The sequence below is a fragment of the Carica papaya genome, unplaced genomic scaffold, assembly GCF_054855325.1.
Source record: "Carica papaya isolate Zhongbai unplaced genomic scaffold, ASM5485532v1 h2tg000055l, whole genome shotgun sequence".
In the NCBI taxonomy this organism is placed as follows: domain Eukaryota; kingdom Viridiplantae; phylum Streptophyta; class Magnoliopsida; order Brassicales; family Caricaceae; genus Carica; species Carica papaya.
The window spans coordinates 1-51154 of NW_028277161.1; the positions used below are offsets into that span (position 1 = coordinate 1).

General features: G+C 29.6%; 1 protein-coding gene and 1 long non-coding RNA gene across 18 annotated transcripts; both read left to right on the forward strand.

The window, feature by feature from the left end:
• Positions 1-2501: 2501 nt before the first annotated feature.
• Positions 2502-23967, forward strand: LOC148239644 (uncharacterized). Its single transcript, XR_015816686.1, has 10 exons — positions 2502-3335; positions 4409-7811; positions 7908-7992; positions 9296-12396; positions 12491-16031; positions 16143-16871; positions 16968-18279; positions 18391-22750; positions 22858-23587; positions 23684-23967. It is a non-coding gene; the product is annotated as an uncharacterized LOC148239644 (long non-coding RNA).
• Positions 23968-26686: 2719 nt separating this feature from the next.
• Positions 26687-41429, forward strand: LOC110816913 (uncharacterized). 17 transcript variants are annotated; one of them, XR_015816697.1, is made up of 8 exons: positions 26690-27699; positions 29450-29543; positions 29632-33608; positions 33717-34131; positions 34269-34325; positions 34498-35821; positions 35933-36661; positions 36758-41421. XR_015816697.1 is itself a non-coding variant. In XM_088212253.1 (5 exons), exons 1-5 carry the CDS (start codon positions 27484-27486, stop codon positions 29884-29886), a joined length of 297 nt encoding a protein of 98 aa, XP_088068379.1. In that variant the 5' UTR covers positions 26704-27483; the 3' UTR covers positions 29887-32274. The 17 variants fall into 17 exon arrangements, 3 of the variants coding, with proteins under 3 accessions (XP_088068379.1, XP_088068378.1, XP_088068380.1); XR_015816696.1 differs by having other exon boundaries at positions 26691-27699; positions 33717-33758; positions 34084-34131; positions 34269-35821; positions 36758-41420; XR_015816699.1 differs by having other exon boundaries at positions 26687-27699; positions 29632-29973; positions 31170-33608; positions 33717-35821; positions 36758-41429.
• Positions 41430-51154: the final 9725 nt, after the last annotated feature.

The window sequence follows — 51154 nt, forward strand, 5'->3', positions numbered from 1 at the left end:
TAAAACAGTAAAATATACACACGAAACTATAAAATGAAAACATCAAACCTCATACTGCTTTTAAAATTGTAAAACAGGGCGAATAACAATTAACCGACAACCACACTAGACTCGGGCTCCATTAGCGACCTTAAGCAATTTCGCACATTCGTTGATTCATGAAATACCATTTTATCATTTATTGAACTTTAATACCGTGATAGGAAATAGGGTGAGGGGTCCTTACTCGTTTCGGGGTCCGAACACGGCTTCACAGTGCGCCTACAGGCTGTCCATAATTTTTCCTGAATTTTTTCGGGGAACTGAAACGCACTACTGGTACCTGCACGTGTTTCAAAAAAATCCCAAATTAGGCCCAGGGCCCCTTTCGGCCAATATCGCAACTCCGGCACGGCGGCTCCGCCGTGTTTTGGACACGATGCCGCCGCTTGCGGCGGCGATTCGCCTCGGTTTGGCCGTTTTCGGCCGTTTCTGGCCGAATTTGGCCACACTTGCATTGATCCTTGCGATTAAACAACTCTAGGGCCCTCGGGGGATCAAAAAATTACGGAAAACCGAAGCTTACCGGCGGCGGTGCTCTAGGGTACGGCAGCTCTCCGGCGAAGTTCGTGTTTTGGTGATTCGGCTCCGATCAACCTGTAGAGAAAAGAATGGTGATCACGGTGATATAAAAATTGCATTAAACAGAGGCCGGGAAGGGCCTCATCGGAGGCAAAAACCAAGGAGGGGCGCGGCGCCGCCGCTGGGTTTCGGCCGTGTTTTCCGGCCGTTTGGTCAGGATTTTGGCTCCGATTTGGCCACAGGGGAAATCAGCGTGGAAAAACGAGTCGGGGGTATGAAATTTACCTCGATCGGTGGTCGGAAATCCCTCTGGTGCGGCGGCGGGTGGCGGTGGCCGGCTTCTGGTTCGTCTTCTCCGGCGAGGGCAGGCGGCTAGGGTTTTGTGGTCTGGTGTGGGGGTCTTATTTATACCCTTTTGCCTTTTGATCTAAACCGTCCATTTTGATTTAATCTGGGCCGTCCGTTTTTGATTGAATCTGGACCGTCCGTGCGATTGCATCTGGGCCGTCCGATCGCGCATACGCGGATCGCCAACGTGGCCCGTCCCGGATCGACGTGGTCTTGCCACGTGGCAGGTCCCGGTTGGCCGGGACTGCTGACTGAGTCTGCTGACGTGGCCTCCCCCCCCCCCCCCCCCCCCCTTTTTTTTTTTTTTTTCTTCTTCTTCAATTTCTCGGGCGCTACATATATATATTATAATAACAACCTGGGCCTAGATCAGGCTTGGGATTGGGCCAGATGAGGCCCAAGATCACTACAAAACTTTTGAGTACGTTCCATCAAATTCAAGATCAGTACAAAATGAAGTGTAATCAAATATTTATTTTCTTTTGCCTATTCCATACAGAATTGTACAATTTTATTGTCAGAAAATAATGTTACATCTGTACTTTATAATAAAAAGTAAAAAATTCTTATTGTAATTTTAACAAAATTATCTTTTCATGTAGCATAAATTATTTTGGAAAAATTTCTCAAGTCCTATTTATGCTATTTTACTTTAAAAAATATATATTAATTTTCTATCATAAAGATATTTTAATTTTTTATAAAAAATAATAAAAATTTAACTTAATTATTATGTCACATTATATTTTTTCATACACTAAATATAAGGTAATACTCATTTTATTTACTTATTGTAGATTTCAAATTCCAAAGATAGAGGTGAATAATTACGTACTCAGTATTTTGTTTTTTCTCGGCTAGCTAAAATAATTAATTCTTATAATTATGTGACTCTTTAGGTAAAAAATTTAAAATAGTCCAATTATCTGTCTTTATTTTATTTTTTTATAAATAACATTGTTTTGTTACTTGAGTGGTCTGGACTCCTCTGCATTTTCATTTTTTTTCTTTTGCCTTATTTTCAATTGGCATGCAGTGGTTTATGTACAGATTCATCGTATATGAAAAATATTACTCTTTTCCAAATGCATAGTTGAGATATCTAAAAAATTATTTAAATTAATAATCTAAAAAATTATAAAAAATGTCATTATTTATTTTTTATATTTTAACATAAATTGTTACAATTAATTATAAAATTATGTTTATCCGTTTTAAATTTATTTATTTTTATTTTCTTTCAGTAATAATTAATAAAAAAAATCATCTAAAAAGGGAGTTTTTTTTCATTTTTCTGTCAATTTTTTAAATTTTTTCTATTTCTCAATAAAATACACATTCACATTTTTTTAGAATTAATTAAAATTTTTTAATTTATTATCTCTTTTTTAATAATTACAGTTTTCTATCATAAAAATATTTTTATTTTTTATAAAATATAATAAAAATTTAAAACATCACCCTAAGACTGGCTCCGTGTAGTTTAACTTTTTTAACGAAGTAGTTGCTTTTTTCTTTCTTTTTCTTTTCTTTAAAATTTTTTTTAAAAAATAAATTGACCGTTGTGTTATGCTTGTCGGCGTTCTTTTAACGCAGTCTGAATTTCTTTATTTTCCCTTTAAAAGCAAACTGACCGTGCGATTAGATTAAAACCCCACAAAAGTTTTCCAATTCTTCTCTTCAGACCACCTTCTTCCTTTCTTTCGTCTTTCTTTTGCTTTCAAAAAGTTTTCAACGTTTTTTGTTTTCAGATCTGGCCTTGCCCAGAGAGAAGGAGAGAGATACAAGCACAAAAGAGAGAGAGAAAAAGGGGAAAAAGACAGAAACGAGGTCTGAAACCCCTCCATTCTCTTCAATGTTCAGAGGGAAAGAGAAGAATATCAGAAAGAGGTAAGGAAAAAGATGATAGAAAACAAATTAGAATGGTCATCTTTCTACCATTCCATTTCTTTTTCAGTTTCTTGAGAGCAGAGAATCAAATAGAGAAAGAAAAGAAGAACAAAGAAAGAAGGAAAAAAGAAGATCGAAAAGAAGATAGATGGGTTTCTCGTAAAGACCCAACACTACTTAGTCATTCTGTTAAATTTCAATCTCTCTTGTTCGCAAGCCTTTCCCAGAGAGAAGGTGAGAAATACAAGCATAACAGAGAGAGAAAAAGGGGAAAAATCAGGAACGAGCAGACATGGATCTGAAACTTTCCATTCTCTTCAATGTGGAGAGGGAAAGAAAAGAATATCAGAAAGAGGTAAGGAAGAAGATGATAGAAAACAAATTAAACTGTCCTCTTTCTACCATTCTATTTCTTTTTCAGTTTATTGGGAGTAAAGAGCCAAATAGAGAAAGAAAAGAAGAGCAAAGAAAGAGGGAAGAAGAAGATCGAAAGAAGAGATATGTCTTTCTCTTCAAAGACCCAACGGTAGCCGGAGGTATTTTTACTTATCTCTTAATATTGGTAGGTGATCATTCATGGAGTTTATTTATTTTTGGTTATCCTTTCATGAAGTTGGCATAAGTGATTTAGTCTCTCTTAATCTGGGTTTACAGTTTCTGTCTTCTTACAACTAACTAATTGTTTCTTAGCATCAGTTATTTTCAACTATATCTGCAATGAGGAATAATGAATTGGTTCTCTGTCTCTCTCTGTGTTCTCTTCTCTCTTTTATTCTCTCTGTCTGTTTCTCACTCTCTCTGCACTTCTCTCTTTGTTTGCTACATTCCAAACCCTAAAAGCCCTCTTCCTAAATTTCACACATAACATATTTCTAAATTAATTCGAGTTCTTTCTTGTTATAAACATTGCAGCAGGTTTCTTAACTGGGGAGATGTTGTTTTTCTTATTCCTTTCTACCATGATTTATGGACTTGAATTTTACTCGAAGATAGCAGCAGTTTCTTGTTTTTTCATTTAAATATTCCAGATTAGCTTTAATAATTTTACAGACAAACAAACTCTCTTCTGAAATTTGATTTAGTAGGTTCTGTTTTTTATGGAGTTTGCAAAGTTGATCTTTTGGTCTCTGTTTCTAAATACATTTGACACGTTCCTTTGAGCCCCAGGTAGGTTGGGAATAGAATATTAATGCTGTGGATATTCCATAGTTATATGCTAATGTATGAATCAAATATGAACATATTACCCTTTTCCGATTGAGGGAACTTTCGAAAAGAAGAATTGCTTGATTGATTACCCTACCCTCCCAAAGTATTCAGAGTATTTGGGTTTTCTTGAAAACTAACATCGTAAAAATGTTACAGTAATAATAAATATACTAAAAATAAAAGCAAGAAAAACGATTGGATTTGGAGCTCTATTGCATAGATGGTAATCTAGTCTTTTTTAATCTTCTAACTTATCATTTCTTTCACAATCTAAAACTTCTTAAGAAACTATTTTATCTTGTGAACTTTCCTTTAAATGTTTTCATAATTAGAAATATTTTCTAAAGTGTCGCATACTTCTCATTTATGCTTTCAATTGTTGCAACATTTGCATTTTCAGTATGATGAGATGTTCCCTTCACTATTCAGTGATCATCCTAATATATTTCCTCCACACCTGTCGACATGGGCTAGTGAACTTTGGCACTGAAATAGCATGAAAGGTATGTCCGCAGACAGGAAGCTGAGAACTTGCTCAATTCCAGTTGGTGGCTTCCTGAAACACTCAGTATCTCTTCTCTCTCTCTCTCTTTAATCATTCTTAAACTTAATCTTCAATCTTAGAATGCGATTGAATGATTTCGTCAGTTGCTTGAAAGTAACTTGTTTACCATTTGCAAAATAATATGCACTCGTTATAACTTTGACTCTAGCTCATAAATAATGGTTGATCAATATTATTTTTAAGAAATGCAATGCAATTGGTATTTTTAGGATAACTTGAATAAGCTAATAATTTTTTCAAGATAATTTACTTTTCTCTATATGATCTGCTGGTTTTCCATTTGGATCGTGGCTAGTAGATAAAATGACTTGTGGTTGTTGGCAAATATATAATATCATCCTTGGAGATATATTTAAAATTATATAGCTAAAATTGCTATTTTTAAATAAGATTAGGAATTAAATGTTGATTAACTTTTATGTATTAAAGCTGATAGGTATCGAATATTTAGTGATGAGATAGTGATGCATTCAAAACTAGATAGTTAGGATTGCTTTTTTCAGATAAGACTAAGAATTGATGTTGATTGGCTTTTATGTACTAAAGTGATAGGTATAGAGTGCTAGTGATAGAGAAGAAAGTTTTTGTTTGATTTTAGCTCTAACACAATGGTCGATTAGTATTGTTATAAGATATTCGATGTAATTGGTGTTTTAAAATGACTTGAATCATTTTAAAGTTTTTTGAAGGTAGATGACTTTCTTTTGTATGGTTTAATGTTTTTTTGTTTTGGTCAAAGCCTGTTGTTGGATAGATGGTAGTTGTTAGTTGTTATGTGGTATCATTCACAGTGATTTATTTAAACTTAGATGTTTAGGGCTGTTGAGTAATGTTAGGAACTAGATACTGATTGATTTTTTATCTGTTGAAGCTAATAGGAATAGAGTAGTTTTAGTAGTAAGTTTGTGGAGGTAAGTTCTTGTTTGATTTTAGCTCCAAGATAGTGGTAAATTATTGTTTCAAAGTAAGCTAAAGAAGAAAAAAAAGATTGCATATGTATGTGACTTTCTTTTGAATCTAATTCTAAAAGATAATAAATAGTTTGAATACAATAACAGTTAAAAGTAATTTGTAATTGAAAGAAAAGTTTGGCAAATAAAAGTATCAAGTAAAGATAGTTTATAAGATGACATCACTAGTAGAACATGAAGAAGAGTTTGGAGCATCGGAGTTAGGCAACAGGTTAATACACCTCGAAATAAATATACTTATTTGCTGCATTAAGTGTGTGTATTGGATCCTAATAGTTTATGTAATGTGGCTTGTGAACGTATTGCAAAAATGCTGCACTTGCACTGAAAAAATAATTTTTTCTGGCACTCGAACTAAATTTACTGCAAGATTATATCCATGAATTTTTCAACTACATAATTTAATTAAAAAAATGCGAAATGTAGATGGAGAGCCAAGTTTTCTTACTTCATTAAAAAACTAATAGCTTTTAAAATACAAAAAATTCTGCAACAAAGAAATTCTAACTTAAATATTTATCATATGAGAGCTTTATTTTCGATTTAGATTGGATGATTATTTTATTTTAAGAGTTTAATTTTTAAAAACTTATAATTTAGAGTTATCATTCATTTTTTTTATTTTGATGATTTTAGAAACCTAATTAGCTTTTAAACCAAAACAAAAATTACATTTAGCTCTTCAATTTTTTCAGCAAACAAACATCTCAAACACAATAACGACAAACTATAAACAAATTACAACTACTCTTATAAACTGATAAGAAAAAAAAAATAAACTTCAATTATCAGCCCAAAAAATCAAATATCTCGTTTTTAACATTTTCATGAGTTGAAATGATTATAAATTGAAACAATTTAGCATTATTTCGTCAGTGTATGCGTACATTAACGTAGTAATACTTAAGGCTGTTTTTAATGTTATGCAGAGGACAACAAAATTGTCCTCTTTTAATGGCCATTTTTAATCTCCATGTCAAGCTGTGCATATGTTATATTTAATTGTTATTGGTTCTCTTCTAATTTGAATTACAACATAAAAGAGTGTTGATCATTTATAAATTGATATGCTCACTTTTGTGTAATTGTTGTAGATTTCAAACGCCAAAAATCATGTAAATAAACATATATTCAATGTTATATTTGTTTTTTAACTAGTTAAAATTTTCTTTCTTTGTTATTATAAAGATCTTTAAGTAAAAAGTTGAAAAGAATCTAATCATATATTATCTATATTTTGTTCTCTTTTGTGGTAACATTGCTGGAGATATGTTGGGTTATGATATATTTGTGGAATAAAAGGTTTGTTTTCTAATGCTTATGACATAAATTTTATTTTCTATTACGTATATATTTTTTTATTTAGAATTATTTACTTAACAATATTCTTTTTGTTTACTAATCAATCCTAAAAGCACTTTTAAGGTAAATAAACATGTGTTTTTTATCTTTTTGGGTTGCTAAAATTTTTATATTTTGTTAGTGTGTAATTATTTAAACAAAAAGTTTAAGATGGTTCAGACGTGTCATTTGTGTTATGTTTTTATTTAGAATTATTTACTTCACAATATTCTTTTTGTTTACTAATCAATCCTAAAAGCACTTTTAAGGTAAATAAACATGTGTTTTTTATCTTTTTGGGTTGCTAAAATTTTTATATTTTGTTAGTGTGTAACTATTTAAACAAAAAGTTTAAGATGGTTCCGGCGTGTCACTTGTGTTTTGTTTTCTTTTGTTGATAGTACTCTTTTAGACGTGGATTATGATTTATCAGTGGAATAAGAGGGTTGCCTTTTTTCTTTTATCATATTTTTCAGTTTAGTTTTTTTTTTTTTTTTTTTCAGTCTAATTTTTTTTAAATTTTTTGATGATGTTGAAGAGAGTTACAGCACTATCTTTTTTCGCATTATTTATCACATTAAGTTTTAAAAAGTTTTCAGATGGAGCTTAAAAAGAAGATCTATGGTTCGATTTGATGGCAAATACTGGTGATGGCGGGAACTCATCTTCTTCAGTTGCAGGAGTACTTGGTCAGCAGTTTCTTTTATTTCTTCAATGTTTCTAACAAGGTTGCATTTACTGAATTGGTAATTAGGATATTGGAGCTAGATCATATGGTGGTTTGGTACTATGAACTTTTGTGTTTTATGAGGTATCTCTTTCTTTTTGTATTTTTCATTATATTTCTTGGGTTTTGGTATGTTTGTCTTGTTTCTCGCGTTGCTGGCAAGAGGACGGATGTCCTGACCATTCTTCAAAATTGTGCTGTAAGTGATGAAAATTCAAATTTTATTTTAATGATTTTGCATATTTATTGGTTGTAGCAAACCTGTGAATATTGGCTCTCTTACTTACGCTGGCAGGTTCTCAGTATAGCCGATATGTGAGCAACAAAAGAGGGAGAGTGTGTACGAAGAAGAGAATCAGAGCGGCAGAGGAAGAGAGTTTGTAAGAAATTTTACCTCATGATTTTATTTTTTGATTAGTCAATTATTTTTATTTTTTTACTAACTAATCAAACAATAATTTTTAAATTATGTTACCATAACTTAGTTGAAGGATGAATTTGAACACTAAAAACCTACATGACATTAGATCGATATGAACAATGCAAAGCAAACAAATTATAATTAGAAACTGAAATTGGAATAAAAATACAAATAAACTAAAATACTAAAAGAAAAATCTAATTGATTTTTTTTTTCAATTCCAAACAAATGAAACAAACAAGTAATTCAGAGTGAAATTACAACAAACTAAAACAACAAATTTTAACAAGAAGTAGCCGTTGAAATTCTAATATAATTATAAACAAACTCAAATACAATCACAAATTCAAGTAAACCAAAACAAAAATTATATTTAGCTTTTCAACTTTCCCAACAAACAAACATCTCAAACGCAATAATGAGAAATTACAATAAACAAATTACATCTACCTATTCAAACAAATTCAAATACAACTACAAAGTCAAGCGAACCAAAACAAAAATTACATTTGGCTCTTTAACTTTCCTTGCAAACAACATTTCAAACACAATAACGACAAATTACCACAAACAAATTAGAACTACCCTTACAAACTGACAAGGAAAAAGAGTAAAACTCAAGTATCAGTCCTGAAAATGAATGTCTCGTTTTTTATATTTACGTAAGTTGAAATGATTATAAATTGAAATAATTTAGCATTATTTCGTCAGGAATTTCTTTACGTGTACATTAACATAGCAATACATGAGGCTTTTTTAATGTTATGCAGAAGACAATAAAATTGTCATCTTTTAACGTATGTTCTTCTTGATTTTAGTCTTCTTTTAACGCCTGCATTTGTTACATTTAATTGTTATTAATTTTCTTCTTATTTTAATTACAACGTAAAAGAGTCTTAATCATTTATAAATTGATATGCTCACCTTTGTGTAATAGTTGGTGTAATTGTTGTAGATTTCAAACGCCAAAAATAAGGTAAATAAACACGTATTTAATATTATATTTTTTTCTATAATTAGTTAAAATTTTCTTTCTTTGTTATTATGAAGATTTTTAGGCAAAAAGTTAAAGAGAGTTCAATTATATATTATCTCTATTTTGTTCTCTTTTGTGGGTAATAATGTTGGATTATAAGAGATTCGTGGAATAAAAGATTTATTTTACTTTGCTTATGATATAAATTTTATTTTCTATTATATATATATATTTTATGTTTAGAATTATTTATGTAACAATATTCTTTATGTTTACTTTAATATAGGACTACTGAAGGTTATTATCAATCTTAGAGAGCACTTTTAAGGTAAATAAACATGTGTTTTTATCTTTTTTGGTAGCTAAAATTTTTATATTTTGTTAATATGTAAGTTTTTAGGCAAAAAGTTTAAGATGGTCCAGGCATGTCACTTATATTTTATTTTTTTTATTAGTAGTATTCTTTAATACGTAGATTATAAGATATCCGTAGAATAAGAGGTTTGTCTTCTTTCTTTTATTATATTTTTCAGTTTAGTTTTACTTTTTTTAAGCCTAATTTATTTTTAAAATTTTTTTTGATGGAATTGGAGAAAATTACAACGCTATCTATTTCTGCATCATCTATCACATTAAGTTTTATAAATGTCTCATTTGGAGCTACAAGGAGATCTACTCCATGATCACTTTAGTGAAAAAGATCTGTGGTTCGATTTGATGATAGATACTGGTGATGGCGGGAACTCATCTTCTTCAATTGCAGGAGTACTTGGTCAGCAGTTTTTTTTGTTTCTTCAGTGATTCTAATAAGGTTGCATTTTCTGATTTGGTAATAAGGATATTGGTGCTGGTCTATTATATTATAGTTTGGTACTATGAGCTGTTGTGCTTTATGAGATATCATTTTCTTCTTGTCTTTTACATTATATCAAGGGTTTTGGTATGTTTGTCTTGTTTCTCGCGTCGCTAAGAAAAGGAAGGATGTTCTGACCATTCTTTAAAATTGTGCTGTAAGTGATGAAAATTCAATTTTTATTTTAATGATTTTGCATAATTACTTATTGTAGCAAACCTGCGAATACAAGCTCTCTACTTACGCTAGCAGGTACTCAGTATAGCCTACGGCGTGCTTTACGGTCTGTGAGGAACAAAAAAGAGAGAGTGTGTACGAAGAAGAGAATCAGAACCGCAGAGGAAAAGAGTTCGTATCAAATTTTACCTCATGATTTTATTATCTGATTCGTCAACTATTTCTATTGTTTTTACTAACTAATCAAGCAATAATTTTTAATTTATGCTACCATAATTTAGTCAGAATGATAGATTTGAAACCTAAAAATCTACGTCACGCTAGATCGATATGAACAAAGTAAAGCAAATGAATTATGAGTAGAAACTAAAATTCGAATAAAAATACAAACAAATTCAAATACAATTACAAATCCAAGTATACTGAAAGAAAAATTCAATTGATTTTTTTTTTGGCAATCCCAAACAAATGAAACAAACAACTAACTCGATTGAAATTACAACAAATTAAAACAACAAGTAGACGTTGAAATTCTAATACAATTACAAACAAACTCAAATACAAAGACATACTCAAGTAAACCAAAATAAAAATCGCATTTAGCTCTTCAACTTTTCCAGCAAACAAACATCTCAAACACAATAACGAGAAACTACAACAAACAAATTACATCTACCCTTACAAATAAACTCAAATACAATTATAAAATCAAATGAACCAAAATAAAAATTACATTTGACTCTTCAACTTTCCCTGCAAACAAACATCTCAAATACAATAACGACACATTACCACAAACGAATTATAACTACCCTTACAAACAAACTCAAATACAAGTACAAATTTAAGTAAATCAAAACAAAAATTACATTTAGCTCTTCAACTTTTCCAGCAAACAAACATCTCAAACACAAAAACGACAGACTACAACAAACAAATTACGACCACCCTTACAAACTCATAAGGGAAAAGAGTAAACCCCAAGTATCTGCCCATAAGCAAATATGTCGGTACTAACATTTGCATGAGTTGAAATGACCATAAATTAAAAAAGTTAAGCATTATTTCTTTATGTGTACATTAACATGGCAATGCTTGAGGCTGTTTTCAATATTGTGCAGATGATAACAAAATTGTTCTCTTTTTATGTATGTTCTTCTTGATTTTGTCGTTTTTTTTTTCTAATTTGAAGTTTTGATATCTGTTGTTCCATGCCAAGCTGCGCATATGTTATATTTAATTGCTACTGTTTCTCTTCTGATTTGAATTACAAGGTAAAAGAGTCTTGACTGTATATAAATTGATATGCTCACTTTTGTTTATTTGTTGTAGATTTAAAACATCGAAAATAAGGTAAATAAATACGTATTCAATATTATCTTTTGTCTTTAACTAGTTAGAATTTTCTTTCTTTGTTATTATAAAGATCTTTAGTCAAAAAGTTAAAGCGAGTCCAATTATATATTATCTCTATTTTGTTCTCTTTTGTGGGTAACACTGTTGGAGAAAGGTTGGGTTCTGAGATAATCGCGGAACAAAAGGCTTATTTTCATTTGATTGTGACATGTTTTATTTTCTATTATATTTATATTTTTTTCTATTTAGGATTATTTACTTAGTAATATTCTTTTTGTTTACTTTAATATAGGACTACTGAAAGTTATTACCAATCTTAAGAAGTACTTTTAAGATAAGTAAATAAGCATGTGTTTTTATCTTTTTAGGTAGCTAAATTTTTTTACATTTTATTAGCGTGTAACTCTTTGGGCAAAAAGTTTAAGATGGTCCAGGCGTGTCACTTGTGTTTTGTTTTCTTTTTTTGATACAACTCTTTTAAACGTGGATTATGAGGTATCCGAAGAATAAGAGGTTTGTCTTCCTTCTTTTATCATATTTTTTTTATTTTATTTTGTTTTTTTATTAGCTTAATTAATTTTTTTTTTTGATGGAGTTGGAGAGCGCATCATCTATCACATTAAATTTTAAAAAGTTTCCGGACGAAGCTCAAAAAGGAGATCTACTACATGGTCATTTTAGTGGAAAAGAAGGTTTGTGGTTCGATTTGATAGTAAATACTAGTGATAGCGGGAACCCGTCTTCATCGGTTGCAGTGGCATTTGGTCGGCAATCTCTTTTGATTCTTCAGTGTTTCTAATGAAGTTGCATTTACTGAAATGGTACTCAGGATATTGGAGCTGGTCTATACAGTGGTTAGGTACTAAGAGCTGCTGTGTTTTATGAGGTATCTCTTTCTTCTTGTCTTTCACATTATATTTCTTGAGCTTTGGTATGCTTGTCTTGTTTCTCGCGTCGCTGGCAAGAGGACGGAGGTCTTGATCATTCTTCAAAATTGTGCTGTAAGTGATGAAAATTCAAATTTCTATTTTAATGATTTTGCATATTTACTGGTTGTAGCAAACCTGAGAATACTTGCTCTCTTGCTTACGCTAGCAGGTACTCTGTATAGCTTGTTGCGTGTTTTACGGTCTGTGAGCGATAAAAAGAGGGGAAGTACATACGAAGAAGAGAACTAGAGCGGCAGAGGAAGAGAGTTCGTATGAAATTTTACCTCATTATTTATTATCTGATTCGTCAACTATTTCTATTATTTTACTAACTAATCAAGCAATAATTTTTAATTTATGCTATCATAACTTAGTCGAATGATCGATTTGAAACCTAAAAATCTACGTCATGCTAGATCGATATGAACAAAGCAAAGTAAACAAATTATGATTAGAAATTGAAATTCGAATAAAAATGCAAACAAACTCAAATACAATTATAAATCCAAGTATACTGAAGGAAAAATTCAATTGAATTTTTTTTTTTGGCAATCCCAAATAAATGAAACAAACAACTAACTCGAATGAAATTATAACAAATTAAAACAACAAGTAGACGTTGAAATTCTAATATAATTACAAACTCAAGTAAACCAAAACAAAAATAACACTTAGCTCTTCAACTTTCCCAGCAAACAAACTTCTCAAACACAATAATGAGAAATTACAACAAACAGATTACAACTACCCTTAAAAACAAACTTAAATACAAGTAAACTAAAACAAAAATTACATTTAACTCTTCAACTTTCCCAGCAAACAAACATCTAAAATACAAAAACGATTGACTACAACAAACAAATTACGACTGCCCTTACAAACTGATAAGGAAAAAGAGTAAACTCCAAGTATCTGCCCATAAGCAAATATGTCGGTTCTAACATTTGCATGAGTTGAAATGACCATAAATTGAAAAAGTTTATCATTATTTCTCTATGTGTACATTAACATGGCAATGCTTGAGGCTGTTTTCAATATTGTGCAGAGGACAACAAAATTGTTCTTTTTTTATGTATGTTCTTCTTTATTTTGTCGCTTTTTTTTTCTAATTTAAAGTTTTGATATCCATTGTTCCATGCCAAGCGGTGCATATGTTACATTTAATTGCTATTGGTTCTCTTATGATTTGAATTACAAGGTAAAAGAGTCTTGACCGTACATAAATTGATATACTCACTTTTGTTAATTTGTTGTAGATTTCAAACGTCAAAAATCACGTAAATAAATACGTATTCAATATTATTTTTCGTCTTTAACTAGTTAAGATTTTCTTTCTTTGTCATTATGAAGATCTTTAGGCAAAAAGTTAAAGAGAGTCCAATTATATATTATTTCTGTTTTGTTCTCTTTTGTGGGTAACACTGCTGGAGAAATGTTGGGTTCTGAGATAATCGCGCAATAAAAGGTTTATTTTCGTTTGTTTGTGACATATATTTTATTTTTTATTATATTTATATTTTTTTCTATTTAAGGTTATTTACTTAACAATATTCTTTTTGTTTACTTTAATAGACGACTACTGAAGGTTATTATCAATCTTATGGAACACTTTTAAGGTAAATAAGCGTGTATTTTATGTTTTTAGGTAGCTAAAATTTTCATACTTTGTTAGTGTGTAACTCTTTAGGCAAAAAGTTTAAAATGGCCCAGGCGTGTCACTTGTGTTATGTTTTCTTTTGTTGATAACACTCTTTTAAACGTGGCTTATGAGGCATCCGGTGAATAAGAGGTTTGTCTTCCTTCTTTTATCATATTTTTCTGTTTTATTTTATTTTTTTATTAGCTTAATTTTTTAAAAAAAAATTTTGATGGAGTTGGAGAGAGTTACAATGCTAACTATTTGCACATCATCTATCACATTAAATTTTAAAAAGTTTCCAGACGAAGCTCAACAAGGAGATCTACTGCATGACCATTTTAGTAGAAAAGAAGATCTGTGGTTCGATTTGATAGCAAATACTGGTGATGGCGGGAACTCGTCTTCATCTGTTGCAGTAGCATAATGTCAGCAGTCTCTTTTGATTCTTCAGTGTTTCCAATGAGATTGCATTTACTGAAATGGTACTCAGGATATTGGAGCTGGTCTATACAGTGGTTAGATACTAAGAGCTGCTGTGTTTTGTGAGGTATCTCTTTCTTCTTGTCTTTCACATTATATTTCTTGAGTTTTGGTATGCTTGTTTTATTTCTCGCGTCACTGGCAAGAGGACGGAGGTCCTGACCATTCTTCAAAATTGTGCTGTAAGTGATGAAAATTCAAATTTCTATTTTAATGATTTTGCATATTTACTGGTTGTAGCAAATCTGCGAATACCTGCTCTCTTGCTTACGCTGGCAGGTACTCTGTACAGCTTGTTGCATGTTTTACGGTCTATGAGCGACAAAAAGAGGGAGAGTAGGTACGAAGAAGAGAACCAGAGCGGTAGAGGAAGAGAGTGCGTATGAAATTTTACCTCATTATTTATTATCTGATTCGTCAACTATTTCTATTGTTTTACTAACTAATCAAGCAATAATTTTTAATTTATGCTACCATAACTTAGTCGAATGATAGATTTGAAACCTAAAAACCTACGTCACGCTAGATCGATATGAAAAAAACAAAACAAACAAATTATGATTAGAAACTGAAATTCGAATAAAAATGCAAACAAACTCAAATACAATTATAAATCCAAGTATAGTAAAAGAAAAATTCAATTGATTTTTTTTTTGCAATTCCAAACATATGAAACAAACAACTAACTCGAGTGAAATTACAACAAACTAAAACAACAAATTTCAACAACAACTACGTGCTGAAATTCTAATATAATTACAAATTCAAGTAAACCAAAACAAAAATAACACTTAGCTCTTTAACTTTCCCAGCAAACAAACATCTCAAACACAAACACAATAACGAGAAACTACAATAAACAAATTACAACTACCCTTAAAAATAAACTCAAATACAAGAAAATCAAAACAAAAATTAAATTTAACTCTTCAATTTTCCCAGCAAATAAACATCTAAAACACAAAAACGACAAACTACAACAAATAAATTACGACTACCCTTACAAACTAATAAGGAAAAAGAGTAAATCCTAAGTATCTGCCCATAAACAAGTATGTTGGTTCTAACATTTGCATGAGTTGAAATGACCATAAATTGAAAAAGTTTAGCATTATTTCTTTGTGTACATTAACATGGCAATGCTTGAGGCTGTTTTCAATATTGTGCAAAGGACAACAAAATTGTTCTCTTTATGTGTCTGTTTTTCTTGATTTTGTTGCTTTTTTTTCTAATTTAAATTTTTTATATCCGTTGTTCTATGCCAAGCTGTGCATATGTTACATTTAACTGCTCTTGGTTCTCTTCTGATTTGAATTACAACGTAAAAGAGTCTTGACCGTATATAAATTGATATACTCACTTTTGTTTATTTGTTGTAGATTTCAAACGTCAAAAATAAGGTAAATAAACACGTATTCAATATTATCTTTTGTCTTTAATTAGTTAAAATTTTCTTTCTTTGTTATTATGAAGATCTTTAGGCAAAAAGTTAAAGAGAGTCCAATTATATATGATTTCTGTTTTGTTCTCTTTTGTGGGTAACACTTCTGGAGAAATGTTGGGTTCTGAGATAGTTGCGTAACAAAAGGTTTATTTTCGTTTGCTTTTGTGACATATGTTTTATTTTCTATTATATTTATATTTTTTTCTATCTAGCATTATTTACTTAGTAATATTCTTTTTCTTTACTTTAATATAGGACTACAGAAGGTTATTACCAATATTGGGGAGCACTTTTAAGGTAAATAAGTATGTGTTTTTTATCTTTTTAGGTAGCTAAAATTTTTTACATTTTGTTAGCGTATAACTCTTTAGGAAAAAAGTTTAAGATGGTCCAGGCGTATCACTTGTGTTTTGTTTTCTCTTTTTTATACCACTTTTTTAAACGTGGATTATGAGGTATCCGAGAAATAAAAGGTTTGTCTTCCTTCTTTTATCATATTTTTCTGTTTTATTTTGTATTTTTATTAGCTTAATTTTTTTAACACTTTTTTTGATGGAGTTGGAGAGAGTTACAACACTAACTGTTTGTGCATCATCTATCACATTAAATTTTAAAAAGTTTCCGGACGAAGCTCAACAAGGAGATCTACTGCATGGTCATTTTAGTGGAAAAGAAGGTCTGTGGTCGATTTGATAGCAAATATTGGTGATGGCGGGAACTCGTCTTCATCGGTTGCAGTAGCATTTGGTCAGCAGTCTCTTTTGATTCTTCAGTATTTCCAATGAGGTTGCATTTACTGAAATGGTACTCATGATATTGGAGCTGGTCTATACAGTGGTTAGGTACTAAGAGCTGCTGTGTTTTATGAGGTATCTCTTTCTTCTTGTCTTTCACATTATATTTCTTGAGCTTTGGTATGCTTGTCTTGTTTCTCGCGTCATTGGCAAGAGGACGGAGGTCTTGACCATTCTTCAAAATTGTGTTGTAAGTGATGAAAATTCAAATTTCATTTTAATGATTTTGCATATTTACTGGTTGTAGCAAACCTGAGAATACTTGCTCTCTTGCTTACGCTGGCAGGTACTCTGTATAGCTTGTTGCGTGTTTTATGATCTGTGAGCGACAAAAAGAGGGAGAGTATGCACGAAGAAGAGAACCAGAGCGGCAGAGGAAGAGAGTTCGTATGAAATTTTACCTCATTATTTATTATTTGATTCGTAAACTATTTCTATTGTTTTACTAACTAATCAAGCAATAATTTTGAATTTATGCTACCATAACTTAGTCGAATGATAGATTTGAAATCTAAAAATCTACGTCACGTTAGACCGATAAGAACAAAGCAAAGAAAACAAATTATGGTTAGAAACTGAAATTCGAATAAAAATGCAAACAAACTCAAATACAATCACAAATCCAAGTATACTGAAAGAAAAATTCAATTGATTTTTTTTTTTTCAATTCCAAACAAACGAAACAAACAACTGACCCGAGTGAAATTACAACAGACTAAAACAACAAATTTCAACAACAATTACGTGCTGTAATTCTACTACGATTACAAACTCAAGTAAACCAAAACAAAAATACTACTTAGCTCTTCAACTTTCCCAGCAAATAAACATCTCAAACACAATAACGAGAAATTATAACAAATAAATTACAACTACCCTTAAAAACAAACTCAAATATAAGTAAACAGAAACAAAAATTATATTTAGCTCTTCAACTTTTCCAGCAAACAAACATCTCAAACATAAAAATCACAAACTACAACAAACAAATTACGACTACCTTTACAAACTGATAAAGAAAAAAGTAAACCCCAAGTATCTGCCCATAAGTAAATACGTCGGTTCTAACATTTGCATGAGTTGAAATGACCATAAATTGAAAAAGTTTAGCACTATTTCTCTGTGTACATTAACATGACAATGCTTGAGGCTGTTTTCAATATTGTGCAGAGGACAACAAAATTGTTCTCTTTTTATATATGTTCTTCTTGATTTTGTCGCTTTTTTTTTTTTTTTTTCTAATTTGAAGTTTTGATATCCGTTGTTCCATGCCAAGCGGTGCATATATTACATTTAATTGCTATTGGTTCTCTTCTGATTTGAATTACAAGGTAAAAGAGTCTTGACCGTATGTAAATTGATATACTCACTTTTGTTTATTTGTTGTAGATTTCAAACGTCAAAAATAAGGTAAATAAACACGTAGTCAATATTATCTTTTGTCTTTAATTAGTTAAAATTTTATTTCTTTGTTATTATGAAGATCTTTAAGCAAAAAGTTAAATAGAGTCCAACTATATATTATTTCCGTTTTGTTCTCTTTTGTGGGTAACACTTCTGGAGAAATGTTGGGTTCTGAGATAGTCGCGTAACAAAAGGTTTATTTTCGTTTGCTTTTGTGACATATGTTTTATTTTCTATTATATTTATATTTTTTTCTATATAGCATTATTTACTTAGTAATATTATTTTTCTTTACTTTAATATAGGACTACAGAAGGTTATTACCAATCTTGAGGAGCACTTTTAAGGTAAATAAGTATGTGTTTTTTATCTTTTAAGGTAGCAAAATTTTTTTACATTTTGTTAGCGTGTAACTCTTTGGGTAAAAAGTTTAAGATGGTCCAGGCGCGTCACTTGTGTTTTGTTTTCTTTTTTTGATACCACTCTTTTAAACGTGGATTATGAGGTATTCAGAGAGTAAGAGGTTTGTCTTCCTTCTTTTATCATATTTTTCTGTTTTATTTTATTTTTTTGTTAGCTTAATTTTTTAAAAACTTTTTTTAATGGAGTTGGAGAGAGTTGCAATGCTAACTGTTTATGCATCATCTATCACATTAAATTTTAAAAAGTTTCCGGACGAAGCTCAACAAGGAGATCTACTGCATGGTCATTTTAGTGGAAAAGGTCTGTGGTTCGATTTAATAGCAAATACTGGTGATGGCGGGAACTCGTCTTCATCGGTTGCAGTAGCATAATGTCAGCAGTCTCTTTTGATTCTTCAGTGTTTCCAATGAGATTGCATTTACTGAAATGGTACTCAGGATATTAGAGCTGGTCTATACAGTGGTTAGGTACTAAGAGCTGCTGTGTTTTATGACGTATCTCTTTCTTCTTGTCTTTCATATTATATTTCTTGAGCTTTGGTATGCTTGTTTTGTTTCTCACGTCGCTGGCAAGAGGACGGAGGTCCTGACCATTCTTCAAAATTATGCTGTAAGTGATGAAAATTCAAAATTTATTTTAATGATTTTGCATATTTACTGGTTGTAGCAAACTACGAAAACTTGCTCTCTTGCTTACACTGACAGGTACTCTGTATAGCTTGTTGCGTGTTTTACGGTCTGTGAGCGATAAAAAGAGGGAGAGTATGCACAAAGAAGAGAACCAGAGCGGCAGAGGAAGAGAGTTCGTATGAAATTTTACCTCATTATTTATTATTTGATTCGTCAACTATTTCTATTGTTTTACTAACTAATCAAGCAATAATTTTGAATTTATGCTACCATAACTTAGTCGAATGATAGATTTGAAACCTAAAAACCTATGTCACGCTAGACCGATATGAATAAAGCAAAGAAAATAAATTATGATTAAAAACTGAAATTCGAATAAAAATGCAAACAAACTCAAATACAATCACAAATCCAAGTATAGTGAAAGAAAAATTCAATTGATTTTTCTTTTGCAATTCCAAACAAATGAAACAAACAACTAACCCGAGTGAAATTACAACAGACTAAAACAACAAATTTCAACAATAACTATGTGCTGAAATTCTAATACGATTACAAACTCAAGTAAACCAAAACAAAAATAATACTTAGCTCTTCAACTTTTCCAGCAAACAAACATCTCAAACACAATAACGAGAAACTACAACAAACAAATTACAACTACCCTTAAAAACAAACTCAAATACAAGTAAACCGAAACAAAAATTACATTTAGCTCATCAACTTTTCCAGCAAACAAACATCTCAAACACAAAAACGACAAACTACAACAAACAAATTACAACTACCCTTACAAACTAATAAGGAAAAACAGTAAACTCCAAGTATCTGCCCATAAACAAATATGTCAGTTCTAACATTTGCATGAGTTGAAATGACCATAAATTGAAAAAGTTTATCATTATTTCTCTATGTGTACATTAACATGGCAATGCTTGAGGCTGTTTTCAATATTGTGCAGAGGACAACAAAATTGTTCTCTTTTTATGTATGTTCTTCTTGATTTTGTCGCTTTTTTTTTTCTAATTTGAAGTTTTGATATCCATTGTTCCATGCCAAGCGGTGCATATGTTACATTTAATTGCTATTGGTTCTCTTATGATTTGAATTACAAGGTAAAAGAGTCTTGACCGTACATAAATTAATATGCTCACTTTTGTTAATTTGTTGTAGATTTCAAACGTCAAAAATCAGGTAAATAAACACGTATTCGATATTATTTTTCGTCTTTAACTAGTTAAGATTTTCTTTCTTTGTCATTATGAAGATCTTTAGGCAAAAAGTTAAAGAGAGTCCAATTATATATTATCTCTATTTTGTTCTCTTTTGTGGGTAACACTGCTGGAGAAATGTTGGGTTTTGAGATAATCGCGCAATAAAAGGTTTATTTTCGTTTGCTTGCGACATATATTTTATTTTTTATTATATTTATATTTTTTTCTATTTAAGGTTATTTACTTAACAATATTCTTTTTGTTTACTTTAATAGACGACTATCGAAGGTTATTATCAATCTTATGGAACACTTTTAAGGTAAATAAGCGTGTGTTTTTATGTTTTTAGGTAACTAAAATTTTCATACTTTGTTAGTGTGTAACTCTTTAGGCAAAAAGTTTAAAATGGCCCAGGCGTGTCACTTGTGTTTTGTTTTCTTTTGTTGATAACACTCTTTTAAACGTGGATTATGAGGCATCCGGTGAATAAAAGGTTTGTCTTCCTTCTTTTAACATATTTTTCTGTTTTATTTTATTTTTTTATTAGCTTAATTTTTTTTAAAAAAATTTTGATGGAGTTGAAGAGAGTTACAATGCTAACTATTTGCACATCATCTATCACATTAAATTTTAAAAAGTTTCCAGACGAAGCTCAACAAGGAGATCTACTGCATGACCATTTTAGTAGAAAAGAAGATCTGTGGTTCGATTTGATAGCAAATACTGGTGATGGCGGGAACTCGTCTTCATCTGTTGCAGTAGCATAATGTCAGCAGTCTCTTTTGATTCTTCAGTGTTTCCAATGAGATTGCATTTACTGAAATGGTACTCAGGATATTGGAGCTGGTCTATACAGTGGTTAGGTACTAAGAGCTGCTGTGTTTTGTGAGGTATCTCTTTCTTCTTGTCTTTCACATTATATTTCTTGAGTTTTGGTATGCTTGTCTTATTTCTCGCGTCACTGGCAAGAGGACGGAGGTCCTGACCATTCTTCAAAATTGTGCTGTAAGTGATGAAAATTCAAATTTCTATTTTAATGATTTTGCATATTTACTGGTTGTAGCAAATCTGCGAATACCTGCTCTCTTGCTTACGCTGGCAGGTACTCTGTACAGCTTGTTGCATGTTTTACGGTCTATGAGCGACAAAAAGAGGGAGAGTAGGTACGAAGAAGAGAACCAGAGCGGTAGAGGAAGAGAGTGCGTATGAAATTTTACCTCATTATTTATTATCTGATTCGTCAACTATTTCTATTGTTTTACTAACTAATCAAGCAATAATTTTGAATTTATGCTACCATAACTTAGTCGAATGATAGATTTGAAACCTAAAAACCTACGTCACGCTAGATCGATATGAACAAAGCAAAGCAAACTAATTATGACTAGAAACTGAAATTCGAATTAAAATGCAAATAAACTCAAATACAATTATAAATCCAAGTATACTGAAAGAAAAATTCAATTGATTTTTTTTTTTACAATCCCAAACAAATGAAACAAACAACTAACTCGAGTGAAATTAGAATAAATTTCAACAACAACTAGGTGCTGAAATTCTAATACAATTACAAACTCAAGTAAACCAAAACACAAATAACACTTAGCTCTTCAACTTTCCCAGCAAACAAATATCTCAAACACAATAACGAGAAACTACAACAAACAAATTACAACTACCCTTAAAAACAAACTCAAATACAAGTAAACTAAAACAAAAATTACATTTAACTCTTCAACTTTCCCAACAAACAAACATCTAAAACACAAAAACAACATACTACAACAAACAAATTACGACTACCCTTACAAACTGATAAGGAAAAAAAGTAAACCCCAAGTATCTACCCATAAGCAAATACGTCGGTTCTAACATTTGCATGAGTTGAAATGACTATAAATTAAAAAAGTTTAACATTATTTCTTTATGTGTACATTGACATGGCAACACTTGAGGCCGTTTTCAACATTGCGCAGGGGACAACAAAATTGTTCTCTTTTTATGTATGTTCTTCTTGCTTTTGTCGTTTTTTTTCCTTTCTAATTTGAAGTTTTGATATCCGTTGTTTCATGCCAAGCTGTGCATATGTTATATTTAATTGCTAGTGGCTCTCTTCTAATTTGAATTACAACGTAAAAGAGTCTTGATCATATATAAATTGATATGCTCACTTTTGTTAATTTATTGTAGATTTCAAACGTAAAAAATCAGGTAAATAAACACGTATTCGATATTATTTTTCGTCTTTAACTCGTTAAGATTTTCTTTCTTTGTTATTATGAAGATCTTTAGGCAAAAAGTTAAAGAGAGTCCAATTACATATTATCTTTGTTTTGTTCTCTTTTGTGGGTAACACTGCTGGAGAAATGTTGGGTTCTAAGATAATCGCGCAATAAAAGGTTTATTTTCGGTTGCTTGCGACATATATTTTATTTTCTATTATATTTATATTTTTTTCTATTTAGGGTTATTTATTTAACAATATTCTTTTTGTTTACTTTAATAGACGACTACCGATGGTTATTATCAATCTTATGGAGCACTTTTAAGGTAAATAATCGTGTGTTTTTATGTTTTTAAGTAGCTAAAATTTTCATACTTTGTTAGTGTTTAACTCTTTAGGCAAAAAGTTTAAAATAGCTCAGGTGTGTCACTTGTGTTTTGTTTTCTTTTGTTGATAACACTTTTTTAAACGTGGATTATGAGGCATCCGGAGAATAAGAGGTTTGTCTTCCTTCTTTTATCATATTTTTCTGTTTTATTTTATTTTTTTATTAGCTTAATTTTTTTAAAAAAATTTTTGATGGAGTTTGAGAGAGTTACAACGCTAACTATTTGCGCATCATCTATCACATTAAATTTTAAAAAGTTTCCAGACGAAGCTCAACAAGGAGATCTACTGCATGACCATTTTAGTAGAAAAGAAGATCTGTGATTCGATTTGATAGCAAATACTGGTGATGGCGAGAACTCGTCTTCATCGGTTGCAGGAGTATTCGGTCAGTAGTTTCTTTTGATTCTTCAGTGTTTCTAATGAGGTTGCATTTACTGAAATAGTACTCAGGATACTGGAGCTGGTCTATATAGTGGTTAGGTACTAAGAGCTGTTGTGTTTTATGAGGCATCTTTTTCTTCTTGTCTTTCACATTATATTTCTTGAGTTTTGGTATGCTTGTCTTGTTTCTCGCGTCGCTGGCAAGAGGACGGAGGTCTTGACAATTCTTCAAAATTGTGCTGTAAGTGATGAAAATTCAAATTTTATTTTAATGATTTTGCATATTTACTGATTGTAGCAAACCTACGAATACTTGCTCTCTTGCTTACGCTAGCAGGTACTCTGTATAGCTTGTTGCGTGTTTTACAGTCTGTGAGTGACAAAAAGAGGGAGAGTACATATGAAGAAGAGAAATAGAGCGGCAGAGGAAGAGAGTGCGTATGAAATTTTACCTCATTATTTATTATCTGTGTTGTATACTTCTCATTTATTCTTTCAATTGTTGCAATATTTGCATCTTCAGTATGATGAAATGTTCCCTTCACTATTTAGTTATCATCCTGATATATTTCCTCCACACCTGTCCACAGACAGGAAGCTCAGAACTTGCTCAATTCCAGTTTATGGCTTCTTAATACACTTAGTCTCTCTCTCTCTCTCTCTCTCTCTCTCTCTCTCTCTCTCTTTAATCATTCTTAAACTTAATCTTCAATCCTAGAATACGATCGAAAGATTTCTTTAGTTGCTTGAAAGTAACTCGTTTACCATTTGTAAAATAATATGCACTCATTACAACTTTGACTTTAGCTCATAGATAGTGATAGATCAATATTATTTTTAAGAAATGCAACGTAATTGGTGTTTTTGGGTAACTTGAATCAGTTAATAATTTTCTCAAGATAATTTACTTTTTTCTGTATGGTCTGCTGATTTTCCCTTTGGATTATGGCTAGTAGACAGAATGACTTGTGATTGTTAGCAAATAAATAATATCTTCTTTAAAGATATATTTAAAATTAGATAGTTAGAATAACTATTTTCAAATAAGATTAGGAATCGAATGTTGATTAATTTTTATGTATTAAAGCTGATAGTTATTGAATATTTAGTGATGAGCTAGTGATACATTCAAAACTAGATAGTTAGGATTTGCTTTTTTTAAATAAGACTAGGAATTGATGTTGATTGACTTTTATGTACTAAAGTTGATAGATACAGAGTACTAGTGACATGTAAGAAAGTTTTTGTTTTATTTTAGCTCTGACACAATGGTCGGTTAGTATTGTTCTAAGATATTCGATGTAATTGATGTTTTAAGATGACTTCAATCATTTTGTAGGTTTTTAGAGGTAGATGACTTTCTTTTGTATGGTTTAATATTTTTTTTTGTGTTTTGGTAATAGCCCGTTGTTAGAAAGATGGTGGTTGTTGGTTGTTATGTGGTATTATCCACAGTGATTTATTTAAACTTAGATGGTTAGGATTGTTGAGTAATGTTAGGAACTGGACACTGATTGATTTTTTATGTATTGAAACTAATAAGAATAGAGTAGTTAGTAGTAAGTTTGTGGAGGTAAGTTCTTGTTTGATTTTAACTACAAGATAGTGGTAAATTATCGTTTCAAGGTAAGTTAGAGGAGAAAAAAAGATTGTATATGTATGTGACTTTTTTTTGGATCTAATTCTAAAAGATAATACATAGTTTGAATACAATTACAGTTAAAAGTAATTTGTAATTGAAAAAATTTTTGGCAAACAAAAGTATCAAGTAAAGATAACTTATAAGATGACATCACTAGGACATGAAGAAGAGTTTGGAGCATCAAAGTTAGGTAGCAAGTTAATGTACCTCGCAATAAATATACTCATTTGCTACATTGAGTGTGTGTATTGGATCTTAATAGTTTACGTAATGTGGCCTCCGAACATATTGCAAAAAACTATACTTGTAATAAAAAAATAATTTTTTCTAACACTCGAACTAAATCTACTGCAAGATTATATCTATGAATTTTTCAACTACATAATTTAATAAAAAAAATGCGAAATATAGATTTTGAGCCAAGTTTTCTTACTTCATTAAAAAAACTATTATGGTGTAAGCGACAAAAAAATTATGTGACAAAGAAATTCTAACTTAAAGATTTATCACATGTTAACTTTACTTTAGATTTAGATTGGATGATTATTTTATTTTAATAATAAAATTGTCATCTTTTGATGTTTGTTCTTGATTTTAGTTGTTTTTTTTTAATTTGAAGTTTTGGTATCCAATTTTTCATGCCAAGCTATGCATATGTTACATTTAATTGCTTGGTTCTCTTCTCATTCAAATTACAATGTAGAAAAATCTTATTGATTCATAAAAGGATATATTTATTGTCCTCTTTTAATGCTTCTTACTCATGGTTCTAATTAATATTTTTTTTTATATTTCAATTTTGGTAAGCGTAGTTCCCATGAAAAATTATCTATATGTTCTATTTATTTGCTAATGGTTATTTACTCTTTTCAATTACAACATTGACGAATCTTAATTATTTACAAATTTATTTGCTCATTTTTATTTGCTTATAGTAAATTTCGAACTCAAAATATCAAGTAAATAATCATGTACCCAATATTTTGTTTATGCTCAACTAGCTAAAATAATTAGCTCTTATTATTATGTGACTCTTTAAGCAAAATTTAAAATAGTCCAGTTGTTTATCTTGTATTATTTTTTTTAATTTTTATTTTATAGATAGTATTGTTTTGTTACTTGAATGGTTTGAGCTCCTCTACATTTTTATCTTTTTCTTTTGCCTTATTTTCAATTGATAAGCAGTGGTTCATGTCTAAATTCATCATATATGAAATGTATTATTTTTTTCTAAATATGTGGTTGAGATATCTAAAAAAATTAATTAAATTAATTATCTAAAAAATTATTAAAAAATATCATAGTTAATTATTTATATTCTAACATAAATTGTTAAAATTAATTATAAAACTATGTTTATCTGCTTTAAATTTATTTATTTTTATTTTCTTTCAGAAAAAAATCATTTTTCTGTCAAATTTTTTTAATTTTTTCTATTTCCCAGTAAAATTCACTCACATTTTTTTAGAATTAATTAATAAGTGTTTATCACACATTCTTATTTATGATATTTTACTTTTTTAAAAAAAAAATTTAATTTATTATCTCTTTCTTAATAATTACAGTTTTCTATCATAAAAATATTTTAATTTTTTATAAAATATAACAAAAATTTAAAACAACACACTAAGCTTGGGCTCTGTGTAGTTTAACTTTTTTAACGCAGTCGTTGCTTTTTTCTTTTTCTTTTCTTTTTTCTTTATTTTCCCTTTAAAAGCAAACGGACCGTGCGATTAGATTAAAACCCCACAAAAGTTTTCCAATTCTCCTCTTCAGACCACCTTCTGCCTCTCTTTTACTTCCAAAAAGTTTTCAACGTTCTTTGTTTCCTGATCTCACCTTGCCCAGAGAGAAGGAGAGAGATACAAGCACAAAAGAGAGAGAGAAAAAGGGGAAAATGACAGAAACGACCAGACATGGATCTGAAACCCTCCATTCTCTTCAATGTCTAGAGGGAAATAAAAGAATATCAGAAAGAGGTAAGGAAAAAGATGATAGAAAACAAATTAGAATGGTCATCTTTCTACCATTCCATCTCTTTTTCAGTTTCTTGAGAGCAGAGAATCAAATAGAGAAAGAAAAGAAGAACAAAGAAAGAAGGAAAAAAGAAGATCGAAAAGAAGATAGATGGGTTTCTCGTAAAGACCCAACACTACTTAGTCATTCTGTTAAATTTCAATCTCTCTTGTTCGCAAGCCTTTCCCAGAGAGAAGGTGAGAAATACAAACATAACAGAGAGAGAAAAAGGGGAAAAAGACAGAAACGAGCAGACATGGATCTGAAACTCTCCATTCTCTTCAAGGGAGATCGAAAAGAAGATCGATGGGTTTCTCTTCAAGACCCAACACTACTTAGTCATTCTGTTAAATTTCAATCTCTCTCGTTCACAAGCCTTGCCCAGAGAGAAGGTGAGAAGTACGGACATAGCAGAGAGAGAAAAAGGGGAAAAAGACAGGAACGAGCAGACATGGATCTGAAACTCTCCATTCTCTTCAATGTGGAGAGGGAAAGAAAAGAATATCAGAAAGAGGTAAGGAAGAAGATGATAGAAAACAAATTAAACTGTCCTCTTTCTACCATTCTATTTCTTTTTCAGTTTATTGGGAGTAAAGAGCCAAATAGAGAAAGAAAAGAAGAGCAAAGAAAGAGGGAAGAAGAAGATCGAAAGAAGAGATGTGTCTTTCTCTTCAAAGACCCAACGGTGGCCGGAGGTATTTTTACTTATCTCTTAATATTGGTAGGTGATCATTCATGGAGTTTATTTTTATTTGGTTCTCCTTTCATGAAGTTGGCATAAGTGATTTAGTCTCTCTTAATCTGGGTTTACATAAATCTTTTTTTTTTAAAAATTTCTTTTTATAGTTTCTGTCTTCTTATTTATTTATTCTTCTTATTTAATGTTTTTAGTTTTCATAAATTTGTTTTGTTATGTGTAGTATCTGTTCTTAACTAACTAACTAATTGTTTCTTAGCATCAGTTATTTTCAACTATATCTGTAATGAGGAATAATGAATTGGTTCTCTGTCTCTCTCTGTGTTCTCTTCTCTCTTTTGTTCTCTCTGTCTGTTTCTCACTCTCTCTGCACTTCTCTCTTTGTTTGCTACATTCCAAACCCTAAAAGCCCTCTTCCTAAATTTCACACATAACATATTTCTAAATTAATTCGAGTTCTTTCTTGTTATAAACATTGCAGCAGGTTTCTTAACTGGGGAGATGTTGTTTTTCTTATTCCTTTTTACCATGATTTATAGACTTGAAATTTACTCAAAAGATAGCAGCAGTTTCTTGTTTTTTCATTTAAATATTCCAATTTAGCTTTAATAATTTTACAGACAAACAAACTATCTTCTGGAATTTGATTTAGTAGGTTCTGTTTTTTATGGAGTTTGCAAAGTTGATATTTTGGTCTCTGTTTCTAAGTACATTTGACACGTTCCTTTGAGACCCAGGTAGGTTGGGAATAGAATATTAATGCTGTGGATATTCCATAGTTATATGCTAATGTATGAATCAAATATGAACATATTACCCTTTTCCGATTGAGGGAACTTTCGAAAAGAAGAATTGTTTGATTGATTACCCTCCCAAAGTATTCAGAGTATTCGGGTTTTCTTGAAAACTAACAGCGTAAAAATGTTACAGCAATAATAAATGTATTAAAAATAAAAGCAAGAATAACGATTGGATTTGGAGCTCTATTGCATAGATGGTAATCTATAGTCTTTTTTAATTTTCTAACTTATTATTTCTTTCACAATCTAAAACTTCTTAAAAAACTATTTTATCTTGTGAACTTTCCTTTAAATATTTTCATAATTGGGAATATTGTCTAAAATGTCGCATATTTTTCATTTATGCTTTCAATTGTTGCAATATTTTCTTTTTCAGTATGATGAGATGTTCCCTTCACTATTCATTGATCATCCTGATATATTTTCTATTATATAAATATATGTCAAGGTTTATTTTGCTTTGTTATGATATGAATTTTATTTTCTATTATATATATATTTTTTCTATTTAGAATTATTTACTTAACAATATTCTTTATATTTACTTTAATATTCTTTATGTTTACTTTAATATAGGACTACCAAAGTTATTATCAATCTTAGGGAATACTTTTAAGATAAATAAGCATGTATTTTTATTTTTTTGGGTGGTTAAAATTTTTATATTTTGTTAGTATATAATTCTTTAGGCAAAAAGTTTAAAATAGTTTCACTTGTATTTTATTTTCTTTTATTAGTAGCACTCTTTTATACGTGGATTATGAGGTATCCGTGGAATAAGAGATATGTTTTCATTTTTTTATCATATTTTTCAATTTAGTTTTGCTTGTCTTAAACCTAATTTATTTTTCAAAATTTTCTGATGGAGTTGGAGAGAGTTACAATGTTATCTATTTCTGCATCATCTATCACATTAAGTTTTAAAAAGTTTTTTATTTGGAGAACAAGGATCACTTTAGTGGAAAAGAAGATTTGGAGTTCGATTTGATGGAAGATACTGGTGATAGCAGGAACTTATCTTCTTCGGTTGCAGGAGTACTTGGTCAGTGATTTTTTTTGTTTCTTTAATATTTCTAATAAGGTTGCATTTACTAAATTGGTAATCAGGATAGTACTTGTCTATTATGCAGTGGTTTGGTACTCTGGGCTGCTTTGTTGCATGAGGTATCTCTTTCCTCTTGTCTTTTACATTATATTTACTGCGTTTTGGTATGTTTGTCTTGTTTCTCGCGTCGCTGACAAAAGGAAGAAAGTCCTTATCATTCTTCAAAATTGTGCTGTAAGTGATGAAAATTCAATTTTTATTTTAATAATTTTGCATAATTACTTATAGCAAACCTGCGAATACTGGCTCTCTTGCTTACGCTGGCAGGTTCTCGGTATAGCCTGTGGTGTGCTTTACGGTCTGTGAGCGAAAGAGGGAGAGTGAGTACGACGAAGAAGAGAACCAGAGCGACAGAGGAAGCGAGTTCGTATGAAATTTTACCTCATGATTTTATTATCTAATTAATCAATTATTTTTATTTTTTTACTAACTAATCAAACAATAATTTTTAAATTATGCTACCATAACTTAGTTGAAGGATGTATTTGAACACTAAAAACCTACATGATTCTAGATCGATATGAACAATGTAAAGCAAATAAATTATAATTAAAAACCAAAATTGGAATAAAAATACAAACAAACTCAAATACAGTTACAAATTCAAGTACACTGAAAAAAAATCCAATTGATTTTTTTACAATTCCAAACAAATGAAACAAATAACTAACTCGAATGAAATTACAACAAACTAAAACAACAAATTTCAACAACAAGTAGGTGCTAAAAGTCTAATATATTTGCAACAAACTCAAATATAATAACATACTCAAGTAAACCAAAACAAAAATTATATTTAGCTCTTCAACTTTTCCAGCAAATGAACATCTCAAACACAATAACGACAAACTACAACAAACAAATTATAACTACTCTTACAAACTAACTCAAATACAATTACCAAGTCAAGTAAATCAAAACAAAAATTATATTTAGCTCTTCAATTTGTCCAGCAAAAAACTTCTCAAAAATAATGACCAACTGCAACAAACAAATTACAACTACCTTTATAAACAAACAAATTACAACTACCCTTATAAACTAACTCAAATACAATTACCAAGTCAAGTAAACCAAAACAAAAATTACATTTAGCTCTTCAACTTACCTAGCAAAAAACATCTCAAAAATAATAACGATAAACTGAAACAAACAAATTACAATTACCCTTACAAACTGACAAAGAAAAAAAGTAAACCCAAGTATTTGCCCTGAAAACGAGTATCTCATTTTTAACATTTGCATAAGTTGAAATAATTATAAATTGAAATAATTTAGCATTAGTTACGCAGTGAATTTCTTTATGTGTACATTAACATAGCAATACTTTGCGCTGTTTTCAATATTGCGTAGAGGACAACAAAATTGTTCCCTTTTTATGTTTGTTCTTCTTGATTTTGTCGGTTTTTTTTTTAATTTGAAGTTTTGATATCCGTTCTTCTATGCCAAGCTGTGCATATGTTATATTTAATTGCTATTGGTTCTCTTCTGATTTGAATTACAACGTAAAAGAGTCTTCATCATATATGAATTGATATGCTCACTTTTGTTTATTTGTTGTAGATTTCAAACGTCAAAAAAGCAGGTAAATAAACACTTATTCGATATTATTTTTTGTCTTCAACTAGTTTAAAAATTATTATGAAGATCTTTAAGCAAAAAGTTAAAGAGAGTCCAATTATATATTATCTCTGTTTTGTTCTCTCTTTTGTGGATAACACTGCTGGAGAAATGTTGGGTTTTAAGATAATCGTGGAATAAAAGGTTTATTTTCGTTTACTTGTGACATATGTTTTATTTTCTGTTATATTTATATTTTTTTCTGTTTAAGGTTATTTACTTGGCAATATTCTTTTTGTTTACTTTAATATAGAACTACCGAAGGTTATTACCAATCTTAAGGAGCACTTTTAAGGTAAGTAAATAAGCATGTGTTTTTATCTTCTAAGGTAGCTAAAATTTTCATACTTTGTTAGTGTGTAACTCTTTAGGCAAAAAGTTTAAGATGGTTCAGGCGTGTCACTTGTGTTTTGTTTTCTCTTTTTGATACCACTTTTTTAAACGTGGATTATGAGGTATCCGATGAATTCTGAGGTTTGTTTTCCTTCTTTTATCATATTTTTTTGTTTTATTTTATTTTTTTATTAGCTTAATTTTTTTTTAAATTTTTTTTGATGGAGTTGAAGAGAGTTACAATGCTAACTATTTCTGCATCATCTACCACATTAAATTTCAAAAAAGTTTCCGGACGAAGCTCAACAAAGAGATCTACTGCATGGTCATTTTAGTGGAAAAGAAGGTCTGTGATTCGATTTTATAGCAAATACCGGTGATGGCGGGAACTCGTCTTCATCGGTTGCAGTGGCATTTGGTCAGCAGTCTCTTTTGATTCTTCAGTGTTTCTAATGAGGTTGCATTTACTGAAATGGTACTCAGGACATTAGAGCTGGTCTATACAGTGTTAGGTACTAAGAGCTGCTGTGTTTTGTGAGGTATCTCTTTCTTCTTGTCTTTCACATTATATTTATTGAGTTTTGGTATACTTGACTTGTTTCTCGCGTCGCTGGCAAGAGGACGGAGGTCCTGACCATTCTTCAAAATTGTGCTGTAAGTGATGAAAATTCAAATATCATTTTAATGATTTTGCATATTTACTGGTTGTAGCAAATCTGCGAATACGTGCTCTCTCGCTTATGCTAGCAGGTACTCTGTACAGCTTGTAGCGTGTTTTACGGTCTGTGAGCGACAAAAAGAGGGAGAGTTAGGTACGAAGAAGAGAACCAGAGTGGTAGAGGAAGAGAGTGCGTATGAAATTTTACCTCATTATTTATTATTTGATTCGTCAACTATTTTTATTGTTTTACTAACTAATCAAACAATAATTTTTAATTTATACTACCATAACTTAGTCGAATGATAGATTTGAAACCTAAAAACCTACGTCACGCTAGATCAATATGAACAAAGTAAAGCAAACAAATTATGATTAGAAACTAAAATTTGAATAAAAATGCAAACAAACTCAATACAATTACAAATCCAAGTATACTAAAAAAAAATTCAATTGATTTTTTTTTTGCAATTCCAAACAAATGAAGCAAACAACTAACTCGAGTGAAATTACAACAAACTAAAACAACAAATTTCAACAACTAGGTGCTGAAATTCTAATACAATTACAAACTCAAGTAAACCAAAATAAAAATAACACTTAGCTCTTCAACTTTCCCAGCAAACAAACATCTCAAACACAATAACGAGAAACTACAATAAACAAATTATAACTACCCTTAAAAACAAACTCAAATACAGGTAAACCAAAACAAAAATTACATTTATCTCTTCAACTTTTCCAGCAAACAAAATCTCAAACACAAAAACGACAAACTACAACAAACAAATTACGACTATCCTTACAAACTGATAAGGAAAAAGAGTAAACTCCAAGTATCTGCCCAAAAACAAGTATGTCGGTTCTAACATTTGCATGAGTTGAAATAACCATAAATTGAAAAAGTTTAGCATTATTTCTTTGTGTACATTAACATGACAATGCTTGAGGCTGTTTTCAATATTGTGCAGAGAACAACAAAATTGTTCTCTTTATGTGTCTGTTTTTCTTGATTTTGTCGCTTTTTTTTCTAATTTAAATTTTTTATATCCGTTGTTCTATGCCAAGTTGTGCATATGTTACATTTAACTGCTATTGGTTCTCTTCTGATTTGAATTAGAACGTAAAAGAGTCTTGACCGTATATAAATTGATATGCTCACTTTTGTTTATTTGTTGTAGATTTCAAACGTAAAAAATAAGGTAAATAAACACGTATTCAATATAATCTTTTGTCTTTAACTAGTTAAAATTTTCTTTCTTTGTTATTATGAAGATCTTTAGACAAAAAGTTAAAGAGAGTCCAATTATATATGATCTATGTTTTTGTTCTCTTTTGTGAGTAACACTGCTGGAGAAATGTTGGGTTATGAGATAGTCGCGGAACAAAAGGTTTGTTTTCGTTTGCTTGTGACATATATTTTATTTTCTATTATATTTATATTTTTTTCTATTTAGGATTATTTACTTAGCAATATTTTTCGATTTACTTTAATATAGGACTACCGAAGGTTATTATCAATCCTGGGGAGCACTTTTAAGGTAAATACAGATGTGTTTTTATCTTTTTAGGTAGCTAAAATTTTTTACATTTTGTTAGCGTGTAACTCTTTAGGCAAAAAGTTTAAGATGGTCCAGGCGTGTCACTTGTGTTTTTTTTTTCTTTTTGATACCATTGTTTTAAATGCGGATTATGAGGTATTTGATGAATAAGAGGTTTCTCTTCCTTTTTTATCATATTTTTCTTTTTTATATTGTTTTTTTATTAGCTTAATTATTTTAAATTTTTTTTGATGGAGTTGGAGAGAGTTACAACGCTAACTATTTCTACATCATCTATCACATTAAATTTTAAAAAAAAATTCAGACGAAGCTCAACTCCATCTACTGCATGGTCATTTTAGTGGAAAAGAAGGTATGTGGTTCGATTTGATAGCAAATACTGGTGATGGTGGGAACTCGTCTTCATCGGTTGCAGTGGCATTTGGTCAGCAGTCTCTTTTGATTCTTCAGTGTTTCTAATGAGGTTGCATTTACTGAAATGGTACTCAGGACATTGGAGCTGGTCGATACAGTGGTTAGGTACTAAGAGCTACTGTGTTTTGTGAGGTATCTCTTTCTTCTTGTCTTTCACATTATATTTATTGAGTTTTGGTATACTTGACTTGTTTCTCGCGTCGCTGGCAAGAGGACGGAGGTCCTGACCATTCTTCAAAATTGTGCTGTAAGTGATAAAAATTCAAATTTTATTTTAATGATTTTGCATATTTACTGGTTGTAGCAAATCTGCGAATACCTGCTCTCTCGCTTATGCTAGCAGGTACTCTGTACAGCTTGTTGCGTGTTTTACGGTCTGTGAGCGACAAAAAGAGGGAGAGTTAGGTACGAAGAAGAGAACCAGAGTGGTAGAGGAAGAGAGTGCGTATGAAATTTTACCTCATTATTTATTATTTGATTCGTCAACTATTTTTATTGTTTTACTAACTAATCAAACAATAATTTTTAATTTATACTACCATGACTTAGTTGAATGATAGATTTGAAACTTAAAAACCTACGTCACGCTAGATCAATATGAACAAAGTAAAGAAAACAAATTATGATTAGAAACTGAAATTTGAATAAAAATGCAAACAAACTCAATACAATTACAAATCCAAGTATACTAAAAAAAAAAATTCAAAATTCCAAACAAATGAAGCAAACAACTAACTCGAGTAAAATTACAACAAACTAAAACAACAAATTTCAACAACTAGGTGCTGAAATTCTAATACAATTACAAACTCAAGTAAACCAAAATAAAAATAACACTTAGCTCTTCAACTTTCCCAGCAAACAAACATCTCAAACACAATAACGAGAAACTACGACAAACAAATTATAACTACCCTTAAAAACAAACTCAAATACAAGTAAACCAAAACAAAAATTACATTTACCTCTTCAACTTTTCCAGCAAACAAACATCTCAAACACAAAAACGACAAACTACAACAAACAAATTACGACTATCCTTACAAACTGATAAGGAAAAAGAGTAAACTCCAAGTATCTGCCCATAAACAAGTATGTCGGTTCTAACATTTGCATGAGTTGAAATGACCATAAATTGAAAAAGTTTAGCATTATTTCTTTGTGTACATTAACATGGCAATGCTTGAGGCTGTTTTCAATATTGTGCAGAGAACAACAAAATTGTTCTCTTTATGTGTCTGTTTTTCTTGATTTTGTCGCTTTTTTTTCTAATTTAAATTTTTTATATCCGTTGTTCTATGCCAAGCTGTGCATATGTTACATTTAACTGCTATTGGTTCTCTTCTGATTTGAATTAGAACGTAAAAGAGTCTTGACCGTATATAAATTGATATGCTCACTTTTGTTTATTTGTTGTAGATTTCAAACGTCAAAAATATGGTAAATAAACACGTATTCAATATTATCTTTTGTTTTTAATTAGTTAAAATTTTCTTTCTTTGTTATTATGAAGATCTTTAGGCAAAAAGTTAAAGAGAGTCCAATTATATATGATTTCCGTTTTGTTCTCTTTTGTGGGTAACACTTCTGGAGAAATGTTGTGTTCAGAGATAGTCGCGGAACAAAAGGTTTATTTTCGTTTGCTTTTGTGACATATGTTTTATTTTCTATTATATTTATATTTTTTTCTATCTAGCATTATTTACTTAGTAATATTCTTTTTCTTTACTTTAATATAGGACTACAGAAGGTTATTACCAATCTTGGGGAGCACTTTTAAGGTAAATAAGTATGTGTTTTTTATCTTTTTAGGTAGCTAAATTTTTTACATTTTGTTAGCGTATAACTCTTTAGGAAAAAAGTTTAAGATGGTCCAGGCGTGTCATTTGTGTTTTGTTTTCTCTTTTTTATACCACTTTTTTAAACGTGGATTATGAGGTATCTGAGAAATAAAAGGTTTGTCTTCCTTCTTTTATCATATTTTTCTGTTTTATTTTATTTTTTTTGTTAGCTTAATTTTTTTAAAACTTTTTTTGATGGAGTTGGAGAGAGTTACAACACTAACTGTTTGTGCATCATCTATCACATTAAATTTTAAAAAGTTTCCAGACGAAGCTTAACAAGGAGATCTACTGCATGGTCATTTTAGTGGAAAAGAAGGTCTGTGGTCGATTTGATAGCAAATATTGGTGATGGCGGGAACTCGTCTTCATCGGTTGCAGTAGCATTTGGTCAGCAGTCTCTTTTGATTCTTCAGTATTTCTAATGAGGTTGCATTTACTGAAATGGTACTCATGATATTGGAGCTGGTCTATACAGTGGTTAGGTACTAAGAGCTGCTGTGTTTTATGACGTATCTTTTTCTTCTTGTCTTTCACATTATATTTCTTGAGCTTTGGTATGCTTGTCTTGTTTCTCGCGTCGCTGGCAAGAGGACGGAGGTCTTGACCATTCTTCAAAATTGTGCTGTAAGTGATGAAAATTCAAATTTCATTTTAATGATTTTGCATGTTTACTGGTTGTAGCAAACCTGAGAATACTTGCTCTCTTGCTTACGCTGGCAGGTACTCTGTATAGCTTGTTGCGTGTTTTACGGTCTGTGAGCGACAAAAAGAGGGAGAGTATGCACGAAGAAGAGAACCAGAGCGGCAGAGGAAGAGAGTTCGTATGAAATTTTACCTCATTATTTATTATTTGATTCGTCAACTATTTCTTTTGTTTTACTAACTAATCAAGCAATAATTTTTAATTTATGCTACCATAACTTAGTCGAATGATAGATTTGAAACCTAAAAACCTACGTCACGCTAGACCGATATGAACAAAGTAAAGAAAACAAATTATGATTAGAAACTGAAATTCGAATAAAAATGCAAACAAACTCGAATACAATCACAAATTCAAGTATACTGAAAGAAAAATTCAATTATTTTTTTTTTTAGCAATTTCAAACAAACGAAACAAACAACTAACCCGAGTGAAATTACAACAGACTAAAACAACAAATTTCAACAACAATTACGTGCTGAAATTCTAATACGATTACAAACTCAAGTAAACCAAAACAAAAATACTACTTAGCTCTTCAACTTTCTCAGCAAATAAACATCTCAAACACAATAACGAGAAATTACAACAAACAAATTACAACTACCCTTAAAAACAAACTCAAATATAAGTAAACCGAAACAAAAATTATATTTAGCTCTTCAACTTTTCCAGCAAACAAACATCTCAAATACAAAAATCACAAACTACAACAAACAAATTACGACTACCCTTACAAACTGATAAAGAAAAAAGTAAACCCCAAGTATCTGCCCATAAGCAAATATGTCGGTTCTAACATTTGCATGAGTTGAAATGACCATAAATTGAAAAAGTTTAGCACTATTTCTCTGTGTACATTAACATGGCAATGCTTGAGGCTGTTTTCAATATTGTGCAGAGGACAACAAAATTGTTCTCTTTTTATGTATGTTCTTCTTGATTTTGTCGCGTTTTTTTTTTTTCTAATTTGAAGTTTTGATATCCGTTGTTCCATGCCAAGTGGTGCATATATTACATTTAATTGCTATTGGTTCTCTTCTGATTTGAATTACAAGGTAAAAGAGTCGACCGTATATAAATTGATATGCTCACTTTTGTTTATTTGTTGTAGATTTCAAACGTCAAAAATAAGGTAAATAAACACGTATTCAATATTATCTTTTGTCTTTAATTAATTAAAATTTTCTTTCTTTGTTATTATGAAGATCTTTAGGCAAAAAGTTAAAGAGAGTCCAACTATATATTATTTCCGTTTTGTTCTCTTTTGTGGGTAACATTTCTGGAGAAATGTTGGGTTCTGAGATAGTCGCGTAACAAAAGGTTTATTTTCGTTTGCTTGTAAGACATGTTTTATTTTCTATTATATTTATATTTTTTTCTATTTAGCATTATTTACTTAGTAATATTCTTTTTCTTTACTTTAATATAGGACTACAGAAGGTTATTACCAATCTTGAGGAGTACTTTTAAGGGAAATAAGTATGTGTTTTTTATCTCTTTAGGTAGCAAAAATTTTTTACATTTTGTTAGCGTGTAACTCTTTGGGCAAAAAGTTTAAGATGGTCCAGGCGTGTCACTTGTGTTTTGTTTTCTTTTTTTGATACCACTCTTTTAAACGTGGATTATGAGGTATCCAGGGAATAAGAGGTTTGTCTTCCTTCTTTTATCATATTTTTCTGTTTTATTTTATTTTTTTATTAGCTTAATTTTTTTAAAACTTTTTTTTAATGGAGTTGGAGAGAGTTACAACGCTAACTGTTTGTGCATCATCTATCACATTAAATTTTAAAAAGTTTCCGGACAAAGCTCAACAAGGAGATCTACTGCATGGTCATTTTAGTGGAAAAGAAGGTCTGTGGTTCGATTTAATAGCAAATACTGGTGATGGCGGGAACTCGTCTTCATCGGTTGCAGTAGCATAATGTCAGCAGTCTCTTTTGATTCTTCAGTGTTTCCAATGAGATTGCATTTACTGAAATGGTACTCAGGATATTGGAGCTGGTCTATATAGTGGTTAGGTACTAAGAGCTGTTGTGTTTTATGACGTATCTCTTTCTTCTTGTCTTTCACATTATATTTCTTGAGCTTTGGTATGCTTGTCTTGTTTTTCACGTCGCTGGCAAGAGGACGGAGGTCCTGACCATTCTTCAAAATTGTGTTGTAAGTGATGAAAATTCAAATTTCATTTTAATGATTTTGTATATTTACTGGTTGTAGCAAACTGCGAATAATTGCTCTCTTGCTTACGCTGACAAGTACTCTGTATAGCTTGTTGCGTGTTTTACGGTCTGTGAGCGATAAAAAGAGGGAGAATATGCACAAAGAAGAGAACCAGAGCGGCAGAGGAAGAGAGTTCGTATGAAATTTTACCTCATTATTTATTATTTGATTCGTCAACTATTTCTATTGTTTTACTAACTAATCAAGCAATAATTTTTAATTTATGCTACCATAACTTAGTCGAATGATAGATTTGAAACCTAAAAACCTATGTCACGCTAGACCGATATGAACAAAGCAAAGAAAACAAATTATGATTAAAAACTAAAATTCGAATAAAAATGCAAACAAACTTAAATACAATCACAAATCCAAGTATAGTGAAAGAAAAATTCAATTGATTTTTCTTTTGCAATTCCAAACAAATGAAACAAACAACTAACCCGAGTGAAATTACAACAGACTAAAACAACAAATTTCAACAACAACTACGTGCTGAAATTCTAATACGATTACAAACTCAAGTAAACCAAAACAAAAATAATACTTAGCTCTTCAACTTTTCCAGCAAACAAACATCTCAAACACAATAACGAGAAACTGTAATAAAAAAATTACAACTACCCTTAAAAACAAACTCAAATACAAGTAAACCGAAACAAAAATTACATTTAGCTCTTCAACTTTTTCAGCAAACAAACATCTCAAACACAAAAACGACAAACTACAACAAACAAATTACGACTACCCTTACAAACTGATAAGGAAAAAGAGTAAACCCCAAGTATCTGTCCATAAGCAAATATGTCGGTTCTAACATTTGCATGAGTTGAAATGATCATAAATTGAAGAAATTTAGCACTATTTCTCTGTGTACATTAACATGGCAATGCTTGAGGCTGTTTTCAATATTGTGCAGATGACAACAAAATTGTTCTCTTTTTATGTATGTTCTTCTTGATTTTGTCGCTTTTTTTTTTTCTAATTTGAAGTTTTGATATCCGTTGTTCCATGCTAAGCGGTGCATATGTTATTTTTTTAAATTTTTGCTGGAGTTGGAGGGAGTTACAACGTTATTTATCTCTGCATCATCTATCATATTAGGTTTTAAAAAATTTCAAGGTGGAGCTCAACAAAGAGATCTTCTCTATGATTATTATAGTGGAAAAGTAGATTTGTGGTTTGATTTCATGGTAGATACTGGTGATGGTGGGAATTCGTCTTCTTCGATTGCACGACTACTTAGTCAGTGGTTTCTATTGTTTCTTCAATGTTTCTAACCAGGTTGTATTTTTTGAATTAGCAATCAGAAAATTTGAGCTGGTCTATACAGTGGTTTGGTATTATGAGTTGATGTGTTTTATGAGAAATTGGTGAATAAACTATTTGATTTCCTTCTTATGATATAAATTTTATTTTTTAATACGTGTTTTTCAGTTTTATTTCACTTTTTCTATCCCATTATAGTATTTTCTTTTAATTTTTTGATGTAATATGAGAGAGTTAGGGTGGTATCTCTTTTTACCATCGATCACATTAGGTTTTGGAAGATTTTAATATTATCCTACATTAAGATTATTGAACCATAGATTTATAAGAGTGCGATTACAATTAAAAAATAATAATTTAGGAGTCAACAAATTTAACACGAAATCTTCTAAAACATTATGCAAACAAATCTAAACACAAAAAGAAAAAACCAAAACTTACATCAAACTAGATCGATATGAACAAACCAAATCAAACAAATTACAATTAGAAACTGAAATTAGAATACAATTCCAAACCCACTTAATACAACTGGAAATCTAAATAACCTAAAAGAATGATCCAATTCAATTTTTTATCATTCCAAACAAATAAACACACAACCAACATGAGTGAAATTACGACAAATTAAAGCAAACAAATTTCAACGAAGACTACGTACTCCAAAATCTAAATATATTACAAATAAACTCAAATACAGATATAAAACTCAAGTAAGTTGAAACAAAAATAATATTTAACTCTTCAACTTTCCTAACAAAGAAACACCTCAAACGCAATAACGAAAAACTGCGACAGACTAACAAAAACTACAATTAAAAACCAACGAAAACCACAAATATCAGCCCACAAAAAGCATATGGCATTTTTAACATTGGGAAGAACAAGATAAGTAGTATTATGTTTGCATGAGTTGAAATAACTATAAATTAAAAAAAATTAGCGTAAAGTCTTTTTTAATGTTGAGCAGAGGAAAATAAAATTCTCCTCTTTCAGTGTTTGTTCTTGTTTATTTTAGTCGTTTTCTTTTCATTTTAAGTTTTGATATCCATTGTTCAACGCAAAACTATGCATATGCTATACATGATTTTTAACTGCTTTGTTTCATTTGAATTATAACGTAGAAAAATCATGGTTATTCGTAAATGTATATGCTCACTTTTGTTTAGTTTTTGTAGATTTCAAATGATGAAAATCAGGTATATTGTCTCGCGTTCAATATTTATTTTTTTCTTTAGCTTGTTAAAATATTAATATTTATTTATTATGCAACTCTTTAGACATAAAATTAAGGAAAGCACATTCGTATTATTTGTATTTGTATTTCGTTTTTTTTAACAAGTGACACTGTTGGAGACATGTTAGGTTATAAGATATCCATAAATTGAAAGTTTTTTTTTTCTTGGCTTTGAAATAAATTTTATTTCACATTACGTTTTTTTTTTTTTTTTTGTTTAGCGTTATGTGCTCAGTGAATTTCTCTTTTTTACTTTAACATAGCACTAGTTTAGGTCATTATGAATATTATGGAGATTGTTCTCTTTTAATGCTTTTTACTCGAGGTTAGAGTTGATTTTTTTTTTATTTTTCAATTTTGCTACACGTAGTTCCCATGAAAAATTATCCATATGTTCAATTTATTTGCTAATGGTTATTTACTCTTTTGAATTACAACACTGACGAATCTTAGTTAATTTACAAATTGATTTACTCACTTCTATTTACTTATTGTAGATTTTGAACTCCGAGGATCAGGTAAATAAACATGTACATAATATTTTATTTTTGCTCAGCTAGCTAAAATAATTAGCTTTTGTTACTATGTAAATCTTTAGGCAAAAAAATTAAAATTGTCCAATTGTCTTACCTGCATTTTGTTTTCTTTTATAGATAGTACTGTTTTGTTAGTTAACTATTTTGTTACCTTACATTTTCATCTTTTTCTTTTGCCCCATTTTTAAATGACATTCAGTGGTTTATGTCCAGATTCATCATATGTAGCGGAGAGGTCAACAAGGTGAGTGATGATTTATGGCTCAAATTTAATGGGTAATATGTTGTTGATTATAAAATGTTTGCAAGATTGTTAACATAGTTGCACTTGTTTTGTCCAAAGTGAAGATTATAATGCTTGGCCATTTATTTCGATGTGCCTTTATTGCCTTCATTGGTGTTTCTTACGTTTTTTATGCTTGTTATTTCATTTCTTCTTTTGATATTCTGTTTCGGAATTCTTTTTTTTTTCTTTGAAATTTGAGGAGTGGGATGGGATTGCATTAAGAAATAATATCAAATAGTATCTTTATATTATCAGCATTTCACATTAAATGCATTAATATTTGGTTTTTAAACTCTAGAAATGAGGTAAATAAACATGTGTTTTTCCTCAACTAGCTATGACCTTTATACTTTGTTACCATGAACTCTTTAGACAAAGTTTAAAATAGTCAAGTCGATACTTTTTCTTTGTTTTGTTTTTTTTAATAGGCAGCACTTTGGTATATATGTCAGTTATGAAGTATTCATGGAATAAAAGGTTTAATTTCCTTCTTTTATAACATAAATTTTATTTTTCATTATATATTTTTCTATTTAGTTTCACTTTCTCTCAACCTAATTTTTTTAAAAAAAATTTGATGGAGTTGGAGAGAGTTAGGGGGTGTTATCTCTCTCCCGATCATCTATCACATTAAGTTTTAAAAAAATTTAAAATTATGCTACTATAACTTAGTTGAATGTTGGATTTGAACACTAAAACACAAAAAAAGAAAACCTATATCACGCTAGATTGATATGAACAATGCAAAGCAAACAAATTGTAATTAGAAACTGAAATTAGAATAAAATTACAAATCAACTTAAATACAATTACAAAGCCAAGTTTACTGAAAGAAAAACCCAATTGAATTTTTTTGCAATTCGAAACAAATAAAATAAACAACTAACTCAGTGAAATTACCACAAAATAAAACAACAAATTTCAACAACTACGCGCTGAAATTCTAATATAATTACAAACAAAATCAAATACAATTACAAACTCAAGTAAACTAAAATAAAAATTACAATTAGCTCTTCAACTTTTTCAGCAAACAAACATATCAAATACAAAAACGATAAACTACAACAAATGAATTACAACTACCCCTACAAACTGACAATGAAAAAGAGAAAACCCAAAATATCAGCCTATAAAATGAATATGTTATTTTTAACATTTACAAGAGTTGAAATGATTATAAATTGAAAAAATTTAGCATTATTTGCTCATTGAATTTCTCTCTGTGTACGTTAACATTGCAATACTTGATTTTTTTTTTGAAGTTATGCTGGGGACAATAAAATTGTCCTCTTTTAATATTTGTTCTTCTTGATTAGTCCTGCTTTTTTTTTTTAATTTGAAGTTTTGATATCCATTGTTCCATTTTAAGCTATGCATATGTTACATTTACATGTTATTGGTTCTCTCCTTATTTGAATTATAACGTAAAAAGTCTTGGTTATTTATAAATTGATATGCTCACTTTTTTTTTAGTTGTTGTAGATTTCAAATGCCAAAAATAAGGTAAAGAAACACGTATTCAATATTATATATTTTTTTCAACTAATTAAAATTTTCTTATTTTGTTATTATGAAGATCTTTAATCAAAAAGTTAAAAAGATTTCAATCATATATTATCTCTGTTTTGTTCTCTTTTGTAAATAACATTTATGGAGACATGTTAAATTATGAGATATTCGTGTAATAAAATGTTTATTTCCTTTGCTTATGACATAAGTTATCTTCTAGTATATGTACTTTTTTTTAAGGATTATTTACTTAACAATATTCTTTTTGTTTACTTTAGTATAGGACTACTGACGGTTACTGTCAATCTTAGGAAGCATTGTTTGTGGTAAATAAGCATGTGTTTTAAATTTTTTAGGCAGATAAAATTTTTATATTTTGTTATTATGCAACTCTTTAGGCAAAAACTTTAAGATGGTTCAAACATGTCACTTGTGTTTTGTTCTCTTTTGTTGGTAGCACTATTTGAGACGTGGATTATGAAATATCCATGGAATAAAAGGTTTGTCTTCCTTCTTTTATTATATTTTTTAGCATTTACTCTTCAGTTTATTTTTCAAAATACTTGAGACATGGATTATGAGGTATCTGCGGAAAAGGTTTGTCTTCCTTCTTTTATCATTTTTTTTTTGTTTAGTTTTTCTTTTTTTTTTGCCTCATTTTTTTAAAAAAAAATTTGATAAAGTTGGAGGGAGTTACAACACTATCTATCTCTTCATCATCTATCACATTAGGTTTTTAAAAGTTTTAAAATAGAGCTCAACAAGGAGATCTTCTCTATGATCATTCTAGGGAAAAAGAAGATATGTGGTTCGATTTCATGACAAATACTGGTGATGGTGGAACCTCGTCTTCTTTGATTGCACGATTACTTGGTTAGCGGTTTCTATTGTTTCTTCAATGTTTCTACTAAGGTTGCATTTACTGAATTGGTAATCAGAAAATTGGAGCTGGTCTATACTGTGGTTTGTTACTATGAGCTACTGTGTTTTATGAGGTATTCGTAAATAAATAGTTTGATTTCTTTCTCTTATGATATAAATTTTATATTGTAATATATATTTTTCAGTTTGATTGCACTTTTTTTATCCCTTTATAGTTTTTTCTTTTAATTTTTTGATGGAGTCCGAGAGAGTTAGGGCTTATCTCTCTATACCATGATCACATTAGGTTTTAGAAGATTTTAATATTATTCTACTTTAAGATAGTTGAACCATAAATTTATAGGAGTGCGTTTATAATTAACAAAAATAATTTAGGAGTCAACAAATTTAACCCAAAATCTCCTAAAATTTTAACCAAACAAATTTAAACACAAAAAAGAACCAAAACAAACAAATTACAATTAGAGACTGAATAGAGAATACAATTCCAAACCCATTCAAGTACCACTAGAAATCCAAATAACCCAAAAGAATGATCCAATTCAATTTTTTATCATTCTAAACAAGTAAACACATAAACGACACGCTTGAATTTACGACAAATTAAACCAAACAAATTTCATAGACCACTACGTACTACAAAATTCAAATACATTTACAAATTAACTCAAATACAATTACAAATTCAAGTAAGCTAAAACAAAATTCACATTTAACTTTTCAACTTTCCCAACAAAGAAGCACCTCAAACGTGATAACGAAAAATTGCGACAAACGAACTAAAACTACAATTAAAAACCGACGAAAACCACAAATATCAGCCCACAAAAAGCATGTCATTTTTAACATTGGGAATAACAAGAGAAGCAGTATTATGTTTGCATAAGCTGAAATGACTATAAATTAAAAAAATTAGCATGAGGTCTTTTTTAATGTTAAGGGAAAAATAAAATTCTTCTCTTTCAGTGTTTGTTCTTCTTGATTTTAGTCATTTTTTTTTTCATTTTAATTTTTGAGTTCCGTTGTTCAATGCAAAACTATGCATATGCTACATATTATTTTTAATGGCTCTTTTTCATTTGAATTATAACGTAGAAAAATTATGGATTTTTTATAAATTGATATGTTCATTTTTGTTTAATTTTGACAGATCTCAAATGCCCAAAATCGGGTATATAATTTTGCATTCAATATTTATTTTTTTCTTTAGCTTGTTAAAATATTGATATTTCGTTTCTATAAAACTCTTTAGACATAAAAATAAGAAAAACACATTCGTATTAGTGATATATTTTTTTTAACAGATAACACTGTTGGAGACATGTTAGATTATAAAATATTTGTTAATTGAAAGGTTTTTTTTTTCTTTACTTATGACATAAAGTTTATTTAACATTACGTTTTTTTTGTTTAGTGTTATGTGCTCAGCGAATTTCTCTTTATTTATTTTAACACAGCACAAGTTTAGTTTATTATCAATCTTAAGGAGGTTGTTCTCTTTGAATGCTTGTTACTCATGGTTTTAGTTGATTTTTTTCTTTTATTTTTCAATTTTGGTACATTTAATTCCCGTGAAAAATTATTTATATATTCTATTTATTTGCTAATAGTTATTTACTCCTTTGAATTATAACATTGATGAATCTTGATTATTTACAAATTGATTTACTCACTTTTATTTGCTTATTGTAGATTTTGAACTCCAAAAATCAAGTAAATAATCATGTACCCAATATTTTATTTTTGCTCAGCTAACTAAAATAATTAGCTCTTGTTATTATGTGACTCTTTAGGCAAAAAATTTAAAATGGTCCAGTTGTCTGTCTTGCATTTTCTTTTCTTTTATAGATAGTATTATTTTGTTATTTGAGTGGTCTGAACTCCTCTACATTTCATCTTTTTCTTGTACCCTATTTTTAATTGGCATACAATAGTTTATGTTCAGATTCATCATATGAAATTTCTCCCAGCTACTCATTATGGGCCATATTTTTTGTCTTCACATTGCAAGTTATATAGTGGAGAGGTCAACAGTTTGAGTGATGATTTCTGGCTCAAATTTTATGGGTAATATGTTGTTGATTATAAAATGTTTGCAAGATTGTTAACATATATGCACTTGTTTTGTCCAAGGTGTAGATTATAATGCTTGGCCATTTATTTCAATTTGTCTCTACTGCCTTCATTGGTGTTTCTTACATTTTTTATGCTTCGTTATTTCATTTCTTCTTCTGATGTTCTGTTTCTGGATTTCTTTTTTTCTCTTAAATTTGGGGGAGTGGGGTGGGGATTGCATTAAGAAATAATATCCAATAGTATCTATATATTATTAGCATTTCACATTAGATGCATTAATATTTGGTTTTTAAACCCTAGAAATAAGGTAAATAATGTTTCCTCAACTAGCTAAAACTTCTATACTTTATTACTATGTAACTCTTTAGACAAAAAGTTTAAGATGGTCAAGTCGTTACTTTTTTTTTTTTATAGGTAGCATTTGATAGATATGTCAATTATGGAGTATTAATCATGGAATAAAAGGTTTGACTTCCTTCCACTTTCTCTCGACCTAATTTGTTTTAAAAAAATTTATTGGAGTTGGAGAGAGTTATGGCGTTATCTCTCTTCCCATCATCTATCACATTAAGTTTTAAAAAAAATTAAAATTATGCAACTATAACTTAGTTGAATGTTGAATTTGAACACTAAAACTCAAAAAAAAAAAAAACCTACATCACACTAAATCGATATGAACAAAGCAAAGCAAACAAATTGTAATTAAAAACTGAAATTGGAATAAAATTACAAATCAACTCAAATACAATTAAAAAGCCAAGTATACTGAAAGAAAATTCCAATTGAATTTTTTTGCAATTCCAAACAAATAAAACAAACAACTGACTAGAGTGAAATTACCACAAAGTTGAATAACAAATTTCAACAACTACGTACTGGAATTATAATATAATTACAAACAAACTCAAATATAATTACAAATTCAAGTAAACTAAAACAAAAATTACATTTGGTTCTTTAACTTTCCCAGCAAAAAAATATCTCAAATACAAAAACGACAAACTACAATAAGGAATTATAACTACCCTTACAAATTGATAAGAAAAAAGAGTAAAGATCAAGTATCAACCCAAAAAACGAATATGTCATTTTTAACATTTGCATGAGTTGAAATGATTATAAATTGAAAAAAATTTTATCATTATTTGCTCAGTGAATTTCTTTCTGTGTACATTAACATAGTAATACTTGAGTTTGTTTTCAATGTTATACAGAGGACAATAAATTGTTCTTTTTAATATCTGTTCTTCTTGATTTTAGTTGTTTTTTTATAATTTGAAGTTTTGTTATCCGTTGTTTCATTCCAAGTTGCGCATATGTTACATTTAATTGCCATCTCCCCATTTAATTTACAACATAAAAAAAGTCTTGGTTATTTATAAATTAATAGGCTTACTTTTGTTTAGTTGTTAAAAATAAGGTAAATAAACATGTATTCAATATTTTTTTTTAACTAGTTAAAATTTTCTTTTTTTGTTATTATGAAAATCTTTAAGTAAAAAGTTAAAGAGAGTTCAATTATATATTCTCTCTATTTTGTTCTCTTTTGTAGGTAACATTACTGGAGACATGTTGGGTTATAAGATATTTGTGTAATAAAATTTTTATTTCGTTTGCTTATGATATAAATTTTGTCTTCTTTTAGATATTTTTTTTTCTATTTAGGATTATTTACTTAGTAATATTCTTTTTGTTTACTTTAATATAGGACATCAAGGCTACTATCAATCTTATGGAGTATTGTTTAAGGTAAATAAACATGTGTTTTTATTTTTTTAGGTAGGTAAAATTTTTATATTTTGTTATTGTGCAACTCTTTAGGCAAAAATTTTAAGATGGTTCAGATGTGTCACTTGTGTTTTGTTCTCTTTTGTTGGTAGCACTCTTTTAAGACGTGGATTATGAGGTGTCAGTGGAATAAAACATTTGTCTTCTTTCTTTTATCATATTTTTTTTGTTTAGTTTTGCTTTTTTTTTAGTCTAATTTTTTTTTAATTTTTTAATAAAATTAAAGAAAGTTACTAACGCTATCTATTTCTACATCATTTATTACATTATGTTTTAAAAAGTTTCAAGATGGAGCTCAACAAGGAGATCTACTCAATGATCATTCTAGTGGAAAAGAAGATCTATGGTTCAATTTCACATAAGATGCATTAATATCTGCTTTAGCCCATAACCTAAAGTGTAGCTCTTCTGTCACTGGAAAGCCTTTTTTTTTTTCTTTCTCATAATAACAATTTCATTTATGGTTGTTTTTTTTTGCTTGTTTTTTTTTTTTCTTTTGTAGGATACTGAAAAAAAAAAAAAAAATAATTTCCAGAATAGTTTTTTCATTTTCATGTCTTCTAAAACTAAGATCAATTGCATTCCTTTTTCTTATCAATTTCACGGTAAATAATGGTGATGGTAGGAACCCGTCTTTTTCGATTGCACGATTACTTGGTCCACGATTTCTATTGTCTCTTCGGTATTTTTAACCAGGTTGCATTTACTGAAGTGGTAATCAGAATTTTGAAGCTGGTCTATACAGTGGTTTGGTACTATGAGTTGCTGTGTTTTATGAGATATTCGTGAATAAGCTGTTTAATTTCTTTCCCTTATGATATAAATTTTATTTTCTAATATATATTTTTCAGTTTAATTATATTTTTTTATCCCATTGTAGTTTTTTCTTTTAATTTTTTGATGGAGTCTGAAAGAGTTAGGGCATTATCTCTCTGTACTTTCGATTACATTAAATTTTAGAAGATTTTAATATTATCCTATTTTAAAATAGTTGAAACATAGATTTATAGGAGTGTGATTACAGTTAACAAAAATAATTTAGGAGTCAACAAATTTACTCAAAATTAACCAAACAAATCTAAACACAAAAAAGAAACAAAAGTGCATCAAACTAAATCGATATGAACAAGTCAAAACAAACAAATTATAATTAGAAACTGAAGTTAGAATACAATTCCAAACTCACTCAAGTACTACTAGAAATCTAAATAACCTAAAAGAAATATCCAACTGAATATTATATCATTCCAAACAAATAAACGCACAACCAACACAAGTGAAATTACAACAAATTAAACCAAACAAATTTCAACCATGTGTACTACAAAATTTAAATATATTTACAAATAAACTCAAATACAATCACAAATTTAAATAAACTAAAAAAAATCATATTTAACTCTTCAACTTTTCCAACAAAGAAACATCTCAAATGCGATAAAGAAAAATTGCGATAAATGAACTAAAACTACAATTAAAAACCGACGAAAATCACTAATATCATCCCATAAAAAGCATATGGCATTTTTAACATTTGGGAATAACAAAAGAAACAGTATTATGTTCGCATGAGCTGAAATGACTAAATTGAAAAAATTAGTGTAAGGTCATTTTTAATGTTAAGCAAAGGAAAATAAAATTCTCCTCTTTCAGTGTTTATTCTTTTTTATTTTAGTCGTTTTCTTTTCATTTTAAGTTTTGATATCCGTTGTTCAATGCGAAACTATGCATATGCTACGTACAATTTTTAATAGCTCTCTTTCATTTGAATTATAATGTAGAAAAATCATGGTTATTTACAAATTGATATGTTCACTTTTGTTTAGTTCCTATAGATTTCAAATGATGAAAATCAGGTATATATTCTCGCATTCAATATTTATTTTTTATTTAGCTTGTTAAAATATTAATATATTGTTACTACGAAACTGTTTAGACATAAAGTTAAGAAAAATCAACTCGTATTATTTGTATTTTATTTTTTTTGTAAGTAACACTGCTGGAAACATGTTAGATTACGAGATATTCGTGAAATTAAAAGTTTGTTTTCCTTGGTTTATGCCATTAATTTTATTTTCCATTACTTTTTTTTTTTTTTTGTTTAGTGTTATGTGCTCAGTGAATTTTTTTTCATTTTACTTTAACATAGCACTAGTTTTTATCATTATCAATCATAAGGAGGTTGTTCTCTTTTAATGCTTGTTGCTCTGTGTTCTAGTTGATTTTTTTTTTTTGTAATTTTCAATTTTGGTACACGTAATTTCTACAGAAAATTATCAATATATTCCATTTATTTGCTAATGATTATTTACTCTTTTGAATTATAACATTAACGAATCTTGATTATTTATAAATTAATTTGTTTATGTAACTCCGAGGATCAGGTAAATAAACATGTACACATTTCTTTCTGCTTGCCCCCCTTTCCTCCAGACGATAGTAATTTCCTGGGGGAAGGGGAAATTTCTGTAAGCCTTCCTTTCTTTTTCTCCAGAAAAAAAAAAAAAAAAAAAAAAAAAAAAAAGATTTTCCTTCCTGACTCACTACATGCTTCAGAACATCAGCTGGATTTATTCAAGATGGTTTTTGAACATTAAATATTTCA

What these genes read in the sequence shown, in the direction of transcription:
- LOC110816913 (XM_088212252.1), top strand. Translation starts at nt 27,484, where the DNA reads ATGTGGAGAGGGAAAGAAAAGAATATCAGAAAGAG. An exon ending in AGACCCAACGGTGGCCGGAG is followed by an intron (nt 27,700 to 29,443) that starts GTATTTTTACTT and finishes TTTTATTTGGAG; the next exon opens with AACAAGGATCACTTTAGTGG. An exon ending in TCATTCTTCAAAATTGTGCT is followed by an intron (nt 29,781 to 29,873) that starts GTAAGTGATGAA and finishes TTACGCTGGCAG; the next exon opens with GTTCTCGGTATAGCCTGTGG.